Here is a 72,089-nt window from a genome sequence, read left to right as displayed (position 1 = left end):
CGGTTTGCAATCATTACATCCCTGACATCTTCGACAAACACGTGTCTCGCCTCCATCTGGTTGACTTGTTGCTGACCCATTCTTGGCATCAAAGTAGCCAACCTGTAGAATGTAGCCGAGAAGACAGATGAAATCAGAAGATGTCGTGTTTTCAACAACACAGCGTTGACCCCCCTTCACTAAGTTTGTGGTCATTTGACCATAACGAAAGCCCTTGTCAAAACTTTGGGCCCATTGCCACTACTCCATTGTACCCAATATTGTCGGAAAGATGTGTTTGTTTGACCCTCCATGTCACTCTCAAGTCGAATCATTCTTTGGCGGAAAATATGTGGCTCTAACTCGTACGCTGTATACGTATTAAGAAGAGATAAGTTTCAGTAACTCGATAACATAAAACATTACAACTTATATTGAAAAGATAAGGTTATCATTTAACCATTGCCACTACTTGTCTCTTCCAGTCTGCATTCCTATAATCTCGATGGAAGTTAGCCGCAATGTGACGTATGTAGTAAACAGATCTCCATGGCACACCGGAATGCCTAATTGCTGCAATTAAACCTTTCCCTCTATCGGAGATGATGCAAATATTATCGTTGCTAATAACATACCTCCGCAGGTTAGTAAGGAAGAATTTTCAAGATTCCAAGTTCTCCTTATCTACGATGGCAAATGCTATCGGGAGCACATTTCTATTACCGTCTTGAGCAACCGCAAGAAGTAGGATCTGTATATATTTTCCATATAGCCAGGTCCCATCCACCTACACAAATGGCTTGCAGTAGGGAAATGCCCGCACACATGGATCAAACATCCAGAACATCCGATGGAAAATTCTTTTTCCCGGCTGTAATTGGTTGTCCGAACCGTAATAAGGTCTTGTCTATAACTCAATCACAGTCCCCGGTACGTACTCCCGCATAGCAGCTATCCATCATTGTACCTCGTTGTATGATGAATCATAATCCCCATACAATTGCTCCATTGCCATCTGTTTAGGTATCCACGCCTTTCGATATGATACTCGATATTGGAATCGTGCTTGCATTTCGACAATCAGTACCGAAGCTTTCATGGTCGACATGTCCTTCACCATTGGCATGATACACGTACAGATAGTTTTCGAATCAAGTTTTCGATGATCTTCTGTCATACGTGTTGATGTACATGTATAAGGCCCAACAATTTTTCGTATCTCCCACATCTGCGAATTTTTAATGAATGCAGCTCGTACCTGCCAATTGCAGCCTTCTACTGCCTTCCAACACTCCCCAATATATATTGTCGGTTTAGACACTGCGACTTTATAATCCACTGATATGTTCATACTATACCGTTTAATAGCAAGTACGCACTCTTCTTTACTTTCGAATCTCTGGCCTACAAATAACTCATCATGATCAGAATTTACGGCCAGCCGGTGAGCAGAAACTATTTTAGGGTACTCCGGGAACTCAGCTACATGTGTTGCGTCGGGGTCTATGAGCGACATGTGTGGCCTAGGATTATTATGTATCAAAATAAGTCGCATCTGGTTCCCGACCGAAGAAGCGTTAATGTTTTCATCGTTATTCACATCTTCATCGTCAATATCATCAGGTACATCATCCACATCGGGATCACTGTCACTATCGACCTCTTCATCACAATGATCGCTACCATCGTATCCATCATCACCAACTACATCAATATCGGGTGTAATATTCAGATCGATACCGATCCCACCTATAGTCGATTCACTATCAATGTACGATATTGGAGCCACCATGCACGGTTCTTGAGCTCCGTGTTCTTTATCATATGCATTGACATCTTCATTTTGCTTTATACTGGCTAACTCAGCAAATAAGTGAATCGATGCATTTTTGTCACTTCCATTCCCACAGTAAAGAGCGACCATTGTCTCCACATCTTCGTCGTCTACAAGTTCCATTTCTGTGAATTTGATTGGATTTGTCGAAACTGGAAAATTGTAGAAAATTTTTGATATCCTTCTCCCACAACGTCTAACAATTTTTGCATTAATCCTTCCTTTCATATCATCCAACGAGACATTTCTATTAAATCTCATTGCTATTTGTTGCCGGCAGTCAAATATACATCCAACAGTTGTTGTCAAGATGATTCCATCGAAATAAATGCATACAAAAAACTTATCATCCATCTTCAATATTCAATCTGTCAAAAAATAAACAAAATTTCAAAAAACAATCTCGAACAGTAAATAAATTACTTAAATAAAAAAAATTTAATGTTTCAATATGCAATTTTTCATTCTTAAGCTCATACTATTTCAGTTATCATTTTGTACATGAACAACGTTTAACCACTAATCCTAATAACTAACACAATAATAATAATAATAATAATAATAATAATAATAATAATAATAATAATAATAGTTTTTACTAAAATAATACTAACTAACAATAATAATTAGGGTTTTACTAAAAATAATAACTAACAATAATATAATGTAAAACTAACAATCATACTAACTAAAATAATAATTAGGGTTTTACTAATCCTAATAACTAACCATAATAATAATATTAGTTTTTACTAACAATAATACTAAGTAACAATAATTATTAACTAACAATAATAACTAAACTTATACAAAAATAACTAACAATAGTTATACTAATTAAAATAATTATACAAAAATACAAAAATAATAATTACGGTTTTATTAATCTTAATAACTAACAATAATTATACAAAATACTAAGTAACAATAATTATTAACTAAAAATAATAACAAACAATAATATAATGTAAAAACTAACAATCATACTAACTAAAATAATAATTAGGGTTTTACTAATCCTAATAACTAACCATAATAATAATATTAGTTTTTACTAACAATAATACTAAGTAACAATAATTATTAACTAACAATAATAACTAAACTTATACAAAATAACTAACAATAGTTATACTAACTAAAATAATTATACAAAATACTAAAATAATAATTACGGTTTTATTAATCTTAATAACTAACAATAATTATACAAAAATACTAAGTAAAAATAATTATTAACTAACAATAATAACTAACAACAATAATACTAACTAAAATAATAATTAGGGTTTTATTAATCTTAATAACTAACAATAATAACTAAACTAACAACAAAAATAATAAAAATTATACAAAAAACATAATAACAAGATAATCCATTATTTTTTAAAAAAATACCTTATTTTTTCTATTTTTTTCTTCCCTTTCTTTCTCCTTTCTCTATTCTCTTTTTCTTTTCTTTTTCCGACACTGCCCTCTTCTTCTTCTTCTTCTTCTTCTTCTTCTTCTTCTACTTCTTCTTCTTCTTCTTCTCCTTCAGTTGAAGTGAATGAGGGCAGTTATAATTGAAGTGGTGCCGCCTATGGCAGTGGCACCTGGTGCCGCCTGTGGCAGGCTCTCCACCAGGATGTCGACTCTTTTTTAACTGTTATGTTTTTTATACCATTTTGGTAAATAAAAAAAAGTTATACTATTTTGGTATTTTTTTTAATTTTTTGGTATTATTTTGGTAAAAAACCCTTTTATTTTTAATTATGATTTTATCAAAGAGTATCAATGATAATAAAATTAATTATTATTGTTGGTCATTGATTGATTTCGATTAAAAAATTATTTATGTTATTAATTTTGGTACAAAACACGTTAATAAATAAATATAAATATTTATATTTATATTAAATACAAGATCTGAACAAATAATATAAACAAATATTCATATTGTGTAAAAACATCAAATTTAAACAAAATAAATTAAACAAATAATTATATTTATTTAAAAAAGAAAATATTAAAACAATTAAAGAAACAAGATCTTGAAAAATCAGAAATCGAATAAGGGAATCGAGTTTTACTAGATGTTGATGCCTGTTTTTACAATTTTCTTAAGACAGATTCGGCTGCTCCTATGGTACTTGGAGAAACGTTGGTCGTCTGTCTCTCAAGATATAACAATAAAATGATCGTGACAGTAGTATCTTTGCAGTGATTAACGAACAAACCTTGCCTTAGAAGAACAAACCTTCTTCTATCACCAAAACTTTTGAAAATTTGGAGAGAAAAAAAAAGAATTTTTTAGAGTGAAATAAATTCGTTGTGTGTCTCATAAGAATTCTGCAGTATAAAAAGAATAAAATACATATTGGGCTTCATGTCGTGCAAGTGTACCCCAAACCCTAGTGGATTTAGATTTGCACCCCATTGCACACCAAAAAACACATTAGTTTAGTCATTCTCTGAACTAAATGCAAGTACTAAAAAAATTTGATTAGAGCATCATAAGATTTTATACTATACATGTGGTATTGAAGTTTGGTACAATGTGTATCAAATAATTTTCAAGCATCATAAGAAAAAAATTTAATTGTTTTATAAATGATTTTTACTATTGATTTATAAATATTATTATGAAAGCGAAGTTGTTTTAATACTTGTAATAGTGCTTATGATAATAGTTAGTGTGATGACGATGATGGTAAATATCTTTAGGTATATTTTAATATGATTTATTTTATTATAACATGTTTATTCTAATTGGAGATTAATCATGGCAAACGCATGAATAGATAGATTTTGAATTGAATTGAAATTCATGCATTTTTCGATGGCGGTTATGAAAAAAATTATGTCGATTTTTATATTTGAGATGTAAACTTTTATCCATACAAAAGTTATTTAACGTGAAAGATCCACTTGAATTGTGAAATAATTTAAAAGAAAGGTAAGCATCGAAATATGATAATTTTATGATTGGATACACCTGAACTAGCAAGATCTCCTATCTAAAGTTCATTATAATCGAATGCACCTAAAGTTGCAAGTTTAAAATTGTGGAGTAGTATAACTCTACAATATTTAGAATAAGTTCTCAATTAAAAATTATGTGAGAGAATATTACTAATGAGATCTTATTAGAGAAAATTTTCAATTCCATGCTTCAAATGTGCTCCTGCAGTAGCAATACTATGAAAAAAAAGTTTTGAGAGATATTGAGTTAATATCATGTTTACTTGTAATTAAATAAAATAATGTGTTTTTAATAAAATCAAAAACCCATTGTAATGGCCCGATTTTGCAGTGGTGTCGAAAAAGACGATTTTGAAATCTCATTTTTGCAAACTGAGTTAGCAATTATTAAATATTAATATTTACGAGGTTAATACAAAAATGTATTAAAGTTTGGTCAATAAATTTTTGTGAATCAATAGTTAATTAAGGTCCAATGACTAAATTGTAAAAGCCTAATCGCTATAGAGTTTTAATTTTCAAAAGGCTTGAAGACTTAAATGATAATTAGATGAATGTTTAAAATGGTAATTAACCCACTTTGCAGTAGGAACTAGTTGAAGGTGATGGAAGATTCCACTAATTCTTTATTAATGATTATTTAAACTAATTAAACCATGATGAATTTAATTAAACCAAGTTAATTAACATTTAAGCAAAGTATAAAAGGGTAAGATAGTAGAGATTTATCAACTTTTTCTTCTTCTCTGCCCTCCAAACATAAGAAACCAAAGGAGTAAGGGTTTGTTGCTTCGAAAACATTCGACCATTAATATTAAGGTGATTCCAAGTAATTTTCTTGTAATTTTTTTTATGAATTTAGAGTTATGGGAGCTTGATTTATCTAGCCCATGTACCAATTTGTAAAACTGTTAAAGTGTGTGAAAGTTTTCATTGTTGATTTCTTGAAGAATTAGGCTTGAAATTGATAGATTTTAAGCTTAGAATATAAAAGAAGACTAGATTGTAAAGTTAATTTAGTTTGTTTGTTAACTTTGTTACATTAGGGACCAAATTGAATAAATGTAAAAATTCTCATGAAATGATGTTAGAAGTAGAAATTATAAGTTCCCTAATGAGAATATATAAAACAAATTTTAATCCAAGCTAGGAATTGAAAGTTATGACTATCTTAAGTTTAGAGACTAAATTGAATAAAATACAAAATTTTAAGGGTATCAAAAATCGAGTTCATTTAGGTTCAAACACATCATAACATAGAATGAAAATATTTGGTACTGATTGAAAATGATTATTTAGATAAAAATCGACTAAAGAAGAGTTGATCTAGGAAAAGCTAAAATTGTGAATTAGCCCTTAAATTATCCACTTTACGTATTTCGAACAAGTTCATATAAAACTTACCACTTTATTCTATTTTATATTTGAATTATGTTGGAATTTATTTATTTTTAAGAATTAAATAGAATTTAGTGAATTTGGCACATATGGTTTAAATTAGGCTGAACTGAGAGTTACATGAATACATGATATTGTGAGTTAGTACATAGTACAAATGTACATGTTGGTTGATTACTGGACTGGTAAATGGAATACGTATATGTATAGGAAAATTATGCCCGTGTGAACTTAGTAAAATATTAGGATACTTATGGCATGCCATTAGGGTTATATGCGTATTTGATTAATGATTTTACATGTTGTTGCGAGATCTAGCATTTGTATTCTTGGGTTATATGTATCGTTGGTTTAGCCAAGACGGGTAATTTCGATATAATGTCAGATTGTGTGAGCAATACTATTATAATGTCAACTTGTGTGAACAAACCTAATATACTGTCAGCTTGTGTGAGCAATTTATCTCGTATATCCGAGTCCGCTTTACTATAGTTCCATTAGGAGATATTCAATGTTTTGAAATGGAAATTTAATGGTGGAATGGAAATGAAATGGTACTTGTTGGTATTTGATATGTGGTATGTTACATGATTCTGTTTAAGTTTCAATAATACTTATGATTTGGAAAGATGGCTAATGAAATTATTTGGTGATGTTGTTAAATGTTTAGATATGTCATAATGTGCCAATGGATAGTTAAGTTGATTTCCAAATTGATTAGTTAACCATGCCTTATTGATCAATGTATGTTTTAGTTTTTGTTTGAACTTACTAAGCATTTTGAATGCTTACTTTGGTTGTTTTCTCTCTCGTAACTTTTCACCTTGTAGAACGACCAAGTTCGATCAGCGAAGAAGCACACACTATCTCAAGACGATAGTTATAAATTCATTTTGAAACTTGACTATGTTCCATGTACTTAAGGTCCCTAATATGTAAATGGCCACTTTGAGAATTGGTAATCGTATGTTAATGGTAGTGATGATTTATCTTGAATATAATACTTGGTATGAAACTTTTTGGTGCATATTTTGGTCAAACTTGATGTTTTTGTGAATGGTGAATTCTTTTGATTGGTTTGGTCAATTGAATACATTTTTTTGTTGAAATATGAAATGTTGTTGTGTTCATAGCTTAAATGATTAAGCATATGGTTTAAGGGTTTAATTGTTTTGAGCTAGGTAATGTGACATTGGTACACTAATGATCAAATTGGTTATTCATGTTTGATTTATAAAAATGGTATGTTTTGGCTGAAAAATATGGTTTGAATGTGTATATAACACCCCTTGCCCAACCCGGTCATTGGGTCCGAGCTATAGGATGCCATAATTATTGTTGGAGCAACTACTGTCAAATATACTGTAAATAAATCAATCAAACATTCAAACATGTCATAAACACATTCTTATTATGATACACAATTAAAATAGAGTCTTAATTAAGCCTGTGAAAGCTCTTTTCTTGACTCAAGCATGAAACGAGACCAAATTGTAAAGTTTTAAACTTTTAAGGTCGACGTCGTGAAGTCACTTCCTCCATGTCGTGACATCACTAAACAGTTTTTCACGTCATGACTTCAGGCCACTCGACATCTCAACATCATATACTGTCGGTCAACGTTGTGACGAGGAAGATTGCTCGTTAGGACATGAACTCTGTTTTTGGTAAAATTAAGGCCATTTGGTACCTATTTCATGTCTACATTTCAAACTTCACATTTGGTGCTTATTCGCACAACTTTAATTGCATAAAAATCATTCCAAACACATACCAAAACATGTATAAACATCCACAATCATCTTTACATCAACTATACTACCAACTCAACCATTAAACATAACATTCCAGTACTATGACATTCAAACCAATCCATTTGGTAATTATTATCAAACATTAACTTAACTCAAATCTTGGCACCGTCACGATGCAGAAGAGGCAGTGTGGGAGTCAGAAGAAACTATGAGATCTCAGTATCCCTACCTTTTTCGAAATAAAAATTTCGAAGACGAAATTTCTTAAGGGGGAATCGTAATGTCCCGATTTTTAGTGGTACTACAAAAGGCAGTTTTGGAACCCCATTTCTATAAACCGAGTTAGTAGTTATTAAATATTAATATTTACGAGGATAATATAAAAATGTACTATACTTTGGTTAAGAAATTTTGTCGAATTAATAGTTAATTAAGGTCCAGGGACTAAATTGTAAAAGTCTAATTTCTATAGAGTTTTAATTGTCAAATGGCAATTATATGAAAGTTTAAAATTGTAATTAATCCACTTTGCGATAGGAACTACTGGAAGATGATGGAAGATTGCACTAATTCTTGATTAATGATTAATGATTAATTAAACAAATTAAAACATGATTAACTCTAGGTGAAAACATAGATAAGTGAGACCTGAAAAGAGACCTTATATAGTAAAAATTTAATTGTCCCGTTTAGTTTAAGTTAGATCGAGAGATTAATTGGTCTAAATCGTAATAGGGTAAATTATTAACCGAGAGGTATTAATTAATCCAATTAGAAAATTATTCCATTCAATTCCCTAATCTAAGAATTAGTTGTCAACATGGGAATTAATCAACGAGTACTTTTTCCTTGATTACTTTTTTAATAAATTCGGAATATTTACAATTTAGTCCTTTAGATATAATTTTAACTTAAAACCTTCAATTTGTAACTTTTCGTACTATAGTCTATTAGATATTAACTAGTTAGACTTTCTATTTTGCATGCTTGTTTTTCTTGATTCAATTTTATCAACCTGCCTACTATGGGTTTGATCCTTGTAATATTCCAAACGTGCTCCATTGTACACATTAAAAATATTAGAACTTGACCTGTTACACTTGCAAAAACAACACATTTTAGTCTTTGTTTGCAAATTTCTCTGATCAATGTATGTACACCGAGGCACGGTCATTAGTATATTGGAAAGAGAAAATATTTGTAATTTGTTATTATTGTATACATATTGTGTGAGTAATAAAGTTATTTTGATTTTAAGTGTCAAGAATTAGTATTAGAGCTAGCTTTGGATCTATATCACGATAGAAAACATGATTCAACCACAGATAAAAAAACTAATGAAGACAAATTATAGTAATTAGAGCATCCACATGAAGGTTTTGCTCGACTTTCAAGATTGTTGGGATATTACTGAATAAGGGTATGTTGAGCCCAAAAATGTAATTATCGAAATGAATTTGACAAATGTAGAGAAACGTGCATTGAAGGAAGCTCGAAAAAAAATATAAGAAGACATTGTTTTTTATTTTTCAAGAAGTTGACGAATAAAGCTTTGAAAAAATTTTAGATGCAAAGACATCAATGGAAGCCTGGGGTATTTTGCAAAATCACTTCAATGATTTGAAAAGGTATATTTACAAACACTCAGAGCTAAATTTGATATGTTAAAAATAAAAATTTAGAAAGTATTGATGACTATGTCACCTGAGTAATAGTGGTGGTGAATGAAATGAAAAGAAATGGAGAAATTCTTGATGACGTTAGAGGAATGGAAAAGATTTTGCGATCATTAACACACAAATTTGAATATGTGGTTGTCTCCATCAAATAATCAAAAGATTTGGTCACAAATTTTTATCAATGAACTTGTGGGTTCTCTTCAGGCCTATGAGCAAAAAAATGAAGTAAACTGATGATACTGGATATAACAGCCCACACGACATAGACCGTATTGGTATGTTGTTTGGCATATAGATGAATAAGCCAAGGTAAAAGTGGGTGAGATTGGTTAACTATATGCTATAAATCTGGGTGACGTATTGCGCGGATTCGACAATATAACCATTTGCGGAATGCCTTGTTGGAATTTGCCATTTGGCGAACTCTAGGGTTTGATAGACTCTTTTGTGTGACAATTTTCCAATCCCAAATACTTGGGGCGAACTCATTAGTTCATGGATTGATATACTTGTTTTCCGTGTTTTAGCGTGAAAATAATAGTTCGATGAGTATCATTAGAGTTTAATTGAGACCTAGTTAGAATTAAACTAGAGTACTGTAAATGACAACTTGATGTGTTTAGGTAGTTGAGTGACTTGTTTAGTTGATTTATTTTAGAGTACAAGCAACGTTTTACTACTCACTAAATTGATTAATGGTAGTAGTTAAGTTTGGTAGATGTTTAGACAAGCCTATTCTCGAGTTAGTGGCTATAGTGTGATTTTTTTACCCCCCACTAAGCTTTGTCCTTGCTGTTTGTGCTATATAAATGTGTCGATAGCTGGCATGTTTCACCTTTGTTTTTCTCTACATTCTTTTCCAAGTCACTCGAAAGTTTTAAAGTATCTTCGTTAGAGAAGAAGAGGAAGTTTTGGAAAGCCTTTAGGTTGTTGTCAAAGGGATTTACGTTTTTGTATTAAGCATGCATGATAAAATTAGATGCATTGTTTGATGTTTATATTGTTTCTTTTTTAGCTCAAGAAGTTAGTAGAGGTCCGAGCAATCGAGGCAAAGGACCAGTAGAGTAGATTCTATTCTGAAGTTGTTGGTGAGTTCCTTCTTACTTACTTTGGGTTATGAAACTTCCATGACATGTGGGTTATGTACAGTAAGTTGCTCTTACTGTAAATGAGTTGATGTGTTGCGTCTGGACACGTGTGTGACTATGGACATTGTAAAAACACCCTCTTTGTTGCACAAGCCCATTACCAGAAAATTTATGATATGTGAAAATTGTGGAAAGAAAATTTATATGTGATGCCTCCAGTAAGTGTCGTGTGTGGATATGTAATGCGAATGTGCAAGTATACACGTCGAATCAAGTAATAAAATGATAAGTGAGATCGTCTCCTTAGGGATCGACATAGGTAAAAAAATATGGTTAAGTTATTACTATAAACTATACTAATTACGCTTATGGAAAAGTAAACAAAATAATGATTTGAAGTGAAGTATTAATGTATGAAATATAGAAATCAAATAACGAATAAAATGTTGTGGCAATTCCATGAGACAAAGTTGAGAGGATTGATGTTGTTGAATAGGAAGGTTGAAATTACTTGGATTATATCTTAATAACAAAATAATGTCATGGAAAAATCTTGACCAAATTACTGTTCAGAGTATAACTACTGCATTCTGCTTCTTTCGAGAGCAAGAATTAAAGCTATCATTCTAAGTATTTGTATGTCTACAAGTCTCAAGAACAATACCTAACAATATTCTTTCTTACTCTGTAAAGCTCACAAATTTATATCTAGAGTGCTACGAGTATTCACTTGAGTACACGCTCGTATCATTCAATTACGATCCAACTTACTTAAACTTTTCAAAATTAAATCAAGTCTAAGAATATACCATGCATTCATATGTGTCTAGAGCTTGCAAGCATATATTTAAAATAATCCAAACCGAATAAAATAGTCGACCTACTCAAAATATCATTATGATCATTAAATGTATCAAGATAGATCTAGTAATTCTAACCCAAATGAAATTAGCTCATGGGTTGGGATTTAAATTCCGAAATCAGAATAACATTCAACATCATCATTAACAATTTAGATATCACAGAAATTAATTAACAAAATGAAGGTAGAATTGCAGGAAGCTTTCGCCACTCCAGTTTTTACTTCGACACTATTTAATCATGTAAGACCCAAGGCTGATTGCTCGTCTCTTTCCTTACGTCTCTACTCTCTTCTTAAGCTGCTACCATCTCTCTTTTCTCTGGAATTTTTCATAAGTTTTTCCGAAGAGAAAACTGTTATCCAAATCCCCCTCCCAAAATCCTCTTTTTCTTTTTTCTTTTCTCTATCCTCTTTTATAGGGTAAGTCCCCCTCTCTCAGCACACACTTTTCTCCCTATTTTACAAATGGATTTATCTGGTACACGTCTAGTTGGCTGAAAGTGACGAGGACTCAGTGTTACGTAAGCATTTTCTTGGAATTGCCATGGCATTTGTGTTGGCAATCCATCCAACCTTTTGCCATGGCAATACTTCACTTCTTTTTTTTCTTCTTTTTTTCATCCTTCCTACACCTGCTACATACAACAACCAATTCACTTCTTCCAACAATAAAAGTAACATGAAATGACATTTAAGGCACAATCCAAGCGTTATTATGCAATGTTCTAAAAATAACCAAAAAAATGAAAATATATCTACTTAAGTACAGGCATTTAATCAATCTTAGAGGTGCAAAATATAACTATTTTCAAGAGTTATCAATAAGCCAGCTATATTGAGAATTGGACTGGTAGATCACGACCCAACCTTCGGAAGAACATATGTTCGACTTAATGATGATATGAAATGAAAATGAATATGAATATGATTGATATGTGATTCTGATTGATATATGATTGATATGGGTTTGAGGCTGGTGCAATGATGGGTCGTTGATAACCATGCAGGTTTGTAGGAGAAGTGTATAGGTTGGTAGAATGTGTCTGGCTATGTGTTCTGATAAATTGGCATAATATTTCCGCCAAGAAACTGTGGATGCCATTTCCATATTAAGTTCATTCTCAGGCATTTTGATAGTAGAAGAAGGATCTATCGAAGGGTACTATGCTAGAGTTGCGGTTATGAGTGAGCCACTTGTTTATTTTGTTATTAAGCATGGCTAGGTGGCGGGTGGAGTATACATATGTTTTGTATTTAACCTTTGTCATTAACTACGTCGTTGTATTATTTTACCTTAAATGAGAATTGTCCCTTCTTTGAAAGTGTATGCCGAACCCTATTGGTTTGCTAATCATGAATTTGACATATACGTCATAACTAGGCAGTAGTTGAATAATAGATTTTTCTTTTACAGCTTCTATTATTTTCCCTAAAGATGCGATATCAAATGAAAGAAGAGAGATGACTTTTAAACTAAGGAAAATGTTCATAAAATTTTTTCTAAAAATTTTAAGTTTTTTTTTTGTCAAAAAAATAAGCTGATATTTATTAATTAGGCTCAAGAAAATGGAACTGAAAAGTAACCAACAAACAGCAAAGTAAACGACAAACTAAATAGACCAGTTGTCCAGCATAAAAATAAATGAGACCTAGAAATTAACAAACAAAATTAAAGCAAAAGAAACCCCATGAGCTGCAGAAGCACCGTTTCAACATCCAATATCACCAACCAGCTCTCCTCAACACCGCCATTGTAACATGCAACCAAGAGCAAACGTCACTTTGCAAACTAAAAATGGAGATTCAATGAACCTTCTCCATCCTCAAAGCGAACAAACAAAACTCGGTTCCTCTGAATCCAACACAACCGGTCATTCTCCACCACCAACTTCACGAATCCGAATACACGCAATCCGGTTCCGCATATTCCTCTTCTCCGTCCTTTCATCGCCAAAACGTGAGCCGCCCTATTAATCGTCCGAGGCACATATATGTAAGTGACTTCTTCAAACAATTGTTGTAAACACTTGAATATGAAAAGTAATCGGCCTAAGAACCGATCTGTCTTCCTCTTTTTCATAATAGATTTAATGATCATTAAAGAGTCACCTTCCACGATCGACGCCAAAGCCCATCATACGCTGAATAGCAACGCCTTTCGCAAGCTCGTGCTTCGCCACAAAAGCATCACCAACCTCCTCAAACAGATAAGTATCGGTCCTCGCAACCTTTCCTCTACTATCTCGGCTATCTGCTTTGTTATAGCAATCTTCTTCTCCGGTAAATAAGATGCATCAAAATTAAGCTTGATAATGTCGATTCAGGAGGCCTTCAAATATCCTTGCCCGACAACCGGAAGATAAAGAGGATTCTTGTTAACTAACCAAGTATCATGGTCATACCCCTAATGAATCCCAATACCTTTGACATTGAGAACTTAACCCTTCATGGACCAACTTGTTTCTATGATACCAAAGACACCATAAAGAGATTGAAATGAGTCTTCTTTGTCGACCATCTTCGCAAGAAATGTACTAACAAAACAATTTTATAATCCAGTGAAGCATCAAAATGAGGGAGTTTGATTTGCAACGAAGTCCACACACCATGAGAACCCCACAGGACCACAAACAAATGCTCGGTGTCCTCTAACACTTCCTTACACAGGGCACGCATCTTCACACACAAAGTTCGACGATTGATTCCCATAATGAGGCACCAGATTATTAAACACCCTCCAAACATGTATTTTAATTTTACTAGGGATGTTCAAAGCCCATAGATTAGTATAAAACATTTGTAGTCCTCATTGCTATTGGACAAAACATTCAGTAACCTTTACGTAAAGAGAACCGGTAACCACTCCTAATAGTAAACTCACCGAACCTTCATGCTTCCAAACCAAGACATCCTCCGGTCTCTGTTCGAAATTGGAATAGAAAAAATACGATTTGTCAGATCGACATCCACTAACTTATGGACCAACTCTTTGTTCAGTCTTTGTTCCCATTACTAAAAAGTTGATTAACCGTTGTCCAGCGGGCCAAATTTTCGAATCGAATTACATTATTTCTCTTCCGGTAACCAAGGATCATTCGGATGTTGACACGATCACCATTACCCACTCGCCATAAAATCCCTCTCCAATCGGCTCCCGAAACACTGCAGATACTCCTCCGGTAAAGGAAGGTAAGAACCAACCTTTGCGGTTAAAATATCGAAAAAGGAAAATAACGGGCTTTTAAAACCTTAGCTAATGATAATCGAATTTGGGATAAAATGCGCCACACCTGCTTTGCCAATAAGGCCTTATTAAATAAAAATAGATTTTTAAACCCCAAACCTCCTAAATATTTTGGTTTACACAACACATCCCAAGTACTCCAATGGATACCCTTTGATTTTTTATTATTCGACCACCAAAAACGATTCATAATACCTTCAAGTTTACAACATAACGTCTTTGGCAGCTGAAAACATTGCATGGCATAGATTGACATTGCCTGTAAAACTGATTTTATAAAAACCTCCTTACCCCCCATTGACAAATAGCGCATACTCCATCCTTCGACACGCTTCCTAAAACGATCCACAAAATGAGCAAAAGCCCATTTTTTCCATCTCCCCACCATCATAGGCAAACCAAGGTACTTTTCAGGATTAGAAGCCAAGCGGGCCCCTAACAGATCAATAATCTCCTCCTGAACGTCAGAAGCAACATTAGCACCAAAATATGTGAGAGATTTGTCAAAATTCACTCTCTGGCCTGAAACCACTTCATACTCTTGGATAATGTCCCGAACCAACTCAGCACCCTCACGAGTTGCATCACCAAACAGAATACAATCATCGGCAAAGAATAAATGGTTAACCGAAAACTTCTCTCTACCTATAGGTGCCCCCATCATCTTTCCTTTGACTTTCGCATCTTGAGGAAGCAGAGAAAACCCTTCTGCACAAATTAAGAACAGGTAAGGACTAAGAGGATCCCCTTGCCGAAGTCCTCTAGAAGGTGAAAACCAATCACTAACAGTTCCATTAAGGCTAACAGAATATGTAATGTAAGCAGACACCGCATAATGAGGGTAATCCAATTCAAATGAAAACCCAAATGTTTCATCATTCCCGCCAAATAATCCCATTCCACTCTATCATAAGCTTTGCTCATATCAAGCTTAAGCGCAAAATTACCTTTCTTGCCTCTCCTCTTCATTTTTAAAGAATGAAGTATCTCATATGCAACCAATACATTATCAGAAATAAGCCTACCTAGGATAAAAGCCCCTTGGCTTTCATGAATACAGGGCCCCAGCAAATCACTCATACGTAAAACCAATACCTTCGCAATGATTTTATAAATAATAGTACAAAGGCTTATAGGTCTGAAATGCGACATATTCTTCGGCTTATCAACCTTAGGAATCAAAATTATGCGCGTTTTGTTGATATCACCTATATTAGAATGACCGTGCAGAACAGATAAACAAAATTGGGAAACTTCAGGACCAATAATATGCCAATACCGCTGGAAGAAAAGAGCCGGAAAACCATCCACTCCAGGAGCTTTTAAAGGTGCCAATGATTTGATAGCATTTACAATCTCCTCCTCCGTAAATTGTTTAAGTAACCTTTCATTCATTCGATCAGTAACCTTTCTTTCAACTAAGCCAAATAAGTGCTCATCTGAACCACCTTCAGATGTAGAAAAAAGCTTACCAAAATAGTCAGTTGCAATCTGTAAAAATTCCTTAGAGGAAGTAGTCCTCCTACCAACAGCATCTTCCAATTCTGAAATCTTACCACGAAAATGTCGTTGTACGGCAACTTTGTGAAAAAAGCTAGTATTTCGATCCCCATTTTGCAGCCAATTAACACGGGCACGTTGTGCCCAGTATAATTCTTCCTTATCAGCTTCCAGATTGAGTCCTAATTGGACCTCCATAATCTCTGCTAGAATCTCATCAGAAGGGTCTTGATTATAAAGATTAGATAATCTATCTTCAAACACAAGTCGGTTTCTCCTCTTATTACTACTATTGAGCTTGCTCCACTTCATCATTTGATGACCCATTTTCTCCAATTTATTCAACACACCATCAGAATCTTCTTCCCACCATCTTCTAACCAATCCTTCAAACGAACTATCTAAACACCACTTAGCCTCAAATCTAAACTGCTTCACACGACTGCTTTGATGATTCCATACCACCCCCAACGTATCCAAAAGAAGAGGACAATGATCTGAGAAAGAGTGACTCAAATGTTCAAGGCGATATCCCGGAAAAAGATTTACCCAATTAAGAGATGCAACCCCACGATCCAGACGTTCCCTTATATTTGATGAAGCAAACCGTCCTCGTTCCCATGTAAACCATCGACCAACGAAACCTAAATCATTAAGACTACAGTCATCAAGGGCTCTACGAAAATCCCCCATTTGTCGGTTCGATCTGAGTCGACCTCCCTTTTAAAAATTTTAAGTTAAACTAAGGATTTGAATTCGTCAGTAATGCCCCAGTTCGTCAAGCGGTCTGTCTGGTTGAATAATACACGTCATGTCTTATTGACGAGTTAAGGGGTGTTATATTGGAAATTTGAAGTCTTGCAAAGCAAGTTATCTATTAATGAAGGTAGAGCTAGTTGTAGCTGTAGACAAGGTACAAGTAAATGTTAGAGCTAGTTGTAGCTGTAGACAAGGTACAAGTAAATGTGGAGGATACAAAGCTGGTAACAGAAGTGGAAAAGAAACATATGGGCAAGGCAATCAATCATATGGTAAAGGCTAGACTATTGAAGAGTATCAGACGTCTAGTCATGGACGAGGATTTAGAAGCCAAGGCCGAGGCAAAGGCAAATGAAAAGACAGATTTCAACAAGGAACTAAATCTTAGGAAAAAAAATTTAATTGTAATAAATATCGTCATTTTAGTTACTAGTGTAGATCAACTCCCAAGGTGGAGAGAAATAATGTATTAGTAGTAGTTAAGGAAAAATACGACAATGTGGAATCTAGTATATTTCTTACTAAAGAAAGTGAAAATTGAAATAAAAATATTTGATCTCTTGATAATTGTGTCAGCAATCACATGTGTAGCCGAAAGAACTATTCTCAAAGTTGGACGAGACTATTCATAGACAAGTAACTTTTGGAGAAGAATCACATGTTGCAGTTAAAGGTAAAGGCGAAGCTAAAATTACTCAGAAGAATGGAAAGAAGAAGTAAATATCAAATTTTTTTTATGTACCAACTTTGAAAAGCAACATCATCAACCTTGGCGAACTTTTGAAAAAATGATGTAAAGTAAGTGTCGCTCGCTCACCCTATAAAATAAAAATGGAGAATTAATTGCCCAAGTTGATATGACAGGGAATCAATCATTCACTATTAACATTGAATTAGAAGAAGTGAAGTGTATGAAAACTGCTATCAAAGATGATTCATGGTTGTAGCTTTTAAGGTTCGAGCATCTTGGATTTTTTGGCTTGAAGTTATTGTCGAAAGCAAAGATGGTGAACAGATTGCAAAAAATTGATCATCCTGATCAATTGTGTGAAGCTTGCACCAACATAGATGTTGGAACATTTAGAAGATATGTATAATATTTCAAAATTTACAAATGAAAGGTTACAAGTGACCCAAGAGGTATATTACTTGGCTATTGATCTAGAGTTGTCACTATTCATAGTGATAAGGTATGTGTCTTAAATACCAAAAGTTATGTCACTTGGTTATTAACCAAGGGTTATCATTGTTCATAATGATGAGTTGTGTCTATTAAATTCGAAAGCAATGTCACTTGGTTATTAACAAAAAGTCATGATTATTCAAGTAGGCATCTATTGAATAATTAAATTTATTATTAAAAGATGTGACTATCTATTTGGATAGTTCTGTTTTTATGAAGAGACATGAGAACTCCTATAAATAGGAGTGGTCTTCCATTTGTATGATACACCAAAAATATAGAAATATTTGTGTAATGCCCCTTACCCAACCTGGCTATCGGGCTCGATTAAGTAAACTTACGAAAAAACTAAATGACTAATGATCACTTTATTATACACAAAACTCTAATATTTAAAACATCATTCACATGTAAACTAATATATATAATTTCATTTCAGAACTCTATGAGGATCTATTTATGAACTTCAAACATATAATACGATTAAGTCTAAAAACATTAATTTTAAAGCTAAAATGAAAATTTCGTAGTTGGTATTGATACCCAATTGATACTTTACAAAAATTAATACCAAAATTCAATTATGTTTTCTTAGTAAAACAATGATATCAATAATTAGTTGATGGTATTGATATTTTATGAAAAAGTATCGATAGTCAATTGAAAATTGATACCATTTTGGCATTATGTTTTGTTTGAGTATTGTTCATTTGGTCAAGTATCGATACCAAATGCTAAAGTATCGATACTTATCTCAATAATTGTAAAACTCTCATCTTAGCAAATGCAATTCATGCCAAAAAGATACCTGATCACAAAAGACAATAATTTTGTCTATTCAAACACTTAAATAACTAACCAATACGCCATTCTAAGGCACTACGATCAAGTTCATTCATTCAAGTAGCCTAATTTAAAATTCACATAACAATAATCATCAATTTAAGTTCCATTCACCAACCATAATAGCAATAATAACACATGCATAAAAACTTGCCATACCAAAACATTATAACCAATCTTAACCTTAAAGATTCACCTACCAAAAGCCAACTTAAGTATACATTCAAAGCTAACCATTCAACTAGATATAACATTATAACATAGCATTTGACATATTCACAACATAAGGTCAAGTGATATTAGTGATTTTAATTAAGTGTATAATGTTTTAAGTGATGTCTCTAGTGGACGAAATTGTAAATGAGATAAAAGTAAATTAAATAGTAAAATTGATTTTTGTGAGTAAATATATTGAAATTAGTATGATGGAGTGCCTATGTAAAATGGTATTGAATTATGAATAATTAATGAAAAAAAAGAGAAATAAGAGAAGTAAAGAAGTGAAATTTAGCAAAAGAAAGGTAAATACTCATATAACCTCTATTTATTTTTCAAAGGATTAAATTGAAACATATTGTAAATTAAGTGTAGAGAATGCAAAATAAATTAAAAATAATATTAGTGTGTGATTGATGAAGCAAAATAAAATTTAAAAATATTATAAGAATTAAAATGAGTAAATTGACATGTATGAGACATGATAAATGAAAGAGGAAACAATTGTGAAATGAATAAGACAAATTGGAAAGTGAGATTAATTAAATAAAATGTGAAAGTGTAGAGAAAGATGTAAATAAGTATTCATGAGTTAGAAATTATTTAGTTAGTAATTAAATGAAATTAGTAAAGTGAGTATAGTAAGTGATATAAATCATGATAGAGTAAATAAGCCACAAAGTATGATAAAGTGATATTGAAATGCATTTATAGGGTGTTATTAAATTGTATAGGACTAAATTGGAATGATTGTAAAGTTAAGAGTAGTGAAAATTGATGCAAAGGAGGGCTAAATTTCAAGAGTATAAAAATATAGAAGTGTGAAATAGAGACACTTAAATTTAATTCTAAAAGATATTAAAGTCGTAAATTAATGAATATTGATTTGTAAGAAAATAAGGATTTAAAATGCAAATAGTGTAAATGTCTTTATATGCTATTAATTGATAAACAATAGCAATGGAAACCAAAATATAAAGGCCCAAGTAGACAAGATATGAACACGTTGGATATCAAGTGATAGTGGCATTTCGGAGCAAATTAGTGATAATGGCTCTTCGGAGCATTCCATTATACTGATTCTGAACTTCGACGCATTTCAGTGTTAATTTCGCATATCTTGCTTGTTCAATCAAGTCTACAGTGGATTAAATGAAAAATGATTATTTGTATAAAAGTAAGAATGATTATCGAATCAATGAAATTTCGAGGACGAAATTTATTTTAAGGGGGGAGAAATGTAACATCCTCGAAACCCCCTTGGTCGTAAATAATATGTGATAAAATCTTAGCGAAATAAGGTAAGATAAAAGAAAACGAAAGTTGCAATATATCAAAAGAGAGCTAAATCAAGAAGCATGACATGATGTATTAAGGAAGGGACTAAATCATAAATATAAGAATTTTTTGGCTCAAGTGTAAATATTCAAAATTTAGGGGATATAGTATAAAAATAAGAAATTTGAAGGACCAAAAGTGAAAATAATCCAATTCACTAAGATATGGAATTGGCATGCAGGGATCTAATTGAATAGGTGAAGAATTGTTAGGGACTAAATCACAATTTTCCCAAATTAAGTGATAATTCAAAGATAAAATTTTGAAAGATCATAAAGGGTAAAATGGTCAATTAGCAAGAGGGAGAATTCTAGAATGTAATGATGATGTTGATGATATTTAGGTTATTTTTTTAATTAATTAGTTAAATATTATTTTATTAATATTTTACTTAGATATTTATTATTATTTTATTTAGAAAATGGTAGTATAAAAGGAAAGGAAGGATGAAGGAAATTTATCATCTTGCCAACGTGAGTGAAAGGGTGAGAAAGGAAGTTTTCTTTTCTTTACAATTTAGTCCTTTGCCATGAAAACCTATATTTTTACCCAAAATTTTTGAAAATATCCTTAGATATTAAAGAGTGAAGATAAAGTAGAGATTTTAGAGAATATGTTTACTAATTTAGAAGCAAGAAAATAGTAGATGAAATTGGAGAAAATAGAGATGATGTCACGATGGCAAGTTCGCCATGTCACGACTTGGAAACCCCAACGTCGCAACGATAGTTCAAAATTTTTTATGAACTATACAATTTGGCCTTTGATCAATTGTGGATGTTTTAATGAGCTCCTTTAACTCATAATTAGTTCTATCATAAATTCAATTATTACTGAAATGAGTTAATGATCTATATTAATTAAATAATATGATACATTGATTTGAAATTTTCAGCAGTTGCTTCAGCAACGAATGTGATATCCTGATGCCTTGACTAGGCGATCGGGTCGGGTATGGGGGTGTTACATAGATATTCTCATATATACATATAAACAAGTAATTCAGTGAATATTTCATACCTTTAGACATATTGAATATGCATCACATTTAAATCCATAAACTAGTTGTATATTCCATTAACATTTAGCCCTATAAACTAAGTATCTCGACTCAGATACTCGGGTAACTACATCACACCAGAGGCATCATAGATGCATAATAGGGGCACTGAAGTGCAAACAGAGGAAAAAATGTGCAAGCAAAGGCATCGTAGTGCAAACAAGGACACCAAAGTGTATACAGAAGCACCAAAGTGCAAACAGAGGCATCGGAGTGCAAATCTCGTACAAGCGCGCATACTAACCCTATTGGCATGCCAACTGTATCTGAGTGATTACTACATTCAACCGGGCTTACATGTAATTTCATTATCATTTAATCTCACTCACTATTCAGAGGTACATCATTAATTCTAGACACATACTATACTCAATATATATCATCTTCAAATAAATACAATTTCAAACACTGAAACCATCAAATATTCGCTTACGTTCGTACTCATTTGCAATAGTTAATGTCACATAGGTAATTAATAAATTACTCACATATGAGTACTAATAACCAACAAATAATAGAATAATAGTTATAAGTTCACATGTACAATTTAAAACACTATAAACTTACCTACGATCACTTCCGGTTAATATGCAGGGACTACTCCGTAATTTTCCCTTTTCCACGATTCTTGTCTTTTTGGTTCGATTCTTGATCTATACAATGATTAAATACAATACATTAAGTTCACATACATTCCACATCAATTCAATGCATATGGCCCTTAACTTTTCATTAATTATCCATTTCCCTAAATTTTCACATTCTTCACAATTTAGTCCCTAAACCTAAAATCTCCAAAATTTAACAAGACTTTGTAACAAAACATACTATCTAAATTTTACTCTACTATATTTAGCGCTTATCTATTCTAATTTCACAAAAATACCCTATCAAGTTAACATTTAATCAATTTAATCATTTACTCAAAAATAACAAAAATTACTTTATAACTAATTCTAATCATCAACTAAAACTTCCATTTTATCATTTAACATCCAAAATAATAAGAATTCATCAATGGTCAAATCCGTAATTCTTAACAGTTTCAACAATGAAGGTACAGGTTAGCTAGACCTAGTTGCAACGATTTCAAAAACATAAAAATTAAGTCCAAAAATCATACCATGCAACTACCAATGCCTTAGCCGAACTTGGAGGATTGAAAAATGGATTTTTCTTCTTCAAAATCGGTGGAGGCAACAATTTGGTAGGTGATGGTTGTTTTAATTTAATTTATTTTTGTTTTATGATTAATTTATCATATTGTCCTTTAATAAAACATTCAACTTAATTTCTAACCTTATACCATCCACTTACCTTTAACTTGGTATAATTACATTACATAACCCTCCACTTCTACTTAATAATTCAATTAATCATGTAATTCCATAATAATTAAGTTTTACATCTTTCACGATTTAATCATTTTATTCTATTAACTAACTAAACGTTAATATTTCTTCACCAAAATTTAATACGACTCTAATGTAAATCTATAAACATTAGTTAAATAGTAAAACTCGACCCACATATCATAATTGTAGTCCTGAAACCACTGTTTTCGATACCACTGAAAAATAGGATATTATAATTTGTTTCTTTTGATTCTTCTCCATCTTTTGTTATTCTTATATTGTTCTATAAAGAATTATTATGAAAATTCTTTATAAAAATTGACATTCTTGCTATGCTCCGCTCAATGTTCAGTGGATTATTTTCATCAATGTAAAACATAGACAATCATTGGACTTCATTGTATCCTCGAGGTTTATTTGTTAGTAATTGTTTTTCACACTAAAATATAGGTGGGGACAAATAGAACCTTAAAGAAAGTGGCATTGGTACATGCCTTAACACATTCGTTAACTTTTCATAAGTTTATTTTATCCCCATACACCAAAAATAAAATGAGTTTTAAAGTTGGAAAATCCCAAAGAGCTAAGAAACAATTGGAGATTTTACACTCTGCCATAACAGGTCCTTTTGACATAACATTACTCGACGGAAACATGTACTTTCTTACCTTTATTGATTATTTTAGTAGAAAAGGTTGGATATATTTTATTGAAACAAAATCAAAAGCACTTGGTAAATTTATAAAGTTCAAAGCTATAGTGGAAAAACAGAGTGGATATTATATTAAGATACTCTGTTATATTATACATCGATAATGGCAGTAGGAATGATCGTAAAGTAATAAGAAAAATAAGGACACGCAGATTTTACGTGGAAAACCTTTATCTGAAAAAACCATGGGCAGAGGAGGAGAAATTCACTATGTTGAAAAACAACAATACAAGATGTTTTTGACTACACACACTTTAAGGATTAGGCATGATTCGTACCACAAGGGCTCTGCCTCCACACACTGGTCAAGTTTAGTAGTGGATGGGGATTTGTGGCGGGCTACAGCCCTTGGTCCTTCGCCCCCATAGATCTCATATTTTGCCTCTCTATTTTATTTCTTTAACAAGTGAGTTGCACCTCAAAATTTTCAGGTTAGATCAAACAAGATTCTATTCACACAACTCTAACATACTCAAATTTGATAAAGGAGCAAGTATACCTCGAAGTTGTTTGAAAGCTTTTGCAAGGAGCATGAAATCATTCACCAGTTCACAACTGCATACACGCCACAACAAAATGGAGTAGTTGAAAAGAGGAACCACGCTATTCTTGATATGGCAATAAGCACGGTAAAATGTAAGCATTTACCAAGAATTTTTTGCACTGAAGTTGTTCAATATGTTGTTTATTTCTTGAAACAATGTCCAACAAATAGTGTGAAGTACAAGATGCCAAATAAGGCCTAGAACGATCAAAAGCTAGTAGTTAGACATTTCAATATTTTTGGATGCATCGCATATGCCCACATTCTTGATCAGATGATAAAGAAGCTTAATGAAAATGAGTGAAGTGCATCTTCATTAGCTATAAAAAAAAGACCAAAGCATATAGACTATACAACCCTCTCACCAAAAAAGTTATTATTACAGGAGATGCGTGAAGAAGAAAATAAAATTAAGTGATTATTTGCAGTGATGATAAAGATAATGACTTTATACTTCAAAATGAGCAAGGTGGTGATCAAAGGCCTTCATCAAGTCTTATCGCAACAACTTCTAATCTACATCGCCATCACTAGCAACTCAAAGAAATCACTTATGAGAATGCACAGTCTACGTGACATTAATAATGCTACATAACCCATAAAGACAACACTTGATTATTACTTATTCTATTTAATGAAAGAATGTGATCCAATAACATATGAAGAGGCTATTGAAGTTGTCAAATGCAGGAAGGTAATGGATGAAAAATTTGCAGCAACAGAAAGAAATGATATGTAGGAGTTATGAGTTTTCTAGAAGAACACAATTCAACAGGGTCAAATGGGTATACAAGATAAAGACCAATAAAGAAGGTAAAGTGGAAAATCACAAGGCAAGACTAGTTGCTAAAGGCTACAAGCAAAGACATGGAGTAGGCTATGATGAATTATTTGCTCCAGTAGCCAGAATCGATAATGTAAGGCTTCTCATAGCAATTGTAGCACAAAATAAGTGAAAGATTTATCAAATGGATGTGAAGTCAACATTCCTTAATGGCTACGAAAAAGAAGAAGAAGTCTACATCAAACAACCACCTAGATATAGCGAACGATGATAAGAACGCCAAGTCTATCACTTGAAGAAAACTTTGTATAGATTGAAGCAAGCTCTAAGAGCATGGAATACCATAATAGATGAGTATTTTCAAAATAATAGATTCATTAAAAGTCTACATAAGCACGCTTTATATACGAAGAAAATTGATGATGGTGATATCATGATCATGTGCTTATACATAGATGACATGATATTTACAAGAAATAATCTAGGTATGTTAAATAACTTTAAGAAAGCTATAACTAAAGAGTTTGAAATGACGGATATTGGTAAGATGTCATACTTTCTTGGAATCAAGGTGAAACAAATGAAAAATGGAATATTTGTGTCTCAAAAAAAGTATGCTGAGAAAATTTTAAGCAAATTTAGAATGAAATATTCCAAAAAGGTAACCACACCAGCAAAACCAAGCATGAAACTAATTTTGATACAATGAGAGATTCGGTAAATTTGATGTTGTTTAAAAGCATCATTGGAAATTTAATGTTTTAAACCATCATACGATCGGATATAATGTAGGCATTGGGATTGGTAAGAAAATTCGTGAAAAAGCTAAGAGAAGATTATTTGATTACAACAAAAAGAATTTTAAGATATATCAAAGGTGTAACACCCTAAACCCAACTCGATTCACTAGGTCTGAATCTTGGGTGTTACTACATAAACTTAACCATTTAACAAAAACAGTTTACAATTTATTATTTCTTTAAAACTTGTTCTTTGGCATTTCAATTGAAAAACTTATTATATGGAAACAAGGGAAGTATTTAAAATAATTGGTTACATCAATATTGATACAAATTTTTACAAGTTAGAAGTTTATTTAAGACGGACTCAAAAGGGTGTATTCCTAGACTACGCTACAAATCCACTGTATGCATAATAGCCCACTCCGCTACCACCTTGGCATTGTCACTCCAAGCGAAGTCTTTTTTGAATTACCTGAAAAGCAATAACAAATCTTGTAAGTACGAGAGTACTTAGTGAGCTCATTATAACAATACCTTGATGGATACTTTGCAATCTTGTATGAACTACTGTGAGTCAACCATTATTCTACGTCATTTACTTCAGCTGATACCACAACTATTTTATTAGTCTCTTATATGTCAGTTATCATGCTATTGTCATGCTTAATCTTCCTTATCTAGTTAATTGAGGAATCCCTCCAAATGTCTCATAAATCTCTTGTCCCATAATATTTTTTTTAACAAAACATACCTTTAAAATCCACTTCCAACAATCCATGCCTTAACCCTTTCAACCAGTTGTTTACTGACATTTATCATAGGTGAATATATATATTTGAAAAATGCTTACAGAGAACTAAATACCATCAAATTATACTCGGACATATTCTAGTTCAACACTACACATCTTCATGCTGAAGAGTACATCTTAGACCATTCAGATGAATTCCATATCATTTTATATCATAATCCCATAATTCAAGATGACACTAACTCAGATTCAAAATAATTTTATAAAAAAGTACAATACCACTCACTTTCCATATTTACAAATCATCATGACAGATACCCTTCTTAACGTACAGATACACATATCTTTTTCACAAAAACCCTTAAGACTTAATCACTCTTAACCTAAATCATATCAATACCTCATCTTAGCCATACTTACTACAAAACTAAAAGAATTTACTCATATCTTACTATAAAGACAGACATTCAGGTTCAAATCTTATCAGAAATTCCTGACAGTTCACGCCACATAAGCCTAACAGAGCACGCCATACAGGAAATCATATAGAATCTCATGTTTACTGTCTCGGTGGACTTCACAGAAGATGCCATGGGTCTTAATCTCATGGTCTTACATACATTCATTCAATCATTTCATATCTTGCCATAGATATTAACCATATGGTCTTACAAACATTCATTCAGTCATTTCATATCTTGCCATGGGTCTTAACCACATGGTCTTATAAACATTCATGTATCGCAATCTGCCTTTCCAGTCTCATCTTACTACAGGTTACGCCATGAATGGTTCCAATTCATACCAAGCTGTCATGGGTCTCTACCTCATGGCCTTACACTCTTTTCCAGTCCGTGATATGCTAGTCTGGTTAGCATTATATCTGCCCTATTAGAGGCTTCACAATAGAGCATTTTTCATTTCTCACTTACCCAGATGATCGTATTTCTGTCTGACATTTCTTTTTGCACCATAACTATACCTGTACTTTTACCAATCAGTATTCTTCTCAACTGAAACTCTACACATATCGCAGTGATACTGTAATAGCCCACTTTCAGTGATTTTGGGACCACGATTCTAACAAGTGAGTCGGTATTTTATTTATTTATTTAATGTTTATAAGTATTTATTAGATTCATATTAAAATTTTCTTAAGAAATTTTACCATTTAAATCGTTAATTACTTGAAAAGGGTTAAATTGTAAAAGCTGTAAAAGTAAGTTTCTATTAGTTAAAGGTGTCAAATGGATAGGGAGAGATAAATAAGTGGACTTAAATGGTAAATATACCTTTTAGTCTTATAGTGGACAATTTCAGTGACTAATTTCATGAAATTTAATTAGTTTTTAAAGGGAAAATGGTAAATAAGTAAAAATAATAACATAAACAAAACAAATTAGTAGTCATTTTCCTCCTTCACCCATTTTCAACCGAAAAAAAACAATAGAAATAGCTTGGGAGAATTCGGTTCACAACCTTGCTTGCATGATAAGTGATTTTGATCCCATTTTTAATGGATTTTATGCTTTTGAAGTCGTTTTTGCTTAATTTAGTTAACTCGGGGGTTAATTTTTGAAACTGTTAAAAGTTTAGGGATTTAACATGAATGAATTAAGTGTGTTAGTGACTTAATTGATTAGATTCTTGAGTTTAATAGCTAAATAAAAGTATTTTGTTAAGTGATTTTTAGTAATTTTAATGTTTAGAGATTAAATTGTTTAAATAGTAAAACTACATGTAAATATTGTGAAATGATGATAAAATGGGCTGATTATGGAACCTATGAAATTAGGCTAGCTAGTATTTCGATTAAATTTGGATAATTCATAAGTTTGAGATTTAGGACTAAATTGCATAAAGGTTAAAATGTAAAGGGTAATTTTGTATTCAAATTGATAAGGGTTATAGGCTTGAATTAATTATGTAAGCTACTTGAATTATTTAATTAAATGAAAATCATTATTTAGATCAAGAAACGAGCCAATCAATTTAAATCGTTGAAAAGCTAAAGTATTAGACTAATCGTTGGCTTTGTTTTTACAACTATTTTGTTGAGGTAAGTTCATATAATAGTTAATTTATTTCTTGTAGAATTGTTAAATGTTAATGAATAATTATTTTAGGTAACTTAAATGTTTAATGTGTACTATATGCTAATTTGGATTACATTGCTATAATAATCAATTAATGAAATTGTTGATAATGTGGATTACATGTATGTGAGTATGAAATGTTATAATGGAAGTGAAGTTCAAGGATAAGGATATGAAAGTGTCTCGTTTGAACCTTGTGAATACTTAGAATACAAATGACATGTCATTAGGGGTTATACGGTTTCGGGTGCTGGTCATGGATGTCCTATCGGTGGCTGAGGTCCTGTATTTGTTGTAGATTCTCCACAGCTCGTGTGAGTAGTATCGTGTAACTTAGCATCCTGACCCACATCTCGTGAGAGCAGACCCATTTCACATCTCGTGTGAGCACTACAGATACGGTTACAGTTACAGATAATGGCACACTTTGTGTGATCATGGGTCCCGTGTATCTAACGTTGATTTATTTGGTTCAACGGGTAATAAAGACTTAGTCAAGTGAGCTTAATTATATGAAATGTTATGTTATGTGATCATGAAAGATGAAATGGAAGATTTTGGCATAATGTTTTGATTTGGATGAGTAATGCAAATTGGTATTGTTGTGAGTAAAAGGTATATTTGATATGTTAATATTATGTGTTTTATGACGTGATAAGATTATGTGTTTCCTGTAATGGCCCAAATTTGAGGTTATCGGAACAGTGGTTTCGGGACCACAAATCCGATGAGAAAAATTTTATTTTTCTTATATTTTTATGGTCTACAATTTCACAAAATGATTTCGTGAAAATTTCGTTCGAAAATTTCGACGTTTGGGCACTCAATTTAGTCAAAAGGACTAAATTGTAAAAGTGCAAAAGTTGAGTTCTACATGTTAGAGGTGTCCAATTGTTATGAAAATTTAAATTGGAGGTCCTTATATGGTAATTATACCATTGGTAACTTGGTAGACAAAAATGGACATGAGATAAGTGAAATAGAAAATTTTTAAGTTAGGGGCAATTTGGTAATCTAGTAATTAAAATGAATTAAAAGGGAAAAAGATGGCAAAAATCATCATCTTCTTCATATGAACGAAATCAGCAAGGGGGGAAGCCATAGTTAGGGTTTTCAAGCTTCCAAGCTCCATAGTAAGTGATCCCAAACCCCGTTTTTAATGTTCTTTACGTTTTTGAGATCCCGGTAGCTTAATTTAGCTTATTCTAGCAATAATTTAACCTAGGGTTTATATTTGGAAAAATACCCATAGGTGAAAAGTGTTTATTTTGATGTTTTATGATAGAACATGAAGCTAGAAATTATGTTAAACAACTTTTGCTAAGCGATTTTAAGTGAAAACGAGTAAAACGACATAATCGGTAAAAATACCTAATGTTCATAAGTACATGTTAGAGTGGGAATTTGATGTTGCCATAGAAGGGAAAAATGTTCATAATGTTATAAAACATAAGAATAAGAGATGAAGTTTAATTTCCGAGCCTTGGGGCAAAAATGTAATTATGTAAAAGTTTAGGGGCAAAATTGTAATTTTGAAAAAGTTAGAGTCAAGGGCTGTTTTGTTGAATGTGAGTATTAAATAAGTTAAATTTACTATTTTAGATCAAGAAGTACGAAACTCGAGGTTAGACAAAGGGAAGAATAAAGTTGAAGACTAAGTTGGTGAATTTGGCTATAATTGGTACCGAGGTAAGTTTACGGTAAATAAATGCAATATTTCCATATTTATTATCAATGCTGTTATTTTCCAGCAACTATGAATTTATTTTATGGATTTATTTGATGATGATCTAAGCATGAAATGATAGAGAATTAAAATTTAAAAGTCCCGTTGATACATAAGGATGGTACTGGATACGAATGTCATGACATTTGGGTAAAGAGATCCCATGTAAGACCATGTCTGGGACATGGCATTGGCATCCTTAATCATAAGAGGTCCCCTGTAAGACCATGTCTGGGACATGGCATGGGCACCGAGACGAGAGGTCCCATGTAAGACCATGTGCAGGACATGGCGTTACACGAGATGAGAGGTCCCTATAAGACCATGTCCAGGACATGGCATGGGCACCAACATGAGAACATCCCATGTAAGACCATGTCTGGGACATGGCTTTGGCATGTTATTATCAGAAGAGACCCGAGTATCCTTATTATTCCAATGTAGCTCAACGGGCTTGTAAATGAATCATGTTCATGAAAGTTCAGTTTAAAGCATAAATGGCAAGCTCAGGTAAGTTGTAAGACTTAAGAACTTATTATACTATCAATTGATGTTCAACGATGCAGCAAGGATTGAGTAAGTTATGCACACAAGTATTCTAAGTAAACAAGTAAGAGAACTAGTATGAGATTAACTAAAGAGTAAACTAGAGATATAGACATTGAGTTTAATTATTTAAGTTAAATATTGTTATTTATTTGCTAGTAAACTTACTAAGCTTTATGCTTACTTCTTTTATTTCTCTTTCTCTTATAGTATTGCAAAGCTACTTCAAGGATCCTAAAGAAGTCGGAGATCGTCCACACTATCAACTACAACTGCTCGGTATTTTATATCGAAACACGTTTGAGTTATGGCATGTATAGGGATTTAGTTTTTTTGTATGTTTGTAATGATGATTTTGCTAATGAGTGATGTGTAAGTATTTGATGATGTATGGTCATTAAAATGGTTAAGGATGAAGGTGTTTGTTGTTATGAAAGATTAGGTGATAAATTATGCATGGAAATCATGAAAGGATAAAATTTTGCAAAGAAACAGAATTCAGGCAGCACAGTGACGTGAATTTGAAAAATCACCCAAGATAGTATAAAATGAATTAGAGGGTGAATGATATATGGAATTGAAGGTTGTTGAGTCTATTTTCATAGAAAAATAACGGTGTAGAAAAAGGAAATTTATATTTTAAGATATGTGAATTTTCGTGAGACAGGGTCAGAACAGTTTTGGAGTCCCTGTTCTGAGTTTAGAAAATAATTACAAATTGTACAAAAATGGTTATGAGTTGAAATTTACATGCTTAGATTCCTTAATGAGTCTATTTTCTGTAGGAACAAGTGGGAATAGCATATGAAAATCCTATAACGAGAAAAGTTATTTTAGTAACAAGAGGTCAGAATAGTCGAATGGTGAAACAGGGAGACTTTAACTAATAAACTGTACTAATTGGCTGAACCAAAATTCTAAAAATTTTATGGTGAGTAGATATATGAGTCTAGTTTTAGGAAAATTTACGGAATTAAATTTCGAGTTCTGTAGCTCAAGTTATAATTAATTTAGTAACTGCTGCGCGATTGGACAGATTTGCTGTAAATAGTGAAATAAATTTTCAAACCTAGTTTTTATGCTCCGAATTGGTAAGATAAGCTAAGTAATGCCTCGTGCTCGACTCCGGAAACGGTCTCGGGTAAGGGGTGTTACATTTTATTGGTATCAGAGCAGGTTTAGTCGATTCTCGGAAATATGCAGTATGAATAAGAGTCTACCTATACATGCCATACTTATATATTTTGATAGTGTGACGACTCCTGACGATTTTAAAATGTTTTCTTTTATAGTTATGGATCCTGAACGAGCTAGTACAGATGAAGTAGAGAGTAATGCACCTATTCCCGCAGAAGGGACGGTGCCATCAGATGTTAATGTTAGTGAAAGACCTGCATCAGATAGACAGGGAGGAGGAGCTAGAGAAGCCTTCTTACAAGCCATGACTGATTGGTTTGCCGAGTTCGTTCGTACGAATCCGGCTATAAGACCTCCACCCCCTCAAGAATCACAGGTTCCCCATGTAGCTTCCCATTGCGGTATAGTTATCGGAGAGACCACTGTTGATAAGATTAGGAAGCAAGGAAATTTGAAGAATTTGGGCTACCAAAGATGATGATGCGAAAAAGCGACTCGGCTTGAGAATACAATCAGGGTTTTTGAAGAATTATCTTGTACTCCGGAAGAATGTATAAAGTGTGTTGTTTCACTTCTTCGAGATTCAGCTTACCATTGGTGGAAGACCCTCGTGTCAATAGTACCGAGTGAGAGGGTTACAGGATTTCTTTCGGGAGGAGTTTGAAAGAAGTACATCACCGAGATTTATAGATCGAAAAGGAAGGAGTTTCTTGAGCTAAAACAAGGTAAAATGTCGTGATTGAATATGAACGCGAATTTGTCAGACTTAGTAAGTATGCTCGGGAATTTGTATCCACTGAAGCTAACATGTGCAAGAGATTTGAAGATGGGCTTAATGATGACATCCGACTATCAGTGGGTGTATTGGAAATCAGAGAGTTTGTTGTTCTGGTAGAAAGAGCTTGTAAAGTAGAAGACTTGTTAAAAGAAAAAAAGAAGAGCAAAGCTGAAGCTGGAGCGCAGGATACAAAGAAGAGGCAAATGAGTAAATCATTTCAGTCTACATCTAAGAGGCCTAGGGAGCTCTCTAGCGGATCACATTTTCCACATATATATTCGGTCAAGGTAAGTAGAAGATTCGAGGGTTTTAGAGCTCAAACCACTACGAGTTGCAAGTACAAAGACTCGACCTCCTAGGCTGAATGTTCTCGATGTGGGAGACGCCACCCGGAGAGTGTAGAGCGGTGAAAATGTTTGTTTTAGATGTGGAGCATCCGATCACTTTATTCGGATTGTCTGAAACAACTAAAAGAGAAGAAATAACGAGTGCGAGATCGGTAATGCTCCTACCAGAGGTAGACCGCAGAGAAACCAGAGTGGGGGCGAGTAATAGGGGTGCATCCAGAGATTCACGGTTAGATCGGATGTTAGAGCACTGCAAGATCATATGCTATTCGAGCTCGTGAAGAGGCGTCCTCTCCGATATAATTACGGTACATTTTCTCTTTATGACACTAATGTTATTGCATTAATTGATCCCGGCTCTACACATTCATATATATGCACGAAATTAGTATTTGTTAAAAATTTGTCATTGAACCTCATGAATTTATGGTTAAAGTCTCTAACCCCTGGGCGGTTTGTGATGGTGGATAAAGTTTGTAAAATTGTCCACCGATGATAAAAGGTATTTGTTTCGATTGACTTGATGTTATTGCCTTTTGATGAGTTTGATGTGATATTGGGCATGGATTGGTTAACTCAGCATGACGCAGTAGTAAACTGTAGACAGAAATATGTTGTACTGAAGTGCCAGAATGGAGAATTACTTCGGGTTAAATCTGATCAGACAGATGAATTATCTGATGTAATTTCAGTGATGTCAGCTCAGAGGTGTGTCAGAAAAGGGTATGATGTTTATTTGGCGTATGTGTTGGATACTAAAGTATCTCGAGTCAAAGATCTGAGCGATGCCGATTGTATGTGAATTTTCGATGTGTTTCGGAGGAATTAGGGGTTGCCACCGAAAGAGAAGTGGAATTTTCTATAGATCGATTAGGAACTACCCCAATTTCTATAGCTCCGTATCGTATGGCTCAAGCGAGTTAAAAGAGTTAAAGGTACGATTCTGAGAACTTGTTGATGAGAGGTTTTGTTCGTCCGAGTCATTCACCTTGGGGTGCTCCGATTACATTTGTGAAAAAGAAAGACGGGTCTTTGAGATTGTGTATCGACTATCGACAGCTCAATAAGGTAACTATAAAGAATAAGTACCCATTGCCTCGAATTGATGACTTATTTGATCAACTGAAAGGTGCCACAGTATTTTCAAAGATTGATCTCCGATCGGGTTATTACCAGTTACGGGTAAAAGAGTCAGATGTGCCAAAGACAGCTTTCAGAACCAGGTATGGGCATTATGAGTTTCTGGTTATGCCGTTTGGGTTGACTAATGCACCTGCAGTATTCATGGATTTGATGAATCGGATATTCAGACCGTATCTAGATAGGTTTGTAGTAGTTTTTATTGATGACATTTTAGTTTATTCTCGGGATGAAACTGAGCATGCAGAACATTTGAAAATAGTGTTGCAAATTCTGCGCGAAAAGAAGCTTTATGCTAAATTCAGTAAATGTGAATTTTGGCTTCAAGAGGTGGGTTTTCTCGGACATATTGTATCTGCAGAAGGCATCAGGGTAGATCCAAGTAAAATCTCAGCTATTGTCAATTGGAGTCCACCGAAAAATGTATCTGAAGTTAGAAGTTTCTTGGGATTAGCTGGGTATTATCGGAGATTTGTACAGGGGTTTTCTATGATAGCTTCTCCAATAACTCGTTTATTACAGAAAGATGTTAAATTTGAATGGATGATAAATGCCAAACAAAGTTTTGACCGATTGAAGAAATTGTTGACGGAAGCACCTGTGTTGGTACAGCCAGAATCGGGTAAGGAATTTATTATTTATAGTGATGCATCATTAAATGGTTTGGGTTGTGTCTTGATGCAAGAAGATAAAGTAATAGCCTATGCTTCAAGACAACTTAAGCCACATGAAAGAAACTACCGGTACATGATCTCGAGTTAATGCTATTGTATTTGCATTGAAAATATGGCGGCATTATTTGTATGGTGAAAAGTGTCATATTTATACTGATCACAAAAGCTTGAAATATTTGATGACACAGAAAGATTTGAATTTGAGACAACGCAGGTGGCTTGAATTGATAAAGGATTATGATTTGGTTATTGATTACCATCCGGGTAAGGCTAACGTGGTAGCTGATGCTTTGAGCCGAAAATCTCTATTTGCTTTACGAGCTATGAATACCCGGTTGTCACTGTCTAATGATGGTTCAATCATAGCTGAATTGAGAGCTAAATCGACATTTCGTCAACAAATATGTGAAGCTCAGAGGAATGATGAGAAATTACAAGCTAAACGGGTGCATTGTGAGTCAGGTAATGATTCAGAATTTCAGATTGGAACTGATGGTTGTTTATTATTTAGAGGTAGAGTATGTGTCAAGAATTCGAGCTTATCTGAAGATTCTACGAGGCCCATAGCGGTACTATGTCTGTACATCCGGGGAGTAATAAAATGTATAATGACTTGAAAAAGATGTATTGGTGGCCGGGTATTAAACGTGATATCTCTGAGTTTGTATCAAGATGTTTAGTATGTCAGTAGGTTAAAGCTGAACATCAGGTACCTTTGGGGTTGCTTCAACCAATCACTATACCGGAATGGAAATGGGAAAGAGTCACTATGGATTTTGTATCTGGGTTGCCGATGTCTCCAAAGAAGAAAGATGCCATTTGGGTAATTGTCGATCGATTGACAAAGTCCGCGACTTTATCCCGGTATGTATGGATTATTCTTTAGATAAATTGGTGAATTGTATATATCGAGATTGTTAGACTACATGGAGTGCTGTCTCCATTATATCGCAGAGATCCCGATTTACATCTCGTTTCGGAACAAATTACAAGAAGCTTTGGGTACTCGGTTGTATTTCAAGATCGCATTTCATCCTCGCATGATGGCCAATCTGGCGTGTAATTCGTGTATTGGAAGATATGTCCGATGTTGCGTATTAGAGTTGCAAGGTAATTGGGAAATGTATCTACCTTTGATTGAATTTGCTTACAATAAGAGTTATCGATCTAGTATTAAAATGGCTCCGTATGAAGCTTTGTATGGTAGAAAATGTAGAACACCGTTATATTGGACAGAGCTCAGTGAAAAGAAAATACACGGGGTTGATTTGATCCGGGAAACAGAAGAAAAAGTAAGGCTGATTCGAGATAGTTTAAAAGCAGCTTCCGATCGTCAGAAGTCATACGCCGATCTTAAACGAAGGGAGATTGAATTTCAGGTGGGTGATAAAGTATTCTTAAAAGTGTCTCCTTGGAAGAAAGTTCTCCGGTTCGGTCGAAAGGGTAAATTGAGTCCAAGATTTATCGGACCATATGAGATTATAGAAAGAATTGGACCAGTTGCTTACCGATTGGCTTTACCACCGGAACTCGACAAAATTCATAATGTATTTCATGTATCTATGCTACGACGGTATCGATCAGATCCTTCACATGTTATTACTCCAACAGAAGTAGAAATTCAGCCGGATATGACTTATAATGAAGAACCGGTTAAAGTATTAGCACGAGAAACAAAGGAGCTTAGAAACAAAAAGGTAAATCTGGTGAAAGTGCTATGGCAAAAGCACGGGATTGAGGAAGCAACATGGGAACCGGAAGAGACAATGAGGAAGCAATACCCGAATCTCTTTACTGGTAAGATTTTCGAGGACGAAAATCCTAAAAAGGGGGGGAGAGTTGTAATGGCCCAAATTTGAGGTTATCGGAACAGTGGTTTCGGGACCACAAATCCGATGAGAAAAATTTTATTTTTCTTATATTTTTATGGTCTACAATTTCACAAAATGATTTCGTGAAAATTTCGTTCGAAAATTTCGACGTTTGGGCACTCAATTTAGTCAAAAGGACTAAATTGTAAAAGTGCAAAAGTTGAGTTCTACATGTTAGAGGTGTCCAATTGTTATGAAAATTTAAATTGGAGGTCCTTATATGGTAATTATACCATTGGTAACTTGGTAGACAAAAATGGACATGAGATAAGTGAAATAGAAAATTTTTAAGTTAGGGGCAATTTGGTAATCTAGTAATTAAAATGAATTAAAAGGAAAAAGATGGCAAAAATCATCATCTTCTTCATATGAACGAAATCAGCAAGGGGAAGCCATAGTTAGGGTTTTCAAGCTTCCAAGCTCCATAGTAAGTGATCCCAAACCCGTTTTAATGTTCTTTACGTTTTGAGATCCGGTAGCTTAATTTAGCTTATTCTAGCAATAATTTAACCTAGGGTTTATATTTGGAAAAATACCCATAGGTGAAAAGTGTTTATTTTGATGTTTTATGATAGAACATGAAGCTAGAAATTATGTTAAACAACTTTTGCTAAGCGATTTTAAGTGAAAACGAGTAAAACGACATAATCGGTAAAAATACCTAATGTTCATAAGTACATGTTAGAGTGGGAATTTGATGTTGCCATAGAAGGAAAAATGTTCATAATGTTATAAAACATAAGAATAAGAGATGAAGTTTAATTTCCGAGCCTTGGGGCAAAAATGTAATTATGTAAAGTTTAGGGCAAAATTGTAATTTTGAAAAGTTAGAGTCAAGGGCTGTTTTGTTGAATGTGAGTATTAAATAAGTTAAATTTACTATTTTAGATCAAGAAGTACGAAACTCGAGGTTAGACAAAGGGAAGAATAAAGTTGAAGACTAAGTTGGTGAATTTGGCTATAATTGGTACCGAGGTAAGTTTACGGTAAATAAATGCAATATTTCCATATTTATTATCAATGCTGTTATTTTCCAGCAACTATGAATTTATTTTATGGATTTATTTGATGATGATCTAAGCATGAAATGATAGAGAATTAAAATTTAAAAGTCCCGTTGATACATAAGGATGGTACTGGATACGAATGTCATGACATTTGGGTAAAGAGATCCCATGTAAGACCATGTCTGGGACATGGCATTGGCATCCTTAATCATAAGAGGTCCCAGTAAGACCATGTCGGGACATGGCATGGGCACGAGACGAGAGGTCCCATGTAAGACCATGTCAGGACATGGCGTTATACCGAGATGAGAGGTCCCTATAAGACCATGTCAGGACATGGCATGGGCACTAACATGAGAACATCCCATGTAAGACCATGTCTGGGACATGGCTTTGGCATGTTATTATCGAAGAGACCCGAGTATCCTTATTATTCCAATGTAGCTCAACGGGCTTGTAAATGAATCATGTTCATGAAAGTTCGGTTTAAAGCATAAATGGCAAGCTCGGTAAGTTGTAAGACTTAAGAACTTATTATACTATCAATTGATGTTCAACGATGCAGCAAGGATTGAGTAAGTTATGCACACAAGTATTCTAAGTAAACAAGTAAGAGAACTAGTATGAGATTAACTAAAGAGTAAACTAGAGATATAGACATTGAGTTTAATTATTTAAGTTAAATATTGTTATTTATTTGCTAGTAAACTTACTAAGCTTTATGCTTACTTCTTTTATTTCTCTTTCTCTTATAGTATTGCAAAGCTACTTCAAGGATCCTAAAGAAGTCGGAGATCGTCCACACTATCAACTACAACCGCTTTCGGTATTTTATATCGAAACACGTTTGAGTTATGGCATGTATAGGGATTTAGTTTTTTGTATGTTTGTAATGATGATTTTGCTAATGAGTGATGTGTAAGTATTTGATGATGTATGGTCATTAAAATGGTTAAGGATGAAGGTGTTTGTTGTTATGAAAGATTAGGTGATAAATTATGCATGGAAATCATGAAAGGATAAAATTTTGCAAAGAAACAGAATTCAGGCAGCACAGTGACGTGAATTTGAAAAATCACCCAAGATAGTATAAAATGAATTAGAGGGTGAATGATATATGGAATTGAAGGTTGTTGAGTCTATTTTCATAGAAAAATAACGGTGTAGAAAAAGGAAATTTATATTTTAAGATATGTGAATTTTCGTGAGACAGGGTCAGAACAGTTTTGGAGTCCCTGTTCTGAGTTTAGAAAATAATTAAAAATTGTACAAAAATGGTTATGAGTTGAAATTTACATGCTTAGATTCCTTAATGAGTCTATTTTCTGTAGGAACAAGTGGGAATAGCATATGAAAATCCTATAACGAGAAAAGTTATTTTTAGTAACAAGAGGTCAGAATAGTCGAATGGTGAAACAGGGGAGACTTTAACTAATAAACTGTACTAATTGGCTGAACCAAAAATTCTAAAAATTTTATGGTGAGTAGATATATGAGTCTAGTTTCAGGGAAAATTTACGGAATTAAATTTCGAGTTCTGTAGCTCAAGTTATAATTAATTTAGTAACTGCTGCGCGATTGGACAGATTTGCTGTAAATAGTGAAATAAATTTTCAAACCTAGTTTTTATGCTCCGAATTGGTAAGATAAGCTAAGTAATGCCTCGTGCTCGACTCCGGAAACGGTCTCGGGTAAGGGGTGTTACATTTCCTTTTGATCTCACTAACTTATGGGACTTGTGATGTGTATAGGATTTAATGAATTCATGAGCATGATACTGAAGTTATGAATCAAATATATATAAATTAAGCCTAATAGGTTAGTTTACATTTATGATTATACAAGCTTACTAAGCATTATTTACTTAGGTAGTTTTTTTCCTTTTTTGTAGATCACCAGAAGGCTCGATCGGTTGGAATCTAGTCGGAGCACATTCACACTATCCATCCATCACTTTGGTAGATGTTTTTTTTTTATGGTTATAAATGGCATGTAATATGAGCTTTATGCTATTTTGTCAATATGGTATGGTTTGAGTTTATGTCAAGCTTGCTTGTTTATATATGCCTTTAATTTTTTTTTTTTGGCTTGTAAATGGTTATGAAATATGTGGTGTTGATCTCTTAATTATGCCTCTTGAAAGTAGAAGGTTTATGGTATAATGGGATGTGTATGAATGGTTATTTGGAAGGTTTGCTATATGTTTAAGGTGTGAACTTGTAGCATTGTAAGTAAATTGATTTGGTGTATGAATTATGGTGCCAAGTGATGGCATATTGGTTAGGCACATAGGTTGGTTGGTTTTGGCATGTTTTAGGTGTGTTTTATTATGTTTTAATGTGTGAAAGTTTTTGGAAATGATTTGTCTTGGTGTGTAAGAAAGGGTTGTTGAATTGGCTTGCATTAGGGGTCATTTTGGAAGCACACAGCCAGAGAAACAAGCTGTCACACGGTCGTGTGCCACACACGGTCACACCACACGACCGTGTGCCTTATTGTTTTTAAGTGCAAGATGGTCAGTCTGGTGACACGGCCGTGTGATGTTATTTTGAATCCTTACACGGGCAGACACACGGGCTGGGACACGGCTGCGTGTCCCATATTTTGAATTATACACGGTTAGCCATACGGCCATGTTTCTGAGTCACACGGCCTGACCACACGGCCGTGTAACCCTTTTTTCCAAAATTTTAATTTTTTTCTAAAATTTTCTATTTTGTTTCAAATTAGTCCCTGATTATTCCCAAACTATTTTTAAGGTCCCGTAGGGTCAGTTTAAGGTCCGTAAAGGTATTTATGCTTTGAATAAATATTGGAATGGAATGTTAATATTTAAAATTGATTAATTGTTTCTATGTGATGTTAATTGTTTTGATTTATACTGTAATACTCAGTAATCCTAATCCAGCGACGAAGACGGGTTAGGGGTATTACAGATACATACTTTACCCTTACTATGATCATATATTTACTGATTTCTATAGTTAGTATCATCCTTTATATATAAATACCTCTACTTAAGAGAGCCATGGTAGAGACTCACCTGATTCTTACTTACTGTAGTTCAAACTCCAGATCTAGATATCCATCTCGAACCAGCAGCAACCACTGCTTAGAAACATAATTTCACTATTACTACTCTTATACATACAAATTACTTACCCTCTCATTCAATGACAATCTCATGCAAGAACATTATACTTACAATCTTACTTTTCAATTACCACATACAAATTTACTCATTCAGAACTTAACATACAGGACTGAAATACTTACCCTAATGAGAAATAACCATTGATCATAAAAGAACCATAGCTTTTAGATCATAGATGTAAGATACATTCAAATTTGAGGAAAGTATCGATAAATACCACTTAAGGGAGAAGAAAAAGAAAGAAGACCCCTTTCAGAACTCATCTCTCACATATAAATATGACTCAACTTACTTAGTGGAATTTAACAAGTGTCATATGTTTCAGAACTTGCCTTCTTAATGGACTAAAGTTTCCAAGAGAAATATTAATAAATGTCTTGCAATCAAATTTATTCAGCTTAGCTATGTAGTTGATTTCTAACCAAGTTACTTAAAATCTAACTAGCATGGTATTCCAGACAAATCAAACATACTATACCTTTGGTGAATATTCAATCCATACTTCCCCTTTATCTCGTAACACGAACTTCTCCTAATATAACAGAATATCATGAAATCAAATTCTTACTAACTCATGTGGCAGTTACTATATGCTCACACGTATACGCCTAAATAATCATTTGGGTGGATAACACTACGCCAGACAGACTATTTACTGCTATATGCGAAAACTTTAGACTCGCCAGATCTAGGGTGTTACAAAAGGTACGATGGATCGTGGTCTATTTTATACACACTCATAAAGTTCAAAATTGGTTGATTATTCAAACAGTGATTATGGTGGTAACTTGGATAAATGCAGAAGTACACATGGATATTTATTTCATATTGGCTCTGCAACATTTTTGTGGTTATCGAAAAATCAACAAATAGTGGCCCTCTCAACATGTATAGCAAAATACATAGCTGCTACAACTTGCACTTGTTAAGCAATTTGGTTGAAGAATATTTTGAGCGAACTATATCTTATACATAAAGGTCCAATTACGATTTATGTTGACAAAAAATCCATAATATCTCTTGTAAAGAATCTAGTGTCCCATAGTTGAAGCAAGCATATCAATACAAAATATAATTTTATTCAAGAGTAAGTGTAGAATAAAAGTTTAGAGCTAATATATTGTCGGACAAAAAACCATTTGACAGACATTTTTACGAAGCTATTGAAAGCGAACGTATTTCACAACTTAAATGAAAATCTCGGTTTGAATGAGAGTGTTAGAAGTTAAACCGATTTCAAAGTCGGCAAAGCATGGAAAGTGATTAACAAGACTTTACAAAGTGTGTACAGGGTGGCTAAGAATTGGTTTAGTGGCAAAACAGAAACGTGGCAGTTTGCTGAAAGTTGCTTTAAGGATTGAAATGATGATAATGACAAGTATAGACTTGCTGGAAGCTTCAGAAGCTTGTTACCGGCCTTTAAGTCAGTTAAATAAGGCTATAAATAGGCCTCATGTTGGTGTAATATAAGCATAAGTTGGTGAAGAAAAATATGTGCGAGTGCTGTAAATAGTAAGAGGTAGGCATGCGAGTGAAAAGAAACTAACAGCAACTAGTGTATTGGAAGAAGAGAAAATTGTAATTTTTTGGTATTGTGTGAGTAATAAAATTATTTCGGTTTTAAATCTCAACTACGCTTCCAACAATTTTAATGGCGGACGACTTGCTTCTTGTTGCATAGTTCAGTAATAAGCAGGCTTAACGTCTGCTAAAACGATCCATTACTGTCTGCCATAGCCATCTTAGCCAACTCTGCAACTTCTTTCACTCTTTTCCTCACTTGTTTTCCCATCACTCCTTCCATTAACTCCTTCGCCATCTTCATCAACCTTTCCCATTTCAAAAACCCGGGTTTCATCCCATTGCATGTCGACTCAACTCTTCGCCCTACCTTGAATTCCTCCACCACCATTCTCGCATTCAATGCCTGTTCAGCTATCATCGGCCATGCAAGGATCAGGACCGTATAGCATATGCTTTCCAACGCTGAATTCCACCCACAGTGTCTTAGAAACCCTTCAGCACATTGGCGTTTCAGTATTTGCCTTTTATCCACCCATTGTTTTACCACAATGCTTCCCCCCTTTAATTTGTTATTAAAATTCTTTTTTTCCTTAAAACCCAAAAGAAGTTTGCTTTAGATTCTTGCAACCCCATCGCTATTTGTTGGATTTGTTCCACTGAGACCTCGGCTTGAGAGCAAAATGCTACATATAAAATCGAGCACCCTTGAGCTAGCTTTTGGTCTTGCCATTGAATCTAAAAGAGGTAAACATTAGGTTATATTTTAGTCATTTATGTTTGAAATGTTACAGTTTAATCACTTGCACGTCAATATTTTAGTCACTAAGTTGTTAATTACCGTTAACGGTATAACGGTAAATTGACGTGGCACGTTTATTCATCATTTCAAACAAAAAATTTAGGTTAAATTATACAATTGGTCCTCATATTTTTTTCATTTTGAGCACTTTTTTTTTCTTTTATGTTCTTTTAACTTTCCTTTTTTTTTCTTTATTTTCTATTCTCTTCTACTTCTTTTATTCCCCTCCCTTCCCCATCTCTTTTAACATAGATTTTTTATGTTTTTCATTTGTTAAAATTTTTTTATGTTTATGAAAAAAGAAAAGGTGAAAGTTGAAACCAAAATAAAACTTGCATATTCTCACCCCACAATCACAAACCCTCATCGTCCATTATCGCTTTAGCGAACCAATTTGATCTCTCAATGGCCTAGTCCACAAGCTCGCCTCAGTTGAAGACCTCGCCAGTCGTGACTTATGGCAGTCCACCCTCAACAAAGTTTCCCGAGCTCGTTCCCTTAACCTCCAAACCCCACGACCATCTTATCTATCTTACCTACAACATTCTCACCCTCTCAAAACTACATTGTTTCACGGATTCTTCAAACGAGCTCTACACTCTCAATGACTAAAACGACCACTATACAAAACTTATCCTCAACTTTACCCAAACCAATTTGGTTCCATGCTCTCTTTCTCTTTTCAGTTCATCCATGTTCGGCTTCCACTCAAGCTTGCTTGGAAATATCCAAGAAGATTTAAATCAATTTTATCATTTGCTTAATTTTATTCATCAGAAAATAAAAGAAAAGGAACGAAATAATCTACACGATTCTGTAAAAGTTTGGAAATGAAAAAAAATTATTTTGAATATAAAGAATTCAATTTATGTTAAGATTTGATTAATGATATAGTTTTTTATATTAATTAGTTAGATCCAATTTTAGTTTCAAAATTAGGTTATATTCAAATCGAGATTTGATTAAGAATTATTGATATTCGGTTTTGTGAAATTCAATTTAGGAATCATATGAAAGGAACAATGACTTGATTTATTTGGTAGGCAAAGACTATATTTTTGCAAGAAAGAATATGAGAAGAGAGAAAATAAATGGGAAGAAGAAAAGAAAATAAAAAAGAAAAAATTAAATTGTTCAAAAAATAAAAGTATAGGGACTAGTTTTAACAAATAAAAATATAGAAAAACTACGTTAAAAGAAATGGAGAAGAAAGGAAAACAGAGGGAGAAGAAAAAAAAATTCAAAGAACATAAAAGAAAAAAATTAAATTGTTTAAAACGAAAAAAATATAGGGGCTAATTAGAGGTGCTCATGGGCCGGGCCGGGTTCGGGCCGGGCCCATAAAAAATTTTGGCCGGGTCCTAGGCCGGGCGGCCTACCAAAATATGGGCCTAAGATTTTGTCCAGCCCTGCCTGAAAAAAATCATAAGCCGGGCCCGACCTGCCCGCCCATTTTATTTTAAAATTTTAAAAATTAAAAAGTATTTTAAAATATTTTAAAATTAAAAAATTAAAAAATATTTTAAAAATATTTTAAAATTTAAAAAATTAAAAAAGTATTTTAAAATATTTTAAAATTTTAAAAAATTAAAAAGTATGTAAAAATATTTTAAAATTAAAAAATAAATATATTTATTAAATCGGTTGGGCAGTGGGCCTGCCAAAAAGTGGTGCTCGAGGTCTGACCCGCTTTCTAAACGGGCCTCGTTTTTTGCCCAAGCCCATATTTCGGCCTATATTTTACCCAAACCCTCTCATATTTCGGGCGGGCCGTCGGGCCGGGCCGGGCCGCCCGGCCCATGAGCACCTCTAGGGCTAATTGTATAATTTAACCTAAAATTTTTGTTTGTAATGGTAATTTAACATGCCACTTCAGCTTACCATTACACCATTAATGAAAATTAACGCTCAGTGACTAAAATATAAAATTTCAAATATAAATGACTAAAATATAAATAGAGACAAACAAAAATAACTATTTTAATAGTTTATCCAATCTAAAAGAGTTTGGTTTGAGGTTTGGTTGGCCGGTTTAACTAAGCATAATGGTTTATTATATAAATAAAAAATTTTAAATAATTTTTTAAAACAATTTAATGAATATTTGTAATTCAATTAATTAAATAATTTTTTCATTATTTATAATATTTTAAAGTTAATTATTCCTTTTACAATTTCAGACCGGACAATTTCCTGAAAATATCACTTTGGAAACGACATATGAATCACATGTCGTTGCCAACTGCCAGGTTCTTAAAAACCCGTCATTTGAAAAAAAAGAAAAAAGAAAAAAAGGAATTTCTATACAAAATAGTAAAAAATAAAAAATCATCAAAAAAATTCCTTCTTCTCTTCTTTCATTCAAAGTTTCAATTTCAACCCAAAGAAAGGTTAGGAAAACCCAGAAAGAAAATGGCAATGGTGACTGTATCCAATTTAGTTTCATATCAAAAGGTGAATTTCTTTTCTTTATTTTAATATATATTTTCCTTTTTGTTGTTCATTAATTCTGGGTTTCTTTCACTTTGTTGACAGAGTCATGAATTCCATGTAATTTGCAGAAGGAGAGAAAAAGGAAGAGAAAATCAAAGTAATTACCCCTATAAAGTCATTGAAATTACACCCCCGCCCAAGTCCCTTGGTGTTCGTTGCTTCCCTCCTGTAAGTCCCACTTTCTTTCTTGTAATTTGCTGTCTGAAATTTATTTAATTGGAATTATATCTCTATAGATTTAAGGGGGGAAATTAAAGCCTTTGAATTTAGGTTAAATTAATGACTATTCAAAATATATTATGAATCAAATTGCATTTTACCCTTTCTACTCAAGAAAAGGGTAAATTAGTTCTTGTAACAAACTAGTCATTTGTTAAAAATATCATCCATTTTTGCTGGTAAAAATTAGTTTCTGTACACGTGGCATGTCATCTGTTACTGTCTGATTATTCTGTCAGTCATGTCTATTTTGAACAATAGAAATAGATAGAAATTTTTAACAGAAATAACCAATTTACTCTTTGATCTAACATAGAGAACTAATTTGCTATTTTTTAGTAGGGGGATAAAATGAAATTTGACTCTTAGAACAGAGGCTTCCTTGGTACTTTTACCTTCAAGTTGGTTATGTTTTGCCTCTTACTTGGAAAAAGGCAATCGAAATATTTCCAATCAATGTTGTTTCTATGGATGGGAAAGCAAAGTTTTTACTTGTTTTATTCTATTTGTGAAGCAAAGTATAATTCTTTACCTATAAGGGATGGCATTTGGACTTTGGAGTGGTATCTTTGTTGTTGAGGATGTTATGAAGTAAAGTGAAGTCGAAGGTGTAAAGTACCGATCCCGATCTTTTTTAAGTGTTTATTCAATGGCGAGTGCTTGGAAACTATTTGATAGAATAGTTTATAAGATCAGTTTGAATGATTAGTTATCCAATTTTCAGGTTTTGATGCTCTCATTTGGCTTGATAATGATATTAGTAGCGTGACGAACCGAGACATGAAGAACTTGTAATCAGGTTTAGGCAAATGAAGTAAATATGACGACTTGGACTATCAATCTCTCTTGCAGTGATGTTTGAGTTTTATGACTCTGTAAATGTCAATGGCCCTTAATCGAATGCAGAACTTTAGTGATAATTTTGTTCAATATTGCTACTTTGTTGAACTTGAAAACCTTTGCTGGTTGGGGTATTTATGTTCCATTTCCATGATGATGAAATATTTCTGTCTTCTGCATCAGAATTTGCAGTGTGGGGAGAGTGTGACGATCGAGGGCCAAACATACACGATATCAGCTGTAACACATCGGTACCAGCTTCGTAAAGGGAAGTATGAACCTAGTGAGAAACGGCTTGATGTTCAATCAACAGGGAGATACATCTTAAATTTATATCTTGAAAGCTTGCTAGAACAGTCTTGATGCTTAGTTTTCTGTACATTTTTGTAATATGCTTAACTAGAGTTGGATAATGTGTGACCATCATTTGTATGAAATTATGATCTCATTATCTCAGTGCATCAAATTGTAACGCTAAGCTGTGAGATTGACTTTAGTAATATTGAAAATAACTGTTAGTGGTGAGATTAAATATTATAACCGTAAGACTAAAATCAGTGGTAGGATATGTGTTTGGATTCAAACGCGTGGATAGCGGGGAGATTAGAATAAAAAATATCTATTAAAGACATTAAAATCTGTTTTTTTAACTTTTGTAAGTGGTTGAACTGGTTAGAAAACATGACACACAAGCTTTCTGGTTTGCATATCTTTTCCTTGCGTTTTCAGCCACCGTTATTTCAACTTGAAAACGACCATTTTACACGTGATTAACACCATTAATTACATGTTCTTTTCTTTTCCAAAGGGAATTAAAACGACAAAGCCTGATAATCTACGTTACTTTAATTCTCATATGAACCGTAAAACGACTTACAGGGGTCCTCTGTTTTGCAAAGGAACTAGCATTCAATGGCCAATACCAATATTATTTACAGAGATTACATTTGTTGCCCTAAGTGAATTACCCTATAATTCTATGATCCTACAGATTATATATTAAGCTTGTTAATCATTTCTTGAACCAATGCCAATGTAGTTCCATTAACTTTCTCTCCGTCTGCATCAATGGCTTGCATAATCTGTTCCATGAGTTCGTGTTTCGATTGTTTACTCGTCGAAGCATAATCTGAACAATCCCTCAAAAGAAACAACAGATCTCTAGCCATGTTCTTAGCTCCCCAAGTTCCATCAACACTAAGTTGAAGCAAACCAGGCATTACACCTTCCATTAATATCAACCCTCTATATTTATCTCTACAACTTTGACATATATGAAGAAGGATCCCAACAGCATGTTCTTTACATTGTGGGGAACCTTCTTCCATTGCTTCAACTATAATCCTGATTGAACCGGGGATCTCGGTTGTCTCGGAAATCGAATTTTCCGACCATGAAACGATGTTTCCAAGTAATGACATTGCCTTTTCTGTTAAGTCTGATGATTTTTCTGAAGTATGAATGAGTTGAAGCAAGGTATAGATTATACCAGAAGATGAAATCAATGGGATTATTTGATGACAAGTCGAGAGATTTTGAAGTGTAGCAATGGCGTCTATCTTTGCTTGATTGGTAAAAAGAGTGTTAATGACATTGTTGGGATCTGAATTTACCAGGTTTAAGATTTGCACAAGGAGTTGAATAGTCCCTGATGAAGCAATTATCAACTTGTTTGCCTTACAAGAAGATAAGATCAACATTGCAGCCATTGAAAGTTCAATGAGTTCTTCATTTTGACATTGAAGAAGCTCTAACAAAACTGGAATAATCCCAGATTTTACAATCCTGATTTTGTTCCTGATACAAAAAAAAAAAACAAAAACCCAATTAAGAAAATTGTTTAAATAACAAGAACATTCATTGGATTTTGCAAGAGATAAACCGAGTTCAAACCTTTCACTTCCAAATGCAAGGCCAAGAAGAGCTAACAAAGAAGCTTCAATGGCTTCAAAGTCTTGAGATTGAAGCATTGAAATCAATGGTGAAATGATCCCAGTTTCAGCCAATTTATGCCTTTGTTTGCTACCGAGTTTACTGAGTTGAGTTGCAGCTTGAATCTGCAATTCTCTATTGCCATTGAAAAGGTTTTCAATCACCAAATCCTCCATTGGCAAAAGAGAAGGAAATTTTATTTATTATTATTTTTTTTTGTAAAAAGATAACTCTTTCTTGTATCAAATTAGGCAAATGAGGGAATACAAATAGGATTTGGTGGCGGTTGCTTGAACAAGTGAGTTTAGGCTTTTGTGGGCATCCATTGTTTCAACTTGAAGCAAGCTTGCTATTCTCTTTGGTCAGCTTTTACCTTTACTTTTTTTTCTTCGAAAGTCTTAATTTGGTAAAATAATACAAAATATTCACACACAATAAGCCATTCCTAAGCATGAATCATTAACTTTCCTTTTATATAAGCAAACACCTTAGCTTTAAAAAAAAAAAATCAAATTTTGCTTTATTCTTTCTACATTAATTGTAAAAAGTGAAAGTAAACCTTTTTTTTTTTTGCCTCTCTAGAGTTGAATTAAGTTTGGGTTTATCATTTTTTGAAAATGGATTATAGGAGTGAAAATCCAATATAGAAATTGTTTTGTTGTTGGCATTTATGGTAGGGATTGCTTAAGAAAGTAAAAGTGGTAGTAATTATATGTGTGAGATTTCTTGGGGTTATAATTTTAATTGGTTGGTTAGGGTATTCATTATTTTGGGAAACTTCTAAACCTAAACCTTTTATAATTCACATTAATATGTTTTATAGTTTATGGTTTATTATTTTAATAATTTTATTATAGGTTGAGACTATATTTGTTCTTTTTGTATAATACTTAGAATGATCTATAGTCTCTCCTAATTCATAAATAGGAGGATAATGCATTTCAATATACTCGAATCCACATCCTTCTCGCATTAGTAATAATACCCATATCAATCGAGTTAAGACTCAATCGACTATAGTTTATACTTAATTAATTGGATATTAATTCAGTTGAAAAATAATTAAATTATTTTAAAAATATTTTTTCTCCTCTTCTATCCTTCCTACGGAAAGATGATATATAATGATTAAACATCATTATATATTGAGTTTTATTATTGTGATTATTGGTTACATGCTTTATCTTTTCCTCAAAATCAATGTAACGTTTGAGATTATTCATTATTTTTACATAAAAATAAACCAATTTAATTTTATCTTAAAAACACAGGCCATATCTTGTACTTTAAAAAATTATAAATTTAATTTTTATACTTTAATTTAATCAATGTGAATTCTTGTACTTTTTACATTTTAAAATTTTAGTCTCAACTTAAATAGTAACATTTAAATTCATTTACTAGCCCATATTCTCCAATTGGTCATTCTAAACATCTATACTTCAATTTTCATACCCCAAGAAGATTATCTTCATAAATTTCCTAATTGTTATAATTATTCATAATAAAATATGGATTTTTTTTAGGTTTTGAACTTGATTCCTTGATCCAAAGCAGAGAATAATTTACTATATATTAAAGTTTGGATAGTGGATGTCGTCCTTTATTAATATTTTTAATTTTGAAATAAGGAATGGAAGCTAAATTAAGCAACGATAATAGCATAATAAAAATAAAAATAAAAATGCATGGAATGGGCCCATTGAGTTACTTTCTAGCTTTACTTTAGCCGCTATTCGGCAGCATTGTCTTTACGGAAAATATTTCTCAAAATTTCATGATGATTCATTCATCTTTGGATTTTTGTAATAAAAACAACGATAATTGCTCCCATTCAGTTATTTTCTTAAAAAAATTATTACAAAATAATATAAATATGCAAACTAACAACTTGACTTGATGATTAAGACAGATATATTGAGTCTTTGATATTTAAGTTTCGTCATGTGTAATTATGATACGTGAGTCTTTATTCTATTTTATACATGTGTTATGTGTGAATTTTATCCGTTTTTTGTACATTGTGTTTTATACTATGTTTATTCTACATTGTAGTTGATCGGACATATCTTTATACTTGTATTGTATTTATAATTTTAATCCTCTAAAATATAAATATAAATATTATATTTATAGATATTAATTATGATGTATCAATTTTATTGATGCTCTTCTAGGTTCAATAAACTAGCTTGTTTAAAAGGGTATTTGCAAAGCAAAAATCTAAAAATTGAGGTGTACAATTAGAATTTTTAAAAAATTTGAAAAGTTTAATTAAAACTTTTAAAAAATCTAAGAGATTTAATGATGATTTGCAAAATTTTGGGAGGCCTAATTAAATTTTTTTATAAATTTTGAAGGGCCTAACAATGGTATTATGTGTCTATTTGTTTAATTTGATTAAGGATCGTGGAAACGAACTTAAGTTAGATGACTTTGGTAGGTTTAGGATGGTAAATGCATGAATTGTTTGAGGCAAGCAATAACTAAAGTCGGGGATTTGATAGTAAGCTTATTTGACATAATTTTGTTATTAATTCTAGTAATTTTTTTATATGGTTGCTATTAATTATAATAGTTGTGGGGTGTGCCTCGCATCTTGGAGTAAACTAGATATGAAATAGAATCGATGTTACGATAAGGAGGAGTATGATGTCGTGATGGAAGACATCCCGACAAGGCGATATGCCTCATCACGACATGGCAACGTGTATTTAACTTAGACCGGGTTTCTTCTCCTAGTTAAACCCTACAATATTTTTCCAATTGAACTCTAATTAATCTAGGAATATTTTAGTTATATTAGGACTTTAATATTAGCATATTTATAGGGTCCTTGTAACCCTATTTAGAAAGTTAACAAAATATCTCTTACGTGAGATTTGATGAAGAGTTTTGGGGAAAGTTTTTTAGAGAACTTTGTATTCCGGTTTTGGGTTTTGCTTTTGGGGATTATTTTCTCCATCTTGTACTCTTCGTTGGTTTTTTCCGGATTAGTAAAGTTTTCTTTGCCCGTGATATTTATCCTCTTCGGAGGAGTTTTTCACGTAAAATTTGTGTTTGATCTTCTCTACTTTTTTTGCTCGTTGTTTATACGGGTCGATCCCCAACAATAGTTTTTGTCTATTTTCTTTGTAGGTGCAACACGTGTCTAAAAGTATTAAACTACAAGTTAAAATATGAAGATTAATAAATAAATAAATAAAGGGCTTGAGCTTGGTGTGGGAAGCAAATTGGAGACATTTGGATTAAACCAATTTAAAATTCATAGTTATTTTTGTTTGAACTCCTCCATTTAAGGAGGGAAAATTTGATGAGTGGTCACATGTTGTACTTATTTGTGTCAAATTCATAAATAGGATGAGATGTCTTTTAAGTAAAATTACTAACATTTATATTGTTTTTGATACTTTTAAGGAAGTGATTATTTGGTGTTTCATATTTGTCTTTTTAGTTAGTTTTAGATGTTTTTATGTTTAACGATGAATAAACTCATTGTGTGCAAAATGATGTAGACGAAAAGGGGGAAATGAACAAAGATTTAGAAAGCTAGTGACCGAATGCTGAGTAGAACATGACATTGCCAAAGTTGAGAAGATCAAATGAGTGCCATTTAGTATGGTCAATCGCAACATAAGGTTTAAGATTGTCATGACCGTTGTGACTGAGAAGGATTAAATTTGTGAAGTACCAAGAGAATGTCATAATGTAGCAAGAGAGAAGGTGGCAACGTTTGACCTCGATTTGAAGCGGTTATTGTCAAAAGTCATGGGCATTTTTTGAAAATTAACTAGGGAGTGTGTGATGTTGTGAAAAAGGACATCACTGTGATCCGGCGACTCCTATACCTTCATTAACTAAAATTGTGGTTTTTTTCATAAACACCCTTTTTGAACTATTTTCAAGAGAGTTTTTGTTAGATATTTTAGAATTAATTTTGAGAGCTTTGTAGATTTGTATTAGATTTCTTATGCACTTGCTATTAAATTTAGTAGTTGCTTTGTAAATGTTGGATCGATCGTAAAAACAACAAAATAGAAGAGATAGAGAAGATCAAACACAAATTTTACGTGAAAAACTCTTTCGAAGAGGATAAAAATTACGGGTAAAGTAGGCTTCAGTTTTTCACTAAATGAGTAAACAAACGAGAGTACAATATGAAGAAAATAAACTTAAATGTACAAAACCCAAACCCCAAAAACAAAGTCCTAACTCGGGAACAAATTTCTCTTCATAGTTACCACGAAAACTCTCACCAAAACTCATATGCGACCACCTCTTGTCGTCCTCAAGAAAAATCCTTATTGATTGTCATATCTAAATCAGGGTTACAAAGATCCTTTAAATAGACTCAATACAAAGGGCTAAAATGACTAAAATAATCCCTAAGTAATTTGAGTCTAGCTAGGAGATGAAGTCTTGTTGAGTTGTACAAAACATGGCTGCATAACATCAAGAATCGTAGTGACATGTCGACTCTCCTCGTCACGACTTTGTCGCCACATCATTGCCAAAAACTGCCGTGTCGTCCCAGCGTCAGGCCTATTTTGGCCCTCCTTCGGTTGCTCGTTGATTCTCGTCTAAGATGCCTGCAATGTGTCCGATAAATGCGAAGCACACCCCACAGTTTTGTTTCTTTTTATCCTTTTTGTAATTAATGCGTTCGATTAATGTAAGGCACACCCCATAGTAAACAACTTTGGTTTCCTTTTATCCTTTTTGTAACTTTCTTTCGGAAGATGGAGATTGGAGAAGGAAAAGCTTGGAATTGTGCATTAGCATTATTAGTTTAGATCTCGTACACCATAATTGAGTTCTTTCGAACCTTAATATTATATTTTTAGTAGCAATTATGGTTGAATTGGTATATGTTAATGTTTGGTTGAGTATGATTGTCATGGTTTAGATGTGGATGTGAAGTAATTTGACATAGACGAATACAAACGACCGGCAAGTAGATGAAGAAGAAGCAGTCGTCTAATGAAGATGCAGCTGCTGAAAGAAACTGAAAAGTTTTGATAGAGAAGAAACCAATGTATCTACAACAGTTCTGTTGTACAATCCTAAAAAAATTCTTGGCAAAATGTTTAACCAAATGAACTGATAAATTTTTAAGGCGATACTATCAAAATTTTGAAGTGATATTAAAATTTCTAATGCAATACCGGAATTTCTAACCTCTACCAAAAGTTCTAGGCTCAATTACAAATTTCGTCCTTAATAGTTTCATATTTTCATTTTTACCCTAATTCTTTTTCTGTTCGACTGCACTCTTATGGTTACCTTTTTGGATGAAAATGTTGATGGGATTATTAGTTAACTAACGGTTAATGACTTTTATTGATGTGACTCACCATGTTTATTTAATTGTTGATGTGATAATATTTTGGCATATACCATATCAACAAATCATTTAAAAATAATTATAAATAAAATATAAGAGTTTAAAACATAAAATTTATAAAAATTTGAAAAATAATTCTTTAAAATAAAAAATAATGAAAAAACTAGAGAAATTTTGTAGAAAATTAATATATATATTTTTTTTAAAAACCCAAACCTCCACTTTCCATGATGCTCCACTAGAACCCCGGATAATGGATAACATTTATGAAATTGAACAATTTTGAACATGCAAAACACAATTCCTTTGGGTTTTTTTATTAGTAGAAGGAAGAAAATGAAATGTTTTGATGTGCTCCGCCGCCGGAGAAGACGCCAACACATTGGTGAGGTGATACCGGTGTCGAGAAGAAAATGCAAATCATAAAATTTTAATAAAAATACTTATATATTAAGTACTTGAATTTGGTTTTAAATTTTAATTTGGTATTTAAAGTTTTTTTTTTATCTAATTAGGTGCTTGTATTTGGCTTCTTGGTTCAAACTTTGCTTTTTGGTCTAAATTAGTACTAATGGTAAATGATTTATTTGAACCAATTTAAACTATGAAGTCATGTTCAGGTACTAATTTGAACCAAAAAGCCAAGTTCAAGTGCCTAATTGGATAAAAAAAAACCTTAAGCACCAATTTGAAACTTGAAGCCAAGTCCAAGTACCAAAATGTACATCCATCCCATAATTCATCCGATTAGGTACCAAAAGTGATACATGCATGGATGGGGTGAAATTTATTAAATTTCATTTACCGAAGCTGCTAATTTTTAAGTTTGAAAAATCAATCGACTTGCAATGCATTTTTTAATTGGATCCAAGCATTTTTGGGTTGAGATGTTCATAGAATCCGAAGATCTATCTCTTAGAGTCATAATGCACTTTGAATAACTCGATTTTGAATTCGGGAGCTCAAGTTATGACCGTTTTAGTGAAGACTACATGAGCAGAATTTTTGGACAGAATTATAACGAAAATTATTAGTTTCGAGCTTTTAATTCAAGTTTAAGTCATATTGGTTTCGATTTTTAGGCTTAATTTTTATTATATATGAGTCCAATATTGTATTTATTAGGCTTTATTATTTTATTATTTATTTATTCCGAATTTTGAATTTTTTTAAATATTGTAAGTTATTTAGGAGTTTTCTGTATCACACCCCAAGTCTGGCGGATCTGAGAATAAGGCATGTAGTTGTGAAGTTATGGTTGGCATTTGTCAAGTTCCATTAAAGAGGATTAAGGTTATATATAGTAAGAGAAAGGTTCATGGGGAAGTTTCTTTTTCCCTCAATATTACCCTCTGATTCTTTTTCTTAAATCTAATTGTATATCTTCCTTATTAAGTTAGAAGTTAAGGATCTTGATTTAATTAGTGGTTATTCCACCTCCTGGTAAGTAATATAGTTCTGCATGTTAAGTTTTTGAAAGGGTAAGGTTGTTAAGAGTTATATGAACAATGGGTCATGAATATAAGGCCTTGCATAATTCAAATTATTCATTATTTTAATGTTAAATTTAAATTATGCGTATGGTAAGCAAATAATAATGTATTATTATTATTAAGTTGAAAGAAATTCAATTGAATAATGGATATATGTATGGAATTGAAATGAATATTGACTTGAAAATAGAAAATTAAATTTGAATTGAATTGTGATTGAAAGTGAAAAAGTGAAATTGAATTGAAATGTGAATTTGAAAGTATGTGTTGGTATTGAATTGTGTTTTGATTAGTGAATGGAAAAGTATAATTGATATTGAAAATGAATTCTTGAAATAAAGATGAAAATTGGATTGTGAAATTGAAATACCCTATTAACTAGACAGACTGAGTCGGATATAGTTGGCATGTCATAGGATTTGGAAGAGTATGGGATTTATCGGCTTTGCCGATCAGACACTTTAAGTGTCGTACATCAGGCACTTTATGTGTTGTATCTCACGCATTTTATGTGTCGTATCAGGCACCTCGTGTGTCGTTTCAGGCACCTCGTGTGTCGTTTCAGGCACTTACGTGTCGTATACTAATCAGGTATTATGTACCGTTTTAGGCACAATGTGTCGTACTGGTGTGTTTGGGTTGGAATCCGTGTATCCGCCAAAGTCCAGATTGTTAATAGGGTGAAAAATTGAAATGAAGAAATCAAATGAATTTGATCGATTGTAGTATTGATTATGAGGAAATTTAAAATTGTGGTTTGAAATTGAAATTGAAATTGAAAATGAAAGGCATGAACTTAATGTTCATGTAGTGATTGAAATTGTTACATGTGATATGTGATTAAAATTGAAGAATAGCTAAAAATTATATTGTTATCGTTAATTAATGAAAGTTTATGAATTAATATATAAGAAATTGGATAATTACATGCTTGGTAATTATAATTCTTTATTGTTATTATAATTTGAATTATGGTAATACCACTGAGTATAAAATACTCAGGGTACGGTTGTTTCCATGCGCAGGTTGAAAGAAGTACAGAGTCTCGGTTCAACATCCAGAACAATCCCGACTTCAGCATAAAGATTTTGGTGATGTTTTCTTCCTTTAAGTGAAAGTGGCATGTACATAGGGATTATAATGGTTATTTTGGCATGTTATATAATTTTTGTTGTAAAGAAAAGTATTTGGTGTTTGATGATTAAATAGCAAAATGGTAGAAATTGTTTATGGTATTGGTATTGAATTGGAATGGCTTGAATAGTTTTATGAACTAATTAAAAATGATAATAGGGTTTTATTTATTAAGTAGTTAAGCTAATATGTCAAGTATGTTTTAAATATATTTGAGTATATAAATGCATTGGTTGAATTCTTGGAATTGGTTTGTTTTAGTTTTAAATTTGCAGGGGGTTTTATGTAAAAATTAGCAGAAATACTGTCAAATTTTTTTAAAAAAAATTGAATGTAGTCAATTAGTAAGAATTTTTATGAATTTATCATTATATCATATACGTTTGTTATTTATTTAAGAATTATTTGTAAATTGTCTGAGATGTCCGGTAATGCCTCATAATCATGTTCTAGCGACGATTTGGGGTTAGGGATGTTACAATCTATAACATACTTATATAAATGAACTTACAGGACTGATTTTTAGTAACGGTTCAGAGTATCTCAATCAGTAATCGACGTTATATCAATTCATTATTTCCATTTTTAATTACACACATCAATATAATCCAACATTGTAATTAGGTTCATATAATACATTTAAAAATGTACTAAAATTAAACCGAACAAACTTACCTGACTAAATTGCAGCAATGACAAAGGTACAGTACACCAGCACAAAGCCAGACTAACTACATCAAAAATGGAATTTGAGGGACTATTCAATAATTTTTCCCTTTTCCGCGATTAACAGCTTATTCTCAATCTAGAATAATAATTTCATTCAATTTAGAATAATAATTTCATGCAATTAACTAATTCTAACAAAAAAAAACCTCATTTTATGCAATTAGGTCTTTTTGATATTTTTTATAAAATTATTCCGACATTTTACTTTTATGCAATTTAGTCCCTAAGCTCAAATCATGTAATTTAACCAATTTTAATCAAATTTAAGTTCAACTCAATTGTATACGACCCTATTTCAGCCCATAATTGCTGTTATTTCACATCAAGTCCTTAAAATTTAATCACTTTAATATTTTAGTCCTTTAACATTAAAATTACTACAAATTACTTTACAAAATAGTCTTATTTAACAACCAATCTTAATAATTTATCACTAAATTATAAAAACAACTCAAACTCATTAATGACATAATCCAAAACATTTAAATTTTTTACAAATTAGTCCTTACGTTAGCTAAATCAAGTTAATATGAGTTCAAAAACATAAAAATTACCAAAAACGAGTGTCAAACACATACCAAATGGAGGAATCCTTGCTAGCCGAAGCTTGCTCTCACCTTCAATGGTGCTTCGGCCCTTTTTGGAAGAAGAAGACAGAATTCATAGACATTTTGGCTTTCATTTCATTCAAATTTCATTTATTTACTTAATTACAATTTTACCTTAATTAACTCATGAAAGTTTACCTAAATGAAAGCCAAAACCGTCCACTATGGATAATGGTGGTTTATTTATCATTCAAACCCTTTTAATTTACCTTTTAACTAATAAATCTATTTTTTCATATTTATAATTTAGTCCTTTTTACTTAATTAATCATTCAGTCGTTAAAATTTCTTAACCAAACTTTATTATCATGCTAATGACCATGAAAATATTAAACAATTTATATTTACGGCCTCACACATCTAAGTTGTGATCCGAAATCACCATTTCTGATCATACTGGAAAACGAACTAATTAGTAGATCCTTATTTAATTAGGATTTAATTGTAATTTACCAGAATCTAGAGAATTCCACATCATTTCTATTATTAGGCCATTAGGAGGGTTCGATTACACAATTGGCCCTTCGATTAAATTCAATTCCAATTAAACAAACTTATTTACAATTTAGCCTTAAACTAATTAGGACTAAATAAATAAATAACCTAAAATTTGGTGGAATGATTGACATCCACCGCTTGGACTTTTTGACCATGGTTTAATCACCATTTTGGTCCCTTTACTATTTTAAATCTATAGCGATTAATTTTTACCTCTTTTACAATTTAATCCTTTTACCTTAATTAAGTAATAAATCATCAAAATTTTCGGACCAAACTTCAATTCAGATATAATACGCCTCTAAAAATATTTAATAAAATATTTACGACCTTAAATTACGGAAACGAGGTCCCAATACCTCATTTTTATAAACCACTCAACTTTTGAACCGAACCACTTATACTAACTTTTAATTTAATTAGTTAGAATTCCTCAAATCAAAATTCAATATAAAAATTCATATAACTTAAATACTAATTATATGAACTTACTCGTATGATTTGTGGTTCAAAAACTATTGTTTTCGACACTACTAAAAAACGGATTGTTACAACTCTCCATTATTAGGAAATTTCGCCCTCGACATTTTTTTTCTAAAAATATAATCGAGTATTATGACTTCTTCAATTACTTACCTAATTCCAATCAATACTATACGATAATTATTAGAGCTTGCTCTCATCTTCAACGATATTTCATAGGAGTGTGCAAAATTCGGGTAAAATAGAAAAAAATCGGTTAACCAACCGAATTCGGTTAATCGGTCGGTTAACCGAATTTTTTCTATCGGGGTCAGTTAATTATTTTTTAATTTTTCGGTTAACGGTTAATTCGGTTTGAAACTGATCGGTTAACCGAATTTTTTTGGTTTAACCTAAAAAATTAATAAATAAAATTATAATATATAAATAGGCCCACTATTCACCTAAACTCAATCCAAACCCAAGTATCCAACCCAACCCAATCATAAAAATCACAAATAATTTAATAAATAAAAATAAAATTTCAATGATGTGTTAATTTCAAGACGGTTAATTCTGGTAATTCGGTTAATTTTTAACAAAAAATAAAAAAACACATAATTTTCGGTTAATTCGGTTAACCTACCGAATTAATCGAAAATTTTGAAAGGTTGGTTAATTCGGTTAATGGTATTTTGGGTCGGTTAACCGATTGAACCCCTAATATTTCAGCCCTTTTTGGAAGAAGAAGACATGAATTCATAGTCAATTTGACTTCTATTTCATTTAAATTTCATTTATTTACTTAGTTATTATTTTACCCTTAATTAAATCTAAACGAAAGCCAAAACCATCCGCCGATAATGTGGTTTATTTACCATCCAAACCCCTTTAATTTACCTATTAACTAATAAATCTATATTTTTCTATATTTACAATTTAGTCCTTTTTACTTAATTAACCATCCAAACGTTAAAATTTCTGAACCAAATTTTAATACGATACTAATGACCTCGTAAATATTACATAAATAATATTTATAGCCTCACACATCGAAGTTGTGGCCCAAAACCACCATTTTCTATCATACTAGAAAACGAACTAATTAGTAGATCCTTATTTAATTACGATTTAATTACAATTTACCACAATCTAGAGAATTCCACATCATTTCTATTATTAGGTCATTTAAGGAATTATATTAAATTCAAATTAAACAAAATTATTTACAATTTAGCCTTAAAATAATTAGGACTAAATAAAAAATAACCCAAAAGTTAGTAGAATGATTAACATCCACGGCTTAGACTTTTTGACCATGGTTTAATCACCATTTTGGTCCCTTTACTATTTTAAATTTATAGCGATTAACTTTTACCTCTTTTACAATTTAATCTTTTACCTTAATTAAGTAATAAATCATCAAAATTTCTGGACCACACTTCAATTCACATATATTACGACTCTAAAATATTTAATAAAAATATTTACAACCTTAATTTACGAAAACAAGTGTCCCAATATCTCATTTCTATAAATCACTTGACTTTTGAACCGAACCACTTATACTAGCTTTCAATTTAATTAGTTAAAATTCCTTAAATCAAAATTTAATATAAAAATTATTATTGACTCATATAATTTAAATATTAATTATATGAATTTACTCGTCAGATTTGTGGTCCTAAAACCACTTTTCTGACACCAATAAAAAACGAATTGTTACAACTCTCCTCTACTTAAAAACATTTGTACCCAATATTTTTATTTAAAAATAGAATCGAGTATTGTGACTTCTTCAATTACTCACCTGGATAATTATTGGAGCTTCCTCTCACCTTCAACGGTGTTTTCGGCCCGTTTTGGAAGAAGAAGACATGGAATTCATAGCCAATTTAACTTTTATTTCATTTATTTACTTAATTACTATTTTACCTTAATTAACTCCAAAGGAAAGCCAAAACAATCCACTATGGTTAATGGTGGTTTATTTACCATCCAAACCCTTTTAATTGACCTTTTAACTAATAAATTTATTTTTTCTATATTTACATATTAGTCCTTCTTACTTAATTAATCATCTAAACGTTAAAATTTTCTAACTAAATTTTAATACGATGCTAATGACCTTGTAAATATTAAATCCTCACACATTAGAGTTGTAGCCTAAAATCACCATTTTCGATCATACTAGAAAACGAACTAATTAGTAGAACCTTATTTAATTACGATTTAATTGCAATTTACCACAATCTAGAGAATTCTACATCATTTCTATTGTTAGGCCATTTAGGGAGGGTCCAATTATAAAATTGGTCCTTCAGTTATATTAAACTCCAATTAAACAAACTTATTTATAATTTAGCCTTAAAATAGTTAGGACTAAATGAATAAATAACCCAAAAGTTAGTGGACATCCACCAACGCTTGGACTTTTTGACCATGGTTTAATCACCATTTTGGTCCTTTTACTATTTTAAATCTATAGCAATTAACTTTTACCTCTTTTACAATTTAATTCTTTTACCTTAATTAAGCAATAAATCATCAAAATTTCCAGACCAAACTTCAATTCACATTTAATACGACTCTGCAAATACTTAATAAAAATATTTACGACCTTAAATCACGGAAACGGGATATCAATACCTCATTTTCATAAACCACTCGACTTTTGAACCGAACCACTTATACTAACTTTTAACTTAATTAGTTAAAATTCCTTAAATTAAAATTCAATATAAAATTATTATTGAGTCCTATAATTTAAATACTAACTATACGAACTTACTCTTCGAATTTTTGATTCTAAAACTACTATTTCCCACACTATTGAAAAACGGACTATTAAAACTCTCCCCTCCTCAAAATTTTTATCTGAAAATAGAATCAAATATTGTGAGTTCTTCAATTACTTACTTGATTCCAATCAAGATTCTACGATAATTCAACGGTGTTTCGGCCCGTTTTAGAAGAAGAAGACATGAAATTCATAGCCAATTTGACTTTTATTTATTTAAATTTCATTTATTTACTTAATTACTATTTTACCTTAATTAACTCATGAAAGTTTAGCTAAAGTCAAAACTGTCCACTATGGATAATGGTGGTTTATTTACTATCCAAACCCTTTAATTTACCTTTTAACTAATAAATCTATCTTTTCTATATTTATAATTTAGTCATTTTTACTTAATTAATCATTCAAACGTTAAAATTTCCTAACCAAATTTTAATACAATGCTAATGACCTCATAAATATTAAATAATTTATATTTACGGCCTCATACATCGGAGTTGTGGCCCGAAACCACAATTTTTTATCATACTAGAAAACAAACTAATTAGCATACACTACACCAAAATAGGTTTTTAGCAACATTTTTTTATGCCTTTAAGCGCCGCTAAAAGTATTTGCGGCGTTTTTGAAAGCACCGCAAAAATGTCGCTGTTGTCAACGCTGCAAACGTTTGCGGCGTTTTTAGAAATAAACGCCGTTATAGACCATGACCTTTAGCGGCACTTTTCCCACAAACGTCGCTATAGTTCAGGACCTTTAGCAGCACTTTTTCCACAAACGCCGTTATAGATCAGGACCTTTAGCGGCGCTTTTGCACAAACGCCGTTATAGAACAAACCTTTAGCGACGCTTCTTGCAAAAAACGCCACTAAAAACATAACATTTAAAAAAAATTATTTTAATCAAATAATATTTATTTTTATGATAAATATTATATTATGTTTTATTTTTTTAATTTGAACTTTAAATATACTTTCAAGGATAAATAAAAAAATATTATTTAAATTAATTTTTCTATGAAAATTTTAACTTTAAAACTAAATATAAAAATTAATGAATTTAGTTTTAGAATATAAAATAATAAATTAATAACACAATTAAAATCCAAAAGTTAGAACTCAAGTTGTCGTAAATATTAAAGTAAAAATAAAAATTTAGAATCAAAACTAAAATAAATAATACATATGAGAAACAGACTGACTAGTTGAACTTGCCTATGACTATACACATTGCAAGGTAATAAAAAATACAATGCAGTCCGCTGCACCATCTTTGCTCTGCAAGTTTCATTGAAGGCATTCCAAGCTATATCCTGCAATATAAACATGCATTATTCATAAGAAAGATAAAAGGTACAAACCACACATGTAGGGAGAGGAAAAGTGAAAGAAAACAGAAATTTATGCGTGTAAATACAAAATGCTTCTAACATAACCTAATTGTGATTCATAATAAATATTACCTCCACTTTTGCTAAAGAGTAAGCTGGATCCAAGTTCTAAAACAGAACAAGTTTTCCAAACTCGTGTGCATCCCGCAAACTTTCTTCCCAAGGCTGAAACAATGTAGGAAGCAGTTTAAGATTAGCTTAAAGAATGTAGACTGATTTTCCCACAAATAACAGCAATCAAAGTAGGCTATGAAAATAATTTAAACAATTGGTTTAAGAGTGACAGAGGAGTGCTTACGAGTTCTCCAAACCATTTGCTCTTATCCTGTAAGCATGAAGAAACAGCAAAATGTAAGTACTTCTTCACAAGAAATATCCACATCAAGGAGAACAACAGAGGGATAACATGATAGTAAATCTGCAATAAGGAGGAAAGCAGAAACTTGCAAGCATGATATTGTACAGGATGATGAGGATTAAACAAATAAATTTATTCATCCAAAAAGAAATACGAGTACCAGGTAGGAGAAACAATCAAATGAGGCCACATTATTCTTCCAATAAATGTTAAAAGAAATTGAAATTTGAGATCATGTGATTTAAAAAAAAAAAAGATCCAACGCAGGAGGGAAAAAAATAGGCTATAAAGTGAGGTGAACAAAGAAAGAAAAGGTGTCACAAGATTTACCTAAAAGAAACATTCAACTGCAAGTTGTAATGGTATTCATAGGAAGAAGAAAACTGTAAGGTGTTAAGATAATTTAAAATGTAAAAGTACCAAGCAAAACCATGGGTCATATTCAGTTTCTGAAACAACAGAACAAACAAGTTATGAAAATTTTACAAATGAACACCTAAAATTCCAATCAATCCAATCAATCAAAAGCAATTATAGAACTCCAGAGAATAAAATTTTAATCATGTATGTAGCTAAGATCTTTAACCAATCAAATATTCCACAATGAGCCAAGATAAGAACACAACCTCATCTTGAGATGGTAGCGTGGAATTTTTGGACTCCTGTATAATTTGCTCTTTGGCATCCTCCATGCCTGACGTAGCTCCTTGTAAACCCTAGCCAATAGCACCTATGATAGCACACAAGTAATTTGAATAAAAACTTCACTAATGCTAGAAGTTCGACAAATTAGGTAACACGAAAAAAAAACTAGGTAGAAAACAAAATACAAAATCTTTGTAAACAAAAGGCAAACATCATAAAAAAGGCTATGATGCAAGTAAAAAAAAATTCTCAGAGTATCCATATCTACTCAATACCAATTCGTAACATAACAAGCCCCAAATAATTACTAAAGGAGTTCACCAAAATTCTAGAAAAAATTGAACAAAAATTATAAGTAGTATTTATTCAACCTATTAATGACTTTTCAGGCTTAAAATACAAGTATCCCATCCCTAAATATTTACTTGCTGAAACATATATGTTAGGCATCAAAACCTATTATATAATTGTAGTAACAATGAAAAACCCCAAATACCAAATATTTTACAATTAATAACATGCCAAAATTTTACATTACATTAAATTTTACAAATACTAACCATTAAATTTAATTAATTTGAGGTAGAAGAAATTAGGTCCTTTCTTAAGCTAGAAATTTGAATTAAAAACCCTATGAATATCAAAACCTAACAAACAATCAAACCACAATATATTCTCCAACTAAAATTAAAAACAACCTTACATAAAAAAACCCTAGGTGCTAACAATTATTTTACAAGTTAATTCAGCAAATAAATGACGATAAATTGGAACTAAATTCAAAGATTGGAGGCAATAAAATGCGAAATTGAAAAATACCGAAGTACCTGAATATTTTTCAGCACTCTGAAGGGATCGGAAATTCAAAGAAAAAGATTTGAAAAATGGCGTTTGAAAAAAAATACAAATATAAAAAGACTATTGAAATTTTTGGTGGAGTTGTTTTCAAGATGGCAAATATAAACTACATGGAATATGAACAAATAAAATGTCAAGATGGAAATCAGCATTGTCGGATGAATGGTCTGTGAAATCAACAAACTTGCAGAAGGAAACGGCCACGAGTGATTGAGAGTTGGATGAATGGGGTGGATGCGGATCTGAAGTGGGAATAGGATGAGCAGCCGTGGTGGCAGAGAAGCACATGGACAGTGTCATCCTCTGAGGGTGAAAGGAAGCGCAAAAACCAGAGAGAGGAAATGGCGCGATTTTTTAAATGGGAAGATTAGGGATTTCAGGGGGAAAATTTTGGGGTAAATGGCATGATTTTTTAAAGCATAACTATTTTTGCGGCGTTTTTATAAAAAATGCCGCTATTGCTTACCTTTTGCGGTGTTTTTCACATAAACACCACAAAAAATCATTTCATTTTGAACAAAACGACGTTGTTTTGCTTTACTAAAAATCTTTTATTTTGTCTGTTAAAAATTATTAGTTAAGTGATTTTATAAAACATTTATTATTATTTTTTATAAATTGAATTTTTATAAAAAAAACCAAGTACTCTCAAAATAAATATCGTATATTTTAATAAGAAAAAATGATTAAATAGTCTGTAATTAATTATTAAGTTAGAATTATCCAATGTAAGCAATTAATCTCTCACATATCAAATTTCAATTAAAGATTGAGACGTTAATCATGATTTTATATTGTTCATTTTCGATCTAATCTTTATTTTATTAGAGATATTTTTCCTAACTAAAATATAACTATTTTACTAGATGTTCGATGTGGAATGATTTTAGTTTTGTATTTCATTTTATTTGTTATAATTTGGTCCTATCCAAAATTGATAGTTACATATCCATATCAATCATTACAATATTAATTTATTTATTTATTAATTTTTTAAAAATCTAATATTTAATTATATCAAATGGTTTAGATTAAATATTTTTAAATATAAAAGCATTAATTAATTGTATAAAATTTTATCATTTAACAAATCTAAAGTAAACTTTAAATTCTAAACCCTAAATCACTAATTCTTAACCTCTAACCCTAACCCTAACCCTAAACCTTCTTTAATATATAAATTAAAAATATTAATAAATCTAAACCCTAAACCCTAACCCAAATCCCTAACCCCTAAACCTTATTTAATATAAATTAAAATGCACTAGTTAATCTAAACCCTAAACCTTAACTTGATACCGAATCTATAAACCTTAAATCCCTAACTCTTAATCTCTAACCCCTAACCCCTAACCCCTAACGCCTTACTGTTAACCCCTAAATCACAACCCTTAAACCAGAATCCCTAATCCATAGTCCCTAGTTCCATAATCTAGAAACCTTAAAATTATAACTCCTAAACTGGTCTTAAATCCTAAATTAACCATATACCCTAAACCATATATATTAAACCCTAAACTATAATGATAATTAATTAAATATTTTAAAATTAATACTATCGTATCTTTTACAATTATATATGAAATTATTTAATATATAAATTAAAAATCAATCAGTCATGTACCCCCAAAAATTTTAAAATTATTTTAAATAATAGTATTTTAATTTTTCCATTTTTAACAAATATTTTCTATGTTTTTTATTTTTCTACGTGTCATTATTTCAAATTTATCCATTTTTAACAAATATTCAATTAAAAATAAATTGAATTTTAATTAATATAAATAAACAAATTAAATAGTAAATAGACAGATAAAATGCTTTTGCGGCACATTTTCAAAAACGCAGCTAAATCCTGAGCATTAGCGGCGCTTTTTTAAAACTGCCGCTAAAAGCCTGCGCATTAGCGGCGCTTTTTTAAAAATGCCGCTAAAGCTCTAAGCAATAGCAGCGCTTTTTAAAAAACGCCGCTAAAGCCCCGAAAGGTTAGAAAACGATGCATTGGGCTTAGGTTTTTTGCGACGTTTTTCCAAAAAATGCCCCTAATGCTCATTTTTAGCAGCGCTTTCCTAAAAGCGCCGCTAATGCTCGATCTTTAGCGGCGTTTTTTTGTCCAAACGCCACTAAAAATGCTGCTAAAAGCCTGTTTTGGTGTAGTGATATATCCTTATTTAATTAGGATTTAATTGCAATTTACAACAAGCTAGAGAATTCCACATCATTTCTATTATTAGGTCATTTAAGGAGGGTCTAATTACACAACTGGTCCTTCAATTATATTAAATTTCAATTAAACAGACTTATTTACAATGTAACCTTAAACTAATTAAGACTAAATTAATAAATCACCCAAAAGTTAGTGGAATGGTTGAAATCCACCACTGCTTGGACTTTTTGACCATGGTTTAATCACAATTTTTGTCACTTTACTATTTTAAATCTATAGCGATTAATTTTTACCTCTTTTACAATTTAATCCTTTTACCTTAATTAAGCAATAAATAATCAAAATTTTCGGGGCAAAATTCAATTCACATATAATACAGCTCTGTCAATATTTAATAAAAATACTTACGACCTTAAATTACGGAAATGGGGTCCCAATACCTCATTTTCATAAACCACTCGACTTTTGAACCGAATCGCCTATACTAACTTTTAATTTAATTAGTTAAAATCCATTAAATAAAAATTCAATATAAAAATTAATATTGACTCATATAATTTAAATGCTAATTATATGAATTTACTCGTTAGATTTGTGGTCCCGAAACCACTATTTTCAATAATATTAAAAAACATTTTTATAGTAAATATGTTATATGTGTGAATATGATATGTATGAAGTACTGTATGAATAAAAAATTGAATGATATGTATGTTGGTAAAACTTGGAATAGGAAAGTACGAACCAGTCAGGTATGTGAATAAATTTGAGTAAGAGAATGATGATTAAAATATCCCTTTATGATAGCTCTTATAAGACAGTCATATTGCTAACCAGATTGGCAGATTATGATACAAAAATAAGTGTAAGGCTATGTGGTTGAGACCCTTGGCATAATATAATATAAAGACACTCATGGTGATGCCTCTAGTAAGATGAAAGTTGGACTGGTAGATCACCACATGAGAATGTGTAAGTCCATGTGGCTGAGACCCATGGCATAATATGATATAAAAACACTCATGGTGATGCCTCTAGTAAGATGAAAGCTGGACTGGTAGATATGATTGTAATAGCCCAATTTTTAGTGATGTCGGAAATAGTGGTTCAAGACCACCAAATCCAGAAAATGAACTCATAAATTGTATTATTTAATATTTACGAGCCAAATGTGGTTTTTGAAAAAAATTTAAATTAGTAAATTTGTGTTTATAAGGATTTTTTAAATTAATTGATTTAGAAAATGAGGTATCGAGACCTCGATTTTATAAACCGAACTTTAAATATTTTTATAAATATTTAACGAGTGTCATTAAGATAGTATTAAATTTTGTTAGAAAATTTTAACGTTTTGGTAGTTAATTAATTAAAAAGGATTAAATTAAAAAGATGCAAAACTTGCTAAAGTGATTAAATAGCTTAAATTTAAATAAGGGAGGACTGAAAGGGAAAATTGACCCATTTTAAATGGCAGAGGTTGCCTAGCCTGAAAAAAAAAATCAAAGATTTTATGTGATTAAGGGCAAAATTGGAATTAAAATAAAGTTTATATGGCCAAATGTGATTCTAATAGTTTCTAGACATTTTCTTCATCATTTTTTTTATCAAAAACAGCCATTGAAGAGGGTTTAAGCTGGTGTTTCATATTTTAGCTTCATGTAAGTTTAATTCTTGCTTTTTCCTTGAAATTTTTATATTTTTGGACTTTTACAACTAGGTCCAACTTTCTATTTCATTAGTTTTTGGATTTTGTTGAAATTTTTGGAAGTTACCATTGATGAATTCATATGCTTTTAGTTATTAGATCATGAAATTGAGATCTTGGTGGATATTTAAATGTATTTTATTAAGGAATTTTGGATGAAATCATGAATTAGGGGGTTAAATTGTGAAAATGCTAAATTTGTGGAAAATTCTAATTTTTGTGAAAAATATGTGCTGTTATAGTTACATATAAAATTTGGATAGGCTTGGAATAAGGGTTAAATTGCATGAATTTTATTTTACGAGCCTAAGGACAAAATCGTCATTTAGTAAAAGTATAGGGGCAATATAGTAATTTGGTCTAAGATGTGACTTGGATAGAATTGAATGTAAATTGTATTAAATTGATGTTAAATTTACTCATATAGATCCGGATAGACCAAATACGGAGCTAGATCGTGGTAAAGAAAAAGTATCGGATTAGTAGATTTCAACTCACGAACAATTGTCGAGGTAAGTTTGCGTAACTAAATTGTGTATATTTATATTATTAAAATTTAATGTTGAATATGTAAATTGTATAAATTTCATGTATGTGTATATAATTTACCTCATATCTGACAATTTCAAATAAATGAATAAGTTCTGATAAAATGAATGAAACTCGATTGGATACAGGGTTGTGTTTCCCAAAATAGAAATGTTCCTGCATATGTTGCAAACGTACCGTAACTCGATAGAGCGTCCCATTACAAGCCCTCTCAAGCTTCCCATTATAGTGTTCTTGCGAGCTTCCCGTAAATGCTCTTCGGAGCATCCTGACTGGTTGTGTTTTGCATATGTTGTAGACACACGCACACTCTTATGGGCATTCTGTTTATAGGTTCTTTGTGAACCTCCTGTTAAAGTGCTCTTCGGAGCTTCCCATTAGTGCTCGCTTGAACTTCCCGTTATATGGCTATCCGATGCTTTCTGATTAAGTTCTCTTCAAAGCTTTCCGTTAAGTGCTCTTCGGAGCTACTCGTTATAGGATTTTTGTGGTCTTCCCATTATATTGTCCGGATAAGCTTCCCGTTACATGGCTCAATGAGCTTCATGTTATAGTGTTTGAGAGAGAGAGCTTTTTGTTTAAGTGCTCTAATGAGTACTCCCGGACATGAATTGACAGATTTCTGATTTGTACACTTTATGTGTACTACCTTCGTATCCATCGAGATTTCAAATGATTCAACGGGTGATATTCTAACATGAAGACAAGTGAAAATCAAAATGAAATCAATATCTGAAAAAAACATGAAATGCATAGAACTTGGTATTGGATGAGTTCATCTTCGTTATTGATATTTATATGAAATGAATAACTAACATATTTGATGAGATTGTGTGCTTAGGCTATGGCCAAGTTGTTTGGAATGCATGTGTATGTTTACTTAATGTACAAATGAATGGTAAGTTTATTTCCCATTATAAGAACTTACTAAGCATAAAGTGCTTACTCGGTTTTATTTCCTTTGTTTTATAGTACTCAGAAGCTCATTGGGTTGGAAGCTTGGCAGAGATCACTCATACTATCCATCGGTTCACTTCAGTATAATTATGAAATTATTTTTGGATATAATGGCATGTATAGGTTTGGTTTGCCAAAATTGGCATACAAATATTTTGGTTGTAAATAGCCATTGGAATGGCTTGTGATGAATGTGTTTTGGTTTATTAACATATGAGTTAATTTCATGTTTGGTATAAATGCTTAATTTGGTTTATGAACATTAGTATGATATTAAATAAATGTGGTCAAATAGATAAATTCACAAACATGGATTTATGAAGTGCTATGATATGTATGTGACTTGAGTTTTGCATGATTTTAAATTTTTTGGATTGGCTTTTGGATGTGTTAAAATGTTTGTGTAGGTGAATGATCAAATGGGTGAGAAATAAAGCTTGAAAATGACCCTATCTTGTCCACACAGGCAGAGACACGGGCGTGTGTCTCAGCTATGTGTGACACACGGCCTAGCACATGGGCGTGTGTTCTAGCCGTGTGTCCCCTGCATCTTAAAATTTAAAACAGAATGCTCAGTATTTTTCACACGGCCTGGCACACGGGCGTGTGACTTGGCCGTGTGACTCCTGCACTTAATTAAGTTGCAAGTCAGAGACTTACACGGGTTAAGGACACGGGCATGTGCCCTATCTCATACGCCACACAGCCTGAGAAATGGGCATGCCACTTGGCCATGTGAGCCTGTAATGCCCTAGAATTTTTATTTTTGTTCTTGCGAAGGGGTGACACAACTGTGTATCTGCTTCAGTGGTTAAGTGTTCTATGTGTGTGTATGAGGTCCCAAGTTCAAGCCTTGACTTGGGAAAATTTTGGTATTTTTATGAATAAAGCATTATCTCTGGTCAGTAGGCTTATAGTTAAAAGTTGGTAAAAATATATTAGAATGAGCTTGTTAGTTCGAATGGTAAGGAGTTAGCTTGTTAGAGGTCTGGAGTTCAAGTCCCTACGCGAGCAAGGGAATTATTTTTTGTTGCTTGGCCATGTGGCATGGTGGAGTCCTAGTCAAATTGAAATTTCGAGTGGAATTGTTGTGGGAGGTTAGGGAGAGAATTAAGGAGATTAGTTACTAGATTTTTAGGCATTATCTTTTTGTTTAGTTTTTTTTTCAAAATTTCGGACTCTTCTCCACCTTTCTGACGTTTTCTCTCTTCTCCCCTACTCTCAGTTTTTGGTTTTCCTTTTTTTTTTCTAAATAATAAATCCTTGCTGTTGAATTTCCTTTGAATTCCTCATCCGTTTTCGTTGTCTTTCTTCATCTTTTTCCCTTTGTGCAAGCGTGCAATTGTGTTGTCTAGTAAATTTTCGTTTTATTAAACTCAAATGTTACTCTGGAAAAGGGATTAAGGGGTATTTTGTTAACTGTTTAGGAGTCGATCGTGAGGCTGGAATTAACACTTGTCGATTTGACTCGAAGTGGTGATCGTTTGGTAAGCGTATAGGGTATGCGTTTTCTTGTGTT

The 72,089-nt window shown here is 32.2% G+C and overlaps 3 protein-coding genes and 1 long non-coding RNA gene across 5 annotated transcripts; 2 read left to right on the top strand and 2 right to left on the bottom strand.

Moving 5' to 3' along the window:
* The first annotated feature begins 30,755 nt into the window (after window positions 1-30,755).
* Window positions 30,756-32,573, top strand: LOC128042423 (uncharacterized). The gene is made up of 2 exons (XM_052633459.1): window positions 30,756-31,237; window positions 32,251-32,573. Exons 1-2 carry the CDS (start codon window positions 31,135-31,137, stop codon window positions 32,571-32,573), a joined length of 426 nt encoding a protein of 141 aa, XP_052489419.1. The 5' UTR covers window positions 30,756-31,134.
* A 13,063-nt stretch (window positions 32,574-45,636) lies between these two features.
* LOC105769103 (uncharacterized) lies at window positions 45,637-47,419 on the top strand. The gene is made up of 3 exons (XM_012589529.2): window positions 45,637-45,843; window positions 45,925-46,050; window positions 47,125-47,419. The coding sequence occupies exons 1-3, from the start codon at window positions 45,802-45,804 to the stop codon at window positions 47,302-47,304; spliced, it is 348 nt and encodes a 115-aa protein (XP_012444983.1). The 5' UTR covers window positions 45,637-45,801; the 3' UTR covers window positions 47,305-47,419.
* Window positions 47,420-47,766: 347 nt separating this feature from the next.
* Window positions 47,767-49,133, bottom strand: LOC105769096 (U-box domain-containing protein 41). Its single transcript, XM_012589518.2, has 2 exons — window positions 48,835-49,133; window positions 47,767-48,738 (listed from the first exon to the last, which is right to left on the bottom strand). The coding sequence occupies exons 1-2, from the start codon at window positions 49,047-49,049 to the stop codon at window positions 47,934-47,936; spliced, it is 1,020 nt and encodes a 339-aa protein (XP_012444972.1). The 5' UTR covers window positions 49,050-49,133; the 3' UTR covers window positions 47,767-47,933.
* A 13,919-nt stretch (window positions 49,134-63,052) lies between these two features.
* LOC105769112 (uncharacterized) lies at window positions 63,053-65,204 on the bottom strand. 2 transcript variants are annotated; one of them, XR_008198095.1, is made up of 4 exons: window positions 65,162-65,204; window positions 64,316-64,419; window positions 63,404-63,496; window positions 63,053-63,253 (listed from the first exon to the last, which is right to left on the bottom strand). It is a non-coding gene; the product is annotated as an uncharacterized LOC105769112 (long non-coding RNA). The 2 variants fall into 2 exon arrangements; XR_008198094.1 differs by lacking the exon at window positions 65,162-65,204 and having other exon boundaries at window positions 64,316-64,538.
* Between the last annotated feature and the right edge of the window lie 6,885 nt (window positions 65,205-72,089).

Source organism: Gossypium raimondii, chromosome 7 (genome assembly GCF_025698545.1).
Source record: "Gossypium raimondii isolate GPD5lz chromosome 7, ASM2569854v1, whole genome shotgun sequence".
NCBI classification, from domain to species: domain Eukaryota; kingdom Viridiplantae; phylum Streptophyta; class Magnoliopsida; order Malvales; family Malvaceae; genus Gossypium; species Gossypium raimondii.
This window is presented reverse-complemented; position numbering and strand designations above follow the sequence as displayed.

What these genes read in the sequence shown, in the direction of transcription:
- LOC128042423 (XM_052633459.1), top strand. Translation starts at nt 31,135, where the DNA reads ATGCTTACTTCTTTTATTTCTCTTTCTCTTATAGTATTGCAAAGCTAC. An exon ending in CTATCAACTACAACTGCTCG is followed by an intron (nt 31,238 to 32,250) that starts GTATTTTATATC and finishes TTTCTTTTATAG; the next exon opens with TTATGGATCCTGAACGAGCT.
- LOC105769103 (XM_012589529.2), top strand. Translation starts at nt 45,802, where the DNA reads ATGGCAATGGTGACTGTATCCAATTTAGTTTCATATCAAAAG. An exon ending in ATTTAGTTTCATATCAAAAG is followed by an intron (nt 45,844 to 45,924) that starts GTGAATTTCTTT and finishes CTTTGTTGACAG; the next exon opens with AGTCATGAATTCCATGTAAT. An exon ending in GTGTTCGTTGCTTCCCTCCT is followed by an intron (nt 46,051 to 47,124) that starts GTAAGTCCCACT and finishes CTTCTGCATCAG; the next exon opens with AATTTGCAGTGTGGGGAGAG.
- LOC105769096 (XM_012589518.2), bottom strand. Translation starts at nt 49,049, where the DNA reads ATGGAGGATTTGGTGATTGAAAACCTTTTCAATGGCAATAGAGAATTG. An exon ending in CTTGCATTTGGAAGTGAAAG is followed by an intron (nt 48,739 to 48,834) that starts GTTTGAACTCGG and finishes TTTTTGTATCAG; the next exon opens with GAACAAAATCAGGATTGTAA.